At 47.1% G+C, this 52,661-nt stretch overlaps 2 protein-coding genes across 7 annotated transcripts; both read left to right on the forward strand.

Moving 5' to 3' along the window:
• Positions 1-7,714: 7,714 nt before the first annotated feature.
• Positions 7,715-14,397, forward strand: LOC105605833 (cationic amino acid transporter 3-like). Its single transcript, XM_060399127.1, has 10 exons — positions 7,715-7,898; positions 8,519-8,621; positions 10,740-10,902; positions 11,230-11,342; positions 11,512-11,734; positions 11,909-12,048; positions 12,151-12,253; positions 12,821-12,987; positions 13,418-13,568; positions 13,977-14,397. The coding sequence occupies exons 2-10, from the start codon at positions 8,567-8,569 to the stop codon at positions 13,999-14,001; spliced, it is 1,140 nt and encodes a 379-aa protein (XP_060255110.1). The 5' UTR covers positions 7,715-7,898; positions 8,519-8,566; the 3' UTR covers positions 14,002-14,397.
• A 9,452-nt stretch (positions 14,398-23,849) lies between these two features.
• LOC101120904 (cationic amino acid transporter 3-like) lies at positions 23,850-38,397 on the forward strand. 6 transcript variants are annotated; one of them, XM_060399128.1, is made up of 14 exons: positions 23,850-24,140; positions 26,290-26,489; positions 27,043-27,187; positions 30,813-31,621; positions 32,231-32,389; positions 35,282-35,459; positions 35,661-35,773; positions 35,936-36,158; positions 36,329-36,468; positions 36,577-36,679; positions 36,879-37,075; positions 37,274-37,440; positions 37,713-37,821; positions 37,985-38,397. In XM_060399128.1, the coding sequence occupies exons 4-14, from the start codon at positions 31,249-31,251 to the stop codon at positions 38,068-38,070; spliced, it is 1,848 nt and encodes a 615-aa protein (XP_060255111.1). In that variant the 5' UTR covers positions 23,850-24,140; positions 26,290-26,489; positions 27,043-27,187; positions 30,813-31,248; the 3' UTR covers positions 38,071-38,397. The 6 variants fall into 6 exon arrangements, 4 of the variants coding, with proteins under 4 accessions (XP_060255111.1, XP_042088339.1, XP_004022932.2 ...); XR_009596450.1 differs by lacking the exon at positions 26,290-26,489 and having other exon boundaries at positions 37,652-37,821; positions 37,985-37,999; XR_009596449.1 differs by lacking the exon at positions 26,290-26,489 and having other exon boundaries at positions 37,671-37,821; positions 37,985-37,999.
• Positions 38,398-52,661: the final 14,264 nt, after the last annotated feature.

Raw genomic sequence — 52,661 nt, forward strand, 5'->3', positions numbered from 1 at the left:
GAGCAGCTCAGACTCTGTCCACAACTACTGAGCCTGTGCTCGAGGGCCTGCAGCCACAGCAGCCAGCAGCCCCTGCACCCCAACCGGAGAGTAGCCCCCACTCCCCGCAAATAGAAAGAACTCACATGCAGCAGAAAAGACCCAGCGCAGACAAAATCATAAATAAATAAAGGAAATGAGAGAAATGAGGTCTCCTTTGTCTACTTTGTCACCCGTCCAACCCCTGCTATCTGGGTCGGTCACACCTGCATTAACAGGAAGTGATGCCGAAAGCTCAGCCTCTCTGAACACCAGTGTGGAGTACAAACTCAGAGGCAGAGTTCTGGGTGGAGGAGGAAAGAACAGTTTTATTGCTTTGCCAGGCCTAGGGGACAGAGCGGGCTCCTGCCATTGAAACTGAGTCCCAACCCAGGCGAGTTCGGTGAGGAGTTTTATGGCAACTGTTCAGGGAGCAGTTGCTGACAGATCAGGGTGTTTGCAGGGTCCCAGGTGGTAGGTCTCCTAATCTTCAGGAAGATTAAAACTTAAAGGGTCTCTGGTCCTTTTAATTTTGCCTCAGGCGGCTTCTCAGAAGCTCCTTCCATTATTCCGTTCAGTTCAGTTCAGTTCTCAGTCATGTCCGACTCTTTGTGGCCCAGTGGACTGCAGAACACCAGGCGTTCCTATCCATCACCAACTCCCGGAGTAGACCCAAACTCATGTCCATTGAGTGGGTGATGCCATCCAACCATCTCATCCTCTGCAGTCCCCTTCTCCTCCCACCTTCAATCTTTCCCAGCATCAGGGTCTTTTCAAATGAGTCAGCTCTTCACACCAGGTGGCCAAAGTATTGGAGTTTCAGATTCTGTGAGCAGCAACTGCTTGAAGCTGCCCTTTGGAACTCAGAGCAGGTCAGGGAAGCTGGAGTTTGGATACAAGAAACAAGGGACAGAAATGAACCTACTTACATATCAGATGGAGACTCACAGACTTAGGAAATGAATTTATGGTTGCCAGGGGAAGCGATAGCTAGGGACTTTGGGAGGGCATGTACACACTGCTATATATAAAATGGAAAAGCAGCCAGGACCTGCTGTAGACACAAGGAATCTGCTCAGTGTTGGGTGCAGCCTGGACGGGACGGGACTTGGGGAAGAATGGACACAAGTCCGTGTGAGACTCAGTCCCTTCGCTGTTGACCTGAACCTACGCCACCATCATTACTTGGCTACACCACACTACAAAATGCTTTTGGTATTAAAAAGTACATTTGAAAAAAGAACAGGGGACAAAAAAGCCTTCATTCCCAGGAGCCCCATGTGGTCCTGAGGTAGGACCTAGTGGGATCCTGCTGCTAAGTTGCTTCGGTCGTGTCCCACTCTGTGAGACCCCATAGACCGCAGCCCACTACTCCTCCATCCCTGGGATTCTCCAGGCAAGAATACTGGAGTGGGTTGCCATTTCCTTCTCCAATGCATGAAAGTGAAAAGTGAAAGTGAAGTCGTTCAGTCGTGTCCGACTCTTAGTGATCCTATGGACTGCAGCCCACCAGGCTCCTCTGCCATGGGATTCTCCAGGCAAGAGTACTGGAGCGGGTTGCCATTGCCCTCTCCTTAGTGGGCTCCAGGCTGGGCATTTACAATTAGACTTCTGTTTACATTCCCTGAGGAAGGAGGCACGTGGGCTCTAGGCTAGATAGTTACAAGCAGCCTCCTGTTGGCTCTTCAAGATGGAAATGACAAGAACAAAGTGAGTAGCTGGACTTTGTGTCCTGTGGACACTTTCAGGCAACAATTGTGGCAGGCCTAAACCCTCTTTGATATAAAGGTCAAGAGTGACAGATTTCCCAGCCTTGTGGCCAGGGAGACATGGCACATGTTGAGGGTCAGAGAGGAGGAGGGCATCCCCCCATAACAGGAGGTGCCAGGACCCCACGCAGTCCCGTCAACTCCCGGCTGGAATCCGTCTTGGAAAACACTCGCACAGTCAAGTCAGTGAGGGTTCAAGGGCAGGGCAGGTGTGGAAAAAGAAACCGGCTAATTCGCCTAAGGTTAACAAACCCAGAACTGCCCTTATGGATGGTTTTACTGACTTTGTTGGGTTATGGGGCTCCTCCTCCTGGGAGGACGCCCACACTCTTTCTCTCCAGCTGTGTGTCTCTGCCTCGCTTCTGTCTTAACTGAGCAAACTTCCTCTGAGTGCTCTCTCACTGTTGCGCTGTGTCTCTAATAATACACTTTGTACCTGTTTTAGATTAAAAAAAATTTTTTTTCCTCTTTGAGAAATGCATTTTTCAATGGAGGCAAGAGTCAGGGGATCCTTGTCTCTAGCCTCTGGCCCCTGGTGGACGAGCGGCTAGGAGTCCTGGTTTTCATCCAGGCCACCCGGGTTCAATATCCGCGCACAGAGCTAAGCCACCCCTCACGGCTGACTCTCTCCCAGAACATCTGATGCTGAAACCCAGGATTTCAAGGTAAACCGCAGGTCTCCCCGAACTGCTGGCTGGGGACCTCTGAGTCTCTCTCTCCCAAGAGAACTTGCTTGCTCTCACTCGGTGCTTCCAAGATGCACAGGTTTCCGTCTAGATCCGCTCAGTGAAGGAGCGCAAGTTCTGTTTTCCTCTGTCCTCTCCTTCTGTCTCTTGCTCTCCTTGAACCGCAACCCGCCGCGGTCCTCAGCCCAGCAGTGCGTCCTCATCAACGCTGCGAGCCGTGTGCAGGGACTCCTTGCTGGCACCGTCAGCATATTGCTCCCTGCTACACACCACACTTTATTTCCTAGGGGCGGTAGAAAAATTACAGCCCCCGGGCCCTCTAGTATATCTTCTCAAGCAGCGCACCAGCACACACACTGTGCCTTTCTCTCTTTTCATCCTGTGATTTTCTTTCCTACTTTACTTGAGAAGACACAGGTTCAATCCCTGGGTTGGAAGATCCCTGGAGAAAGGAATGGCAACTCACTTCTAGTGTTCTTGCCTGGAAAACCACGAATAGAGGAGTCTGGCAGGCTACAGTCCACGGTGTGGCAAAGAGTTGGATAGAACTGAGCGGTTAACACTTTCTCTTTCAAGGTTTCTTTTTCATCTAAGCTTTAAGTCCCCTTCAACTTCACCTTCGATGCCACACAAACAAGTGCAATGCTATCAGGCATAATTCTGGTGTTTTTCTGAGAGTGTTTGAAGTCACAGCAGTAACCCAGCCTCTTTGTCAGTTGCATTGCAATCACATTTTAAATGTGAAAACCCCTAGAGACTATTGAATTAATTGGTTTAATATTTGGCTGTGTCTGGTCTTTGCCGCTGGCTTTCTCTAGCTGTCTGAGTGAGGGCGGCTCTCCAGTTGCGGCTTACAGGCTCCCCTTGTGGTCACGTCTCTTTCTGCGGAACCCGGGCTCAGGGTGCGGGCTTCCGTGGCTGTGGTGCGCAGGCTTCGCTGCACGACAGCATGCGGAAGCTTCCAGGTCAGGGACACACTGCATCCCCTGCATTGGCAGGTGGATTCTTTGCCACTGGCCTCAGCAGGGAAGTCCATAGGCGGACTTGAAACGTGCCTTCCTAAGTCTTCTCTTTACATATATACAGTTATGGTTTCACTTGGATGCCTTTGCAAAAGTGCTACCTCTTCAAGATATATAGAGAAGGCTTTCCAAAACTGAATCAAAATTAATCAGGTAAATAAATGTTGCTATTAGCAGTAAGCTGATGCCAGACTGGAATATGGTTTTCTCTGTCTGTTAAGAGAACAATGTTTTCTTGGAGCGCTGCTTTTGACAACAGACTGTGTGAACTCTTTGGGTCTAAGTGATTTGTAACTGCTTTTGAGATCTCTCATTACTTTTGTTGAGAAAATAAGGAGTATTTCACGATCTCTGAAGATTATGGCACATGTAGATAAAGTTCATTCTGCTTCTACAAAAATTAACCTTTATTGTCGGACTTTGGATACCCTGATATCGTTGTGGCATAGCAACTGAAAGTGACAGTGTTAGTCCAGTCTTTTCCGACTCTTTGCGACCCTATGACTGTAGCCCACCAGGCTCCTCTGGCCATAGAATTCTGCAGGCAAGAATACTGGAGTGGGTGGCTATTTCTTTCTCCAGGGGATCTTCCAGACCCAGGGATCAAACATGAGTCTCCCACATAGCAGCCAGGTTCTTTACCATCTGAGCCACTGGGGAAGAGTGTGTCAACAGTCTACTCCTAACTGAGGGAATTTGAGATGGGTAAACAATGGCTGTTAATCAAACATTCAGGGCTCTGGGACACCCAAGACGACTGCCCAGCTTTTCCTGGCTCCCTGGAAAATCTCATTTTTATTTGATGGGTTAAAGCCTTTCCTGGTTGCAAGATTGATGCCCTTACAATGAAAGGAAAATGGTAAAAAATAAAAATGCATTCACTTGGAGTATGCCTCCCACAGTCGCCAGTGATCAAGGTACTCACCTCACTGGCCAAATCATATCAGCTTTAACAAAAACCTCACAAACTTCTTGAAACGATGACTTTCACTGTCATCCTTCATCATCAGTCCAGGTCAACAGAACTAATAGAAAAACTGGACTCAAGTGGAACAGAAGTGAATTACATGGCATTAAAGGAACTTTCAAAAAGTTGGCTTAAAGCTCAACATTCAGAAAACGAAGATCATGGCATCTGGTCCCATCACTTCATGGGAAATAGTTGGGGAAACAGTGCAAACAGTGTCAAACTTTATTATTTTGGACTCCAAAATCACTGCAGATGGTGATTGCAGCCATGAAATTAAAAGACACTTACTCATTGGAAGAAAAGTTATGACCAACCTGGATAGCATATTCAAAAGCAGAGACATTACTTTGCCAGCTAAGGTCCATCTAGTCAAGGCTATGGTTTTTTCTGTGGTCATGTATGGATGTGAGAGCTGGACTGTGAAGAAAGCTGAGTGCCAAAGAATTGATGCTTTTGAACTGTGGTGTTGGAGAAGACTCTTGAGAGTCCCTTGGACTGCAAGGAGATCCAACCAGTTCATTCTAAAGGAGATCAAGCCCTGGGATTTCTTTGGAAGGAATGATGCTAAAGCTGAAACTCCAGTACTTTGGCCACCTCATGCGAAGAGTTGACTCATTGGAAAAGACTCTGATGCTGGGAGGGATTGGGGGCAGGAGGAGAAGGGGACAACCGAGGATGAGATGGCTGGATGGCATCACTGACTGGATGGACGTGAATCTGAGTGAACTCTGGGAGTTGGTGATGGACAGGGAGGCCTGGCGTGCTGTGATTCATGGGGTCGCAAAGAGTCGGACACGACTGAGTGACTGAACTGATTAACTGAACTGAAAGGAACTGCTGGGCTTCCCTGGTGGCTCAGACTGGAAGAACCTGCCTGCAATGCAGGAGGCTTGGGCTTGATCCCTGGGTCTGGAAGATGCCCTGGAGGAGGAAATGGCAACTCACTCCAGTATTCTTGTCTGGAAAATCCCATGGACAGAGGAGCCTGGCGGGCTACAGTTCATGGAGGTGCAAACAGTTGGACACATCTGAACAACGAACATGCACAGATGAACTGCTAAATATGATTAGAATTTTTCTGACTTTTGTATGACAAATTATTGGCTTCTAATTATTGTTTTTTTCAAACATAAGAAGACTGGTCTCCTCAGGCTACTTATCATTTACAACAACCTGTTAATTTACACTTGTGGGTAAAAGAAAACCTGTTTCTTCTGTCTCTGGCTGGTCGCTCAGAAATTGGAGCCCCTGGGTCATGTATAGCCTTCACAGGTGAACAGAAAGCACTATCTGTTAGCATTTCAAAAATATCTGGGGGCTCTCTAGTAGAAAGAAATCTAGGTGATGCGGTCTCTGGGGCTGAGTTTGCACTTTCTGGCTCTGGCTGCCACCTGCCTGACCCTGCCTCTGGCGGGGATGGGCTGGTCCTCAGCCTGCTGGCTCTCCTCTGGTATACCCTCAGTCCTTTGATCTACGGGGACGGGGCGGCAGTGCCTTAGGTTAGGGCTTTTCCCGGGATACTTCGTTCTCTCTCTCTCTCTTTTTTTCCCTCTCTCTCTCTGGCTACCCCACAGTTTAGGTTGCTCTCTCACCATAGCTAGGGCAATGTGAGGGAGCTCCCCACAGACCCGCCAGTGAGAGGGTTTCCTGGTGTTTGGAAACTTCTTTTAAGACTCCCTTCCCAGGATGGATCTCCATCCCTAACTATTTTGTCTCTCTTTTTAGCCTACATTTTGTCCTACCTCCCTTCAGAGACAATGGGCTGCTTTTCTGGGTGGCTGATGTCCTCTGCCAGAGTTCAGAAGATGTTTTGTGGAGTTTGCTCAGCATTTAAATGTCCTTTCGATAAATTTGTGGGGGAGAAAGTGGTCTCCCCGTCCAATTCCTCTGCCATCTTAGCCTCACCACCTGCCCCCTCCCACTTCAGCCTTCTAATCTCCTGCTCTGGTTAAGGCAGGAAAGTGGTGCATTAGGATGCCTGTTTTTGAATGAGTAGGGTCTGCTGTTAATATTCCTATATCTCTCATTCAGGTACCAGCCAGACTGGAATTTAAGCAAGAATGAGAAAATAGAAGACAAAATTCAGATGAAGCCTCTAGTCAAGGAAAATCCTTTGGACTCTGAACCTGAAGCGGGAAGCTCAAAGACTCTCAAGAGTCTGTGGTTGCCTATCAGCAGCAGCCCCACCCAGAAATCTGCCCAGATGGTCTATGGATGTGCCTTCCTGCTTGGTGAGCACTGGGACGTCTCTTTGGTCATATTTTGAAACTGACAGGATGGAGTGAATGTGTATATTTTCTCAGTGCAGCAGTCTTGCAGATATGATGGCCCTTCCTGATGTTGGTGGTTTCAGGGAGGGATGTCGCCCAAGGTCCTGCCATCTTTGTCTTCTGGGTCCAGCCTGTTCTCCTCCTCCTTGACCCTTGCACTTCTCCTGCTGATTGTCCTGAGCCTGATCCTGGCCCAGTGGCCCAGCCAGGTGTTCTCTGGAGACCCCGTGCTCACAACAGTGGCTGTGCTGCTGCTGCTGCTGCTGCTGCTCATCACTGGAGTCACGGTCATCATCTGGAGGCAGCCCCAGGACCCCTCTCCTCTTCCATTCAGGGTAAGTGAGCTGATGTGTCCAAAGTGTCCTCCTTGGGTGAATGAGGTCTGTGTCCTTTGATGGCAAAATGTCCTTTCCTGGACAGGGAATGAGGGGAGTTACTGAAACCAATGGACTCTTCCCTGTTCCACCCTCAGGGCTTTGCATACACAATCTCAGTAGGCACTCAATGCACAGCCCGAGGAGGACGGGAGCCTCCCACCCACGTGGGGCAGGGTCCCCCTTAAGACACCTGGGCTGTGTTCAGGGACGAGCTGCCTCTGCCCACAGGCCCCTGCTCTGCCTGTCCTCCCGCTGGTCAGCGTCTTCGTGAACGTTTACCTGATGGTGCAGACGACCTCTGGGACCTGGGCCCTGTTTGGCGTCTGGAATGCCATTGGTAAGTTGCTTTCTGGGATAAAGAGGTTTCTCGAATGACTGCACCCAACATCTTCCTACTATTTCTCCCCACACTGTATCAGATGCCATAGGAGGTCTACAGAGCATTTGTAAGTAAGGAGAGCACCTACATTTCCTTCTCATCGTCTCATCTCCCTTCTAGGGTTTCTCATATACTTTGGATATGGGATCCGACACAGCCTGGCAGGGAACAATCATCAACAGCCACTAGCCACCAGCCTCCACCTCCCAGACTCTTGACATAAACACCCCTGGTGCTGAGTCATCTTAACCACAGGAAGTAGATGCTGCATGGAATCCCTCCATGCCCTGGCAGATCTTTTGGTGCAAGGGACACTGTGAGCCTCGGTGGAGTGTGAAGGTGGAGGCATCTAAAGCCCTGTATTTCTTGCTAGTGGACAAAGTGACTGGACCATTGTGAAATTTTCGGTAAACTTTTCAAAGCATACTATACATACTTATTTTTCTTTTCACAGCTATTTGTAAGGCCTCCCCAGACAGCTATTTTGCTTTTTTGCATTTCTTTTCCATGGGGATGGTCTTGATCCCTCTCTCCTGTACAATGTCATGAACTTCAGCCCATAGTTCATCAGGCACTCTATCTATCAGATCTACTCCCTTAAATCTGTTTCTCACTTCCACTGTATAATCATAAAGGATTTGATTTAGGTCATACCTGAATGGTCTAGTGGTTTTCCCTATTTTCTTCAACTTAAGTCTGAATTTGGTAATAAGGAGTTCATGATCTGAGCCACAGTCAGCTCCTGGTCTTGTTTTTGTTGACTGTATAGAGCTTCTCCATCTTTGGCTGCAAAGAGTATAATCAATCTGATTTCAGTGTTGACCATCTGGTGATGTCCATGTGTAGAGTCTTCTCCTGTGTTGTTGGAAGAGGGTGTTTGCTATGACCCGTGCATTTTCTTGGCAAAACGCTATTTGTCTTTGCCCTGCTTCTCTCTGCATTCCAAGGCCAAATTTGCCTGTTACTCCAGGTGTTTCTGGGGACTTCCCTAGTGGCTGAGATGGTAAAGCATCTGTCTGAAATGCAGGTGACCCGGGTTCGACCCCTGCGTTGGGAAGATCCCCTGGAGAAGGAAATGGCAGTTCACTCCAGTATTCTTGCCTGGAAAATCCCATGGACTGCAGAGCCTGGTAGGTTACCGTCCATGGGGTCGCAAAGAGTCAGACATGACTGAGTCACTTCCCTTCACTTCACTTCCAGGTGTTTCTTGACTTCCTACTTTTGCATTCCAGTCCCCTATACTGAAAAGGACTTCTTTTTTGGGTGTTCGTTCTAAAACGTCTTGTAAGTCTTCATAGAATCGTTCAACTTCAGCTTCTTCAGCGTTAGTGGTTGGGACATAGACTTGGATTGTTGCTAAGCTGCTAAGTCACTTGAGTAGTGTCCAGGGAACTTTCTCTCCTTATATGCCTTACTTCCTGGTCACGTACCGATTTTGTTGCACTGGCCGTGTTACTGCTTCTCACTGGTAAGCTGGAGATTTTCATGATGGGACAGGAAGGGTGGGGTGTGGAGGGGGATGAGGGGTGGGGAAGGCTTGGGGGAGCAGCATGGTGGGGAGTTAGAACTGGGGAAAATGGTCTGTGGTATGAGAGACAGGAAGGCAAGACATAGACTGTTATTTCCCACCCTTGGCATTACTGATCTTCTAGGCTGGAACAGCCTTTGGTGTGGGGGCTAACCTGTGCACTGTAGGGTTTTCTTAATTTAATCATTGTTGTATGTGTAGCATCTATGAACTATGTTCATTAGATATGGGTGACACCAACCCCCCAAATTGTGACAATCAGAAAGTCTCCAGGGAGTTTCTTGGTGGCTTCACCTCAGATCACTGGCTCAGTCGTGTCCAACTCTGTGCAACCCCATGGGGTGCAGCACGCCAGGCTTCCCTGTCCATCACCAACTCCCAGAGCTCGTTCAAACTCATGTCCATCGAGTTAGTCATGCCATCCGGCCATCTCATCTTCGGCCGTCCCCTTCTCCTCCCGCTTTCAATCTTTCCCAGCATCAGGGTCTTTTCCAATGAGTCGATTCTTTGCATCAGTTCAGTTCAGTTCATCAAGTGACCAAAATATTGGAGTTTCAGCTTCCGCATCAATGCTTCCAATAAATAGTCAGGACTTGTTTCCTTTAGGATGGACTGGTTGGATTTCCTGGCTGTCCAAGGGACTGTCAAGAGTCTCCTTCAACACCACAGGTCAAAAGCATCAATTCTTTGGTGCTCAGCTTTCTTTATAGTCCAACTCTCACATCCATACATGACTACTGGAATAACCATAGCCTTGACTAGACGGAACTTTGTCGGCAAAGTAATGTCTCTACTTATTAATATGCTGACTAGCGTGGTCACCCCTTTTCCTCCAAGGAGCAAGTGTCTTTTAATTTCATGGCTGCAGTCACTGTCTGCAGTGGTTTTGGAGCCCAAGAAAAGAAAGTATTTCACTGTTTCCATTGTTTCCTTATCTACTTGCCCTGAAGTGAAGGGACTAGATGCCATGACCTTCGTTTTTCCAATGTTGAGCTGTAAGCCAGCCTTTTCCCTCTCCTCTTTCGCTTTCATCAATAGGCTCTTCAGTTCCTCTTCACCTTCTGTCATCATGGTGGTGTCATCTGTGTATCTGGTGGTTTAGTGGTTAGGATTCTGGGATTTTGCCGCCATGGCCCAGGTTCATCTGTGGCAAGGGAATGGAGATCCTACAAACCATGGCATGGCCAAAAAACGGACCCAAAACAAAACCAAGAGAATGTCTCCAGACGTTGCCAACGGGCCCTTGGGGAACAAAACCACTCCCAGCTGAGAAGCACTTACTTCGACTGACAAGTTTCTCCCTCTGTACTGAGACCAAACTTTTTTTTAATTGAGAGAAAATTTACATAGCATAAAATTAACCATTTAATCATTCTCCCCAATTTTGTTGAGTTAATTAACATCCAACATTGTATAAGTTTAAAGTGTACCACATGATGATTTGATAGACATGTCTACTGTGAGATGATGGCCACAGTAAGAAACAAGCTACCTTAAAGTGTACTTAGAGGGACTTAGTACCTTCACAGTGTCCTGTAACCATCACCTGCATCCAGTTCCAAACATTTGCATCACAAGCAAAGGAAACCCTGCACCCACTGAGCAGTCACTGTCCATCTATCCACCACCATCAGCCCTCCTGACACTGTAGCCAGTGGTCTGCTTTCTGTCTCCATGGATTTGGTCATTTTGTATGTCTCATATTCCATCTTTCCCACAGGACAACTGGTTCTGGGAGCTCCTGAGTCAACCCTGCTTTACAACAGAGTTTCGGTTCTCAGTTTCATCATCGTCTCTGGCTTCATTAAGGGAGACCTGCACAACTGGAAGCTCACAGAACAGGACTACACATTGAACACGTCTGCATCCAGTGGCACCTCTAGGTTAGGAGGGCTGTCTTGTCCATAGTGACACTTGTGTGATGGAGGGTGCAAGTCTAGAAATCTGGTGGGGACTAAAGAGTGGCAACCCCCTGCAGGATTCTTGCCTGGAGAATTGCATGGACAGAGGAACCTGGCAGGCTACAGTCGATGGGGTTGAAAGAGTCAGACATGACTTGGTGACTAAACCACTACCAAAGAGACCTGGGCTGATGGATCTAAGTGATGGGGGTCCTGGAGCCCAGCACTTGTGGTAGGAAGGGAAGAGTCCAGTAGAGATGGCTGAGCTCTCCTCACCCATGTTTTTCCTCATTCCTTCTCTCACCATAGGTTGGGCCCTCTGGGTTCCGGAGGGTTTGCACCTTTGGGCTTTGATGGGATTCTCCAGGGAGCAACTCTGTGTTTCTACACATTTATTGGTTTTGATGCCATTGTCACTAAAGGTAATATAGTCACTGTGCTTCTCATCAGGGGTTTGGGGACAGATTAGGCTGCCCTTGGGCATAGGGGTTGGTAGAAGGTTCGGCTGCTTTTGATGGTGCAAGAGGAAAGGGGGTATTGTGCTTTCGCTCCCTGTGTTTTCCTAACCTAGTACATCCCTGCTTCCTGCAGGGGAAGAAGCCCTAAATCCTCAGCGGTCCAGCCCCGTGAGCACCATGATCACGATCTTCATCTGCTTTGTGGTGTGCTTTGGTGTCTCAGCAGCACTCACCCTCATGGTGCCCTACTGCCAGATCCATCCTGAGAGCACCTTGCCAGAGGCTTTCCTTCTCATTGGGTGGGACCCTGCCAGATATGTCGTGGCTGTTGGTAGCCTCTGTGTTCTTACATCCAGGTCAGTGTCATGGTTTTCTCCCCATCTACTATCAGATGCTCGGGTATCCCAGCCCTTGGGATTGAGAGACAAGAGGGGAGGACACCTTGACCCAAGCAGACTAGGGAACAGAAGCCCCGGTCCTCTCTTCCCATCTCTCCATGTCCTCATACACGTTTCCATTTTCTTTTCCAGTCTCCTAGGTGATATGTTCCCCATGCCTCGGGGGATGTGCGTGATGGCAGAGGATGGACTCCTTTCTCGGGGCCTTGCCCAGATCCACGCCCACACAGGCACGCCTGTCAGGGCCATCATGTCTTCTGGAAACCTTGCAGGTGGATAAACAAAACCCACCCCTTGTTTGATCATTTCCTTACCTTGGATATTTCTGGCTGTTTCTCACTTCCTTCCCCACCTTGTCTGTGCCCTCATCCTAGCAGTCATGGCGTTACTCTTCGAGTTCAGCGATCTGGTGGACCTCCTATCAATCGGGACCCTGCTTGCTGACTCCCTCGTGGTTCTTTCTGTCCTTGCCCTCAGGTGAGACTCCACTACACCTTGGTTGGGGGTCATGGACTCAAGAGGAGCTAAGATTCTTCTAGCTTCGTGTCCTGCATCTGCTGAAGTTGAGAAAGAGTTGGATTAACTGTCTGATATTGGATAAGTATAGGGGCTGCTGTCAATCCTGCCTTAATATCCTTTCACTCGGGTACCAGCCAGATCAGAATTGCAGCAAGAAGGAGAAAACAGAGGAGGAAATTGAGGTGAAGCCTGACCTTAAAGAAAATCCTCCAGAGCCTGTATCTGAAACAGGAAATTCAAACATTCTAGAGAGTCTGTGGTTCCCTACCAGCACCATCCCCACCCAGAAATCTGGCCAGATTGTCAATGGATACGCCTTCCTGTTTGGTGACCAGTGGGACTTCTTTTTGGTGGTATTCTGAAATTGACAGGATGGGTTGGAAATATGTGTCTATTTTAGGCAAGAAGTGATAGAGATATGATGGCCCCTCCTGATGTGGGCAGCCTGAGGAGGGGTGTGACCCAAGGTCCTGACATCTTTGTCTTCTGGGTCCAGCCTGTTCTCCTCCATCTTGACCCTTGCAGTTCTCCTGCTGATAATCCTGAGCCTGAGCCTGGCCCAGTGGCCCAGCCAGGTGTTCTCTGGAGACCCCAGGCTCCCAACAGTGGCTGTGCTGCTGCTGCTGCTCATCACTGGGGTCACAGCCATCATCTGGAGGCAGCCCCAGAGCCCCTCTCCTCTTCCATTCAGGGTAGGTGAGGGACTTCCCTGGTGGTCCAGTGGTTAAGAATCTACCTTGCAATGCAGGGCATGTGGGTTAGATTCCAGGTCAGGGAACAAATACCCAACCAGGACATGCCACAGGGCAACTAAGCCCACGTCCCACAACTAGAGAAGCCCTTGGGCCACAACTCAGTTCCGACACAGCCAAATTAATTAATTTTTAAAAGTAAGTGACCTTCTGTGCCCAAACTATCCACATTAAGTGAATGAAATCCGCCTGCTTTGAGGTCTAAACATCTTTTGCTGGACATGAGAAGATGGGAAATTGCTGAAGCCAACGGACCCTTCCCTGACCCACACTCAGTGCTTCACACACCCAGTTTCAGTAGGCACTGAACACACAGCTTCAAAAGCACTGGAGTCTTCCTGCCCACATGTGGGTCGGGTCTCCCTTTCAGACGTCTGGGCTGTGTCCAGGGATGAGCTGACTCTGCCCACAGGTCCTTGCTCTGCCTGTCCTCCCACTGGTGAGCCTCTTTGTGAACGTTTCCCTGATGATGCAGATGGCCTCTGGAGCCTGGATCCAATTCAGCGTCTGGAATGCCATTGGTAAGTGGTTTTCTGGGATTAAAAGACCTCTCAATAACTGATCCCCATCTTCTTCCTACCACCACTCCCCTAAACTATGTCAGACACCCTCATAGGAGACCTAGTGAGCAAGTGTGGGGCTCCCTGGTGTCTCAGTGGTAAAGAATCCACCTGCCAATGCAGGAAACGTAAGAGACATGGGTTCATTCCTGGGTCAGGAGGATCCCTGGAGGAGGAAATAGCAACCCACTCCAGTACACTTGACTGGAGAATACCATGGGCAGAGGAGCCTGGAGGGCTATGGTCTGTGGGGTCACAAAAGAGCCAGTCACAACTGAGGAACTGAGCATGCATACGAGCGTGTACACAAGTGCGTATCAGTAAGGAGAGCACCTACTTTCCCTTCTCACTGTCTCATTTCCCTACTAGGATTTGCCATATACTTTGGCTATAGGATCCGACACAGCCTGGAGGAGAACAATGAGCAACAGTCTCCAGCCTGCACCTTCCAGACTCCTCACCCAAGCATCCCTGCTGCTGAATCATCTTAACCACAGGACATAGATGCCACGTGGAGTCCCTCCATACGCTAGAGGAATCTTCTGGTTCAAGGGGCACTCTGAGCCTCTATGGACTATGCAGGTGCAATGCATTTAGGGACCTATATTTATTGCCAGTGGACAAATGACGTACATGCTGAATAATTTTTAAGTATTCTTTTCAGACCATGATACACATACCAAAAGGGTATGCTTTGTAAGTGTGCAGCAAGATGATATTTCACAAAGAATGTGTAACAATGTAAGCAGCTACTGGAGAAAGAAATAAAATATGAACCTACTCATGCAAAGCTCCTACTTGTGCTTCTTTTTAGCAAAATTGCAGAGATGGCTGTCTGGGGAGGAAAGGCAGGTGACTGCGTACTGTGTCCAGTGCTGCCCTTGAAATGTAGGACAGAGGTACGTAGGAAGGAAAAGGAAGGGAACAGATGCACTGGGCCGACAGTAACACAAGAAAGCTAAGGCGGCTGTATTACCATCAGAACGTAGACTCTAAGAAAAGGAGAAGAATACCAGACAGAGTGGGTCATGTCATCATGGTAAAATGATCACTTTTATCTTTTCCCCAGCTTTCTGGAGACATAGTGTCATCTTTTGTAAATGACTGTTTCTCTTTACTTTTCTGTCACAGACTCTTGGAATTACACAGTAGAGTTGATGATGAAAAGTTCTTAATTGGAAAAAAAAATACCTGCATTGTCAGAGGTGAGGGAAAGAAGTAGTAAGTAGTGATTTATTGACAAATGATTACAACTGGGTGGAACTAAAAGACAGGAAATGAAATGGGATAGTCACGTGAAAGAGTTACTGCAGAACAGAGTGCCTGACACTGAGATTATGCACATTCAAGATACTGATAATAGTGAACCAGAGGGTTGTTTGCGGGAATGAGCATCTGCAGTAGAGTGAAGGAGGGATACAGGTCAAGAAACTGAGTAGCAAGGTATTAGATGAATGAAAATACAGTGGAGGTGGACGAACAGAATTAGGAATATCACAACCTTGCCAGTTCTCATGACAGTACAGGCTTAGGAAGAAATGAACGGAGATTGAAACTGTCAGCTGAAGCTTTGTCGGAAGGGGTTGACATCACCTGTTTGCTGTTCTTCGCTTACTGCTGGGGGCCAACCAGATATCCTGTGCTACCAATGTGTAACAGGCAACACTGAACACCGCCCATAAAAGAGCCTTGATGAGAAACTGAATCAGCCCTTCTGGGTTCTTCTAGCCGGTCTAAGGATTAAATTGACATGAGATAGCTTAATGGGACAAAAACCAAGTGTAGCTCAATAATGCAATGAAGGTGAAAGAGGAGAGTGAAAAAGCTGGCTTACCACTCAACATTCATAAAACGAAGATCATAGCATCTGGTCCCATCACTTCATGGCAAATAGATGGGGAAACAATGGAAACAGTGGCAGATTTTATTTTCTTGGGCTCCAAAATCACTGCAGACAGTGACTGCAGCCATGAAATTAAGACACTTGCTCCTTGGAAGAAAAGCTATGACAAGGCTTCACAGTGAATTAAAAAACAGAGCCATCACTTTGCTGACAAAGGTCCATATAGTCAAAGCTATGCTTTTTCCAGTAGTCATGTTGGATGTGAGAGCTGGACTATAAAGAAAGCTCAGCACTGAAGAATTGATGCTTTTGAACTGTGGTGTTGGAGGAGATGCTTGAGAGTCCTGTGGACTGCAAGGAGATCCAGCCAGTCCATCCTAAAGGAAATCAGTCCTGAATATTCATTGGAAGGACTGATGTTGAAGCTGAAACTCCAATACTTTGGCCACCTGATGGGAAGAGCTGACTCATTGGAAACGACCTTGATGCTGGGAAAGATCAAGGGAAAGAGGAAAAGGGGACGACAGAGGATGAGATGGTGGGATGTCATCACCAAACTCAACGGACATGAGTTTGAGCAAACTCTGGGAGCTGGTGATGGACAGGGAAGCCTGCTGTGCTGCAGTCCGTGGACTGAGCGACTGAACAACAATACAGGGGAGAGACCAGAGAAAGCTGAGCAACTTGCCAGAATAACCCAATCCTTCCCCTTCCGTCCCGTCTTCAGTGAAAGACTCTAGAGAGCGCTGGGGGCAGTGGTCCGGGACTTGAAAGAGAAGGAAGGCAATTCACATGAAGATGGAAAAACAAATCGTAGGTAGACTAATGTTAGCCAGACCAGGTAGAGAACATGAGACAGAGAGGGGTCTCAGATCTACAAGCCTCAGTAGGTTTCCTGATAACTCTGAAACATTTCCTTGCATGCAGAGATGTTTGCCTTAGTAATTTTAGTCATTTTAATTACACATATTAATCAGAATTCTTAACCCTTAGAAACATTAGTTTCTAGTGAGAAACAAGAAGTAAACAATTATGAACTATTTGTTATACCAGTATTTTTTTAAAAAAATTGAAGTATCTCCAATTAAAATGAAATAATTTTTTAGATAAAATATGCTATCAACTTAAAAAAATCCAAGTATCATTGGTTTACCATATAACATTAGTTTTCCAAATATAGAGCACAGTGATTTGGTATTTTTACAGATGGTACTCCAGTAGAAGTTACACAAGACAGTGGCTATAATTCCTTGTGCTCCAAACATATCCTTACTGATTATGTATTCAGTTCAGTCACTCAGTCGTGTCCGACTCTTTGCGACCCCACTGACTCCAGCATGCTAGGCCTCCCTGTCCACCACCAACACTCAGAGCTTACTCAAACTCATGTCCACCGAGTTGGTGATGCCATCCAACCATCTCCCCTGTCATCCCCTTCTCCTCCTGCCTTGTGTCTCTTAATGCCATACCCTCAATTTGCCCCTTCCCCCTTCCCTCTCTTCACAGATGGCCACTTGTCAGTTTTCTGAGTTGGTGAGGCCCTTTCTGTTTTGCTATATACATTCATTTATATTAATTTTTCAGATTCTACACATAATATTATACAGCATCTGTAAAAATACCAAAATCACGAGCTAGTATACCTAAAAGTAATATCAACCAAGTCTGTTTGAATAAATAATGAGTTAGACATCCACTCAGGAGGAAAAGCACCTCTGTGGGTATGGGGGACACAGCTCCATCTGCCCAAGGAGCCCTGGAGGAGTCGTGTCTGTTGTGCGTCTGGGTCACAGGCCGACAGACCTCGCTATGGGCTGCAGGACCTGCAGAACCAGGAAACCTACCCGGACTCCTCTGATGGTGATGCTGCCGGTGGTGGCGGCAGTCGTGGTGATGGCGGTGGTGGAAACCCAGAGATACTGACCTAGAGATTCCCTGCAAGGGAGGGGATTTGCAGGTCAATCTTCACTCGGAGAAGGCAATGGCACCCCGCTCCAGCACTCCTGCCTGGAAAATCCCATGGACGAATGAGCCTGGTTGGCTGCAGTCCATGGGATCACTAAGAGTCGGACATGACTGAGCGACTTCACTTTCACTTTTCACTTTCATGCATTGGAGAAGGAAATGGCAACCCACCCCAGGATTCTTGCCTGGAGAATCCCAGGGACGGCGAGCCTGGTGGGCTAGGGTCCGTGAGGTTGCAAAGAGTCGGACAGGACTGAAGAGACTATAGGCACTCAGCCTTCACTGAGGGAGCGAGGATTCTGGAGTTAAAACAAAACAAAACAAAGATGTCTGATCAAGGCTTTTGTAGCAGAAGCTTTCCCCTCCCCCTCACAAGGAAACAGCCCATGGGGTTGATGTCCCACCACAGAAAAAGCTGGCCTAGTTCTGCAGACATCCCTGGGGACACCTGTTTCTCTACAGCAGCACCGGAGACCTGAGCTGGGGGAACCCCCATGACGAGGGAGAGGAAGGGTTTTGAGGAAGGGTTTTGGTAAAGAGGCTGATAAACACTGTGAAGGGCAAGAAAGTGACCACTCCCCACAGGCAGTTCACTGACAAGCGTCTGGGAGCAGCACACCCCGGAGCCTCCTTCCTGGGTCCCCGGGCACCCTCAGTGCCCCGGGTGCAAGACCCACCGCGGCCCCCCCTGCCCCTACTCTCCGGGGTCCCCTAGTGTGACCCTCCCCCTGCAGCCCCCATGGGAGCTCTGGTAGGGAAGGAGCTGGCTCAGAAAACCAGCCCCTGCTATGGGCCAGGGTCCCGCAGACTTGAGGTCTAGCGCCACCTTCTGGAAATCCAAAGACAGGAGGCAGCCTGGTGAGCTGTAAGAGCAGTTCAGTTCAGTTCAGTCCAGTGGCTGAGTCCTGTCTCACTCTGCAACCCCATGGACTGCAGGCCGCCAGGCTTCCCTGTCCATCACCAACTCCCGGAGCGTCCTCAGACTCATGTCAATCGAGTCTGTGATGCCAGCCAACCATCTGTCATCCCCTTCTCCTCCTGCCTTCAATCTTCCCAGCACCAGGGTCTTTTCCAATGAGTGAGCTCTTCACATCAGGTGCTAAAGTATTGGACTTTCAGCTTCAGCATCAGTCCTTCCAATGAATATTCAGGACTAATTTCCTTTAGGATGGACTGGTTGGATCTCCTTGCAGTCCAAGGGACTCTCAAGAGTCTTCTCCAACACCACAGTTCAAAAGCATCAATTCTTCGGCGCTCAGCTTTCTTTATAGTCCAACCCTCACATCCATACATGACTATTGGAAAAACCTAGCTCTGACTAGAAGGACTTTTGTCAGCAAAGTAATGACTCTGCTTTTTAATATGCTGTCTAGGTTGGTCATAACTTTCCTCCCAAGGAGCAAGCGTCTTTTACTTTCACGGTTGCAATCACCATGCAATGAGTCAGTTCTTCTCATCCGGCAGCGAAAGTATTGCATCTTTAGCTTCACCATCAGTTTTTCCAATGAATATTCAGGACTGATTTCTTTTAGGATCGCAGACCAGACAGAAACGCTTCAGAATTCTTCCACAAGAGGGAGCAAGGAAAGTGGAGCAGGTGTAGGGAGAGAAAGACAGGAAACCCCAGGAATTAACACCACCATCAAACAGAATACTCCAGCTCCAGGGAACCACCACAGACTGAGGGACGAGTCTGCTCCTTCAAATGTGAGATGAAAGACTGCAAAAAAAAATACATAAAAAATCAAGCCGATGTGCCATCACAAATAAAGATACTATGTTTCCAATAAGCTACAACGTGGATGAGCCTTGTGGCCATTATTAAGAGAAGGCATCTCCATAGGAAATGACAAAGACCGAAGGTTTCCACTTAAGTGAGGTACCTAGAGGGGGTAGATCAATAGAGTAGAATGGTGAGTGCCAGGAACTGCAGCGGAGGAAGAGGGGATTTTTGTTTAATGGGTGCAGTTTCAGTTTTGCGAGATGAAAAAAAGCTCAAGAGATTGGTTCTGCAAACTAGGAATGTCCTTAACACTTTCTTTTTTGTCCTTAACAGTTTTGAACTGGACACTTAAAACGGTTAAAATGGTAAATTTTATGTTACGCATGTTTTACCACACTAAAGACTATCTCAGAACTACCCGCTGATGGTTACCACAGAAGAGTCAGGGCTGATAGCTACACTGCAGGTGTTTTCCCCCGACTCCAATCTCACCCCAGCAACCCAGGGGTGAGGACTGTCTGCTGTGCTCAGGACTCCCCGCTTCTGTTCTTGGAGATGTCTCAGCTCCAGCCCCGCACGGCTTACCCTCAGACTGACCCAGGTCTCCAGGCTCTGCTCCAACATCCAGTAAGTCTCCAGTGAGCCTCTTCTGTGGGAGACTGGGCACTGAGTTCACGTCCTCCCAAAGAGACCCTGCAATCCCAGAGTGCAGGGGGTCAGCCCAGCTCCAGCCTGAGGGTGGAGAGACCCGTTTTCTAGATGAAAGTGTCTGCGCTGTGTCTGTGTGTGTGTGTGCAAGGAAAGGTGGGGGAGATTAGATCAGTGCTGTGAGACTCTAAGACAATTTTCAGCTCAGTTCAGTTCAGTCGCTCAGTTGTGTCCGACTCTTTGCGACCCCATGAATCGTAGCACTCCAGGCCTCCCTGTCCATCACCAACTCCCGGAGTTCACTCAGATTCACGTCCATGGAGTCAATGATGCCATCAAGCCATCTCATCCTGTGTCGTCCCCTTCTCCTCCTGCCCCCAATCCCTCCCAGCATCAGAGTCTTTTCCAATGAGTCAACTCTTCGCATGAGGTGGCCAAAGTACTGGAGTTTCAGCTTTAGCATCATTCCTTCCAAAGAAATCCCAGGGCTGATCTCCTTCAGAATGGACTGGTTGGATCTCCTTGCAGTCCAAGGGACTCTCAAGAGTCTTCTCCAACACCACAGTTCAAAGGCATCAATTCTTCGGCATTCAGCCTTCTTCACAGTCCAACTCTCACATCTATACATGACTACTGGAAAAACCATAGCCTTGACTAGACGGACCTTAGTCGGCAAAATAATATCTCTGCTTTTCAATATGCTATCTAGGTTGGTCATAACTTTTCTTCCAAGACAATTTTATTCATGTTCAAATAATACAATCGATTAATTACCCTTAAGTAGGGATTATGATGTGGACACTGATTTCAGGCTCCTGTATTCTTCGGGCCCTTGGAATCTATGGGTTCGTCCTCTTCTGCAGAGATTGGGGTAACTGTAAGGGACCAAATTCTTGCTGACTTATATTCAGTCCCCTTTGGGTTTCCTACACCCAGTAACTGTGTGAAGCTTGTTCTATTACTTATCATGGGCAGCAATTTTTTTAAATGGTGGTAAAATACACATCACATAACATTAACCAACTTAACCGTTTTAAGTATATAGTCCAAAAATGGTAAGGATATTTACGTGGTTGTGCACCCAGTCCCTGGAACACTTTCACCCGTGTCCCCATTGAACGATGACTCCCCAGCTCCCCCTTTACCTCAGCCCCTGGCCGACCACCTTCTGCATTTGTCTCCATGGCTTTGACTCTGTCAGGACTTCATAGATGTGGAATCATGGGATATTTGCATTTTTGTGACCGGCTTAGGTCACTCAGCATAATGTCCTCCAAGTAGCTCCACAATGCAGCAAGCGCCAGAAGTTCCTGCCCTTTTAAGGTAGTAATATTCCACTGTGGGCATAGACCACCCTGTGTTTATTCATTCCTTCCTGGATGAATATTTGTGTTGCTTCTAACTTTCAACTTTCCAACTTGCCAGAAGAATCCTGAGGATAGAGGAGTCTGGCAGGCTGCAGTCAATGGGGTTGCAAACAGTCGCATATGACTGAGTGACTTTAATTTTCAACTTTCAGCTCCTATGAATAATGCTGCTGTGATCCTGGGTGTACAGATATCTCTTTGAGAATCTATTTTCATTTCTTGGAGGTGTACTTGCTGAAATGGAATTGCTGGATTCTTGCAAATTATTTTTAACTTTGGAGCAACCACCATAGGTTATCCAGGGCAGGTGTGTTATCACACACCTGCAGGGTTCATCAGCAGAATTTAAAGAAGAAGAAAACACAGGTCCAGAGAACTAAATGACTTCCTCAAAGGCACAAGGTGCTGGCAGGACCAAGATTCTAATCAGAGCTTCCTGGCTCTTTGAATGCTTGCTCTGAACCAAAATGCTAAACTTGGACTTTGGAGTCACAGCGGCGGAAGCCGCCTGGCAGGTAACTTCTGTAACTGGATCAGTCTAGCCTTGCAGAGCCCTGTAGTGAGCTGTGTCTCATGCCTCAAAGAGCAGGACACAGAGCCATTTCTGATTCAGAATGGAGACTAGGCCTCTCGCCCTCCCGGCAGCGTTTGTTTGTTTGGAATATAACTGCTTTACAATGTTGTGTTGGTTTCTGCTGTTCAACAACATGAATTAGCCATATGTTTACGTTGATCCCGTCCCTCCTTAACCGCCCCCTCCCTCCCGCCCGCATCCCACCCTCTAGGTCATCACAGAGCCCCCAGCTGAGCTCCCTGTGCTATACAGCAGCTTCCCACTAGCTGTCTATGTTACACATGATCGTGTATATGTCGATGCTACGATTTCAGTTTGTTCCCCACCTCGCCCCGCCCTGAGTGCACAAGTCCGTTTTCTACATTTGCTCCTCCATTCCTAACCTGTAAATAGATTCAGCAATACCGTTGTTTTTTTTAAGATTCCATATACTTGCGTTAATATACACTAGGTCCTGTCACACAGAGTGAAGTAGATTAGAGACAGGCCACTCTGGTGTGTGTGTGGGGGACATTGGGGGAGAATGGATACATGAATATGTATGGCTGAGTCCCTTCGCTTTTCACCTGAAACTGTCACAACATTCTTAACTGGCTATACCCCAGTACAAAATAGGTTTTTTTTAAAGAGAAAAGAAAAAAAGAGGCCACTCTGGTTTGCTGATTTCACTGAACTGGCCTAGAGTCTGTCCCTCCCTACAAATTCCATTTCATTCTATCCCAAAGCAGAGTTCCAATCTAATGTCAGTCTGCAAACAATGCAACAGAAAGCTACCAGGTTTCAGGATCCTTGGTGAAGAAATGTGTGGAGTCTGAGTTCTCTGATCAGCAAGCCCCTTCAAAGACACTTCGTCCCTATCCAAGAAGGCAGGGAATAATGACGATAATAACCTCCCCTGAATTACACAGGACAGCAAGACAGAGATGGTAGGCACTTTGTGCAAAATCAGACCAGCTGAGAAGTGCGGGAGCTTGGATGTGAACCAGCAGAGCAGGTTGATTTCAATGGAAAAATCACCATTCTTATCCACTCAGCTTTTACCGATTAAGCAGCTACTGCATGTGCCTGGGACTGTGCTGGCATCTTTTGCTTCTGAAGAAGCAGAAAACTTTGCTTTCTAGGTTCTTGCACTGATCTAATAATTAATATGACATGAGACAGATTAACAAATTTGATTTATTATGTGTGAGAGTCCCAAGAAGTCTTTCTGCTTCATTTATTTTTTAATTGGAGGGTACAATGTTGTGCTGGTTTCTGCCATACAAAAGCTCAACTTAGCCATAATCATACATATATCCCTGCCCCTTGAGCCTCCCTCCCCTCCTGCAACCCCCCTTTAGGTCAGCACAGAGCACGGGGCTGAGCCCCCTGTGTTATACAGCAATTCCCCGTTAGCTCTGTGCTTTACACAGGGAGGTGTGTGTATCTCAGTGCGACTCTCAATTCACCCCACCCTCTCCTTCCCCAGAAGTCTATTCTCTGCTTCTGCCCCATGGGGCTCCCAGGCACAGAGGCCTTTCTGTCCCCCGTTTCTTGTAGGCAAGACTCCGGCCGTGATGACCTTCCATGCGTTCCAAAGGGCAGATTCGCGCAGTTGCTGATTGAGGGAGGAGCAGCCCCAGAACCATCTGAGATTAAAGGGACCAGAGAAGGTCATCAAGACTGGGAGGGTTGACCACCAAAGACCCCGGGTCCCCTGAGATGAGATTAAGGGAGTGCAAGCCCTGCTCACCCCATAATCTTGTCAGGGACCCCTTGGACCCACAGTTGTAAAAGCCCTGATTCAATTCCCTGGGGTTGAACACCTCACTCTTTCAAGGCAGAGGCCTGGTGTGTCTCTCCTTGCCTGGTAAATAAGAAAGCTCTCCTTTTCTACTTCCCCCAAAATTGTCTTGGGGTTTGATTCGGCATCGGTGTACAGAGAGTCTGAGTCTTCGGTAACACGAGGCCAGTCCAGTGTGGAAACAGAAACCAGAAAACTGTCCAAAGGCCACAGACCGGGAAGGAGTGCCCCGTGTGAATGGTTTACCTGCGTGTCCATGGAGCTCCTCCTCATGGGGCGGGGGACCCCACACTCTTTTCTTCTGGATGTGTAACTGCCTTGCTTCTGTCTTAACTGAACAAACTGTGTGCTCGCCTGCTTGTTGGGCTGAGTCTCTATAATACACATTCTACCTGTTCTTGTTTCTACGGCTTTTGCCTCCTTAAGAAATGCACTTTCCAATGAGGGCAAAGGCTGGGGGAACCTTGTTTTGAGCCTCCCGCCCCTGGAGGACGAGCGGCTAGGATTCCTGGTTTTCATCCAGGCCCCTCCGGGTCCACTTGTTGGGCAGAGAATGAGGCTCTGGCTTCAAACCACCGCTCACCGCTGACACTCTCCGAGATCATTGGTGCTGAAGCCCGGGATTTCAAGGTAAAGCGGCTCATCCCAAACTGTTGGCTGGAGACTTCTGAGTCTCTCTCTCCATGAGAACCTGCTCTCACTCTCTGCTTTGTTCTCTTTCAAAGACCCACAGGTTTCAGTCTAGATCCACTCAGTGAAGGAGCCCCAAGTTCTGGTTTTTCTCTCTCCTCTCTCCCTCTCTCTTGCTTGGCTAAACTACGCCCCCAGCATGTCTGCCGCCTTCATCTATGTCAGGAGCAAGGCGCTGGGAGCCGCAGCTCACTTTCCACTACCTCCAACAAATCGCTCCCTGCTACACCCACACTTTATCCCCTGGGCCCCACTGTCTTCTAACGTATTTCTCCCTGAGCAGCCAGCACAAACACTAATTTTTTTTTTTCTTGTGATTTCCTTTCCTACTTTACTGGATAAGCAAGATTTCTTTCTCACCTAAACTTTATGTCCCCTTCAGTTTTACCCCAGATGCCAGACAAACAGGGTAATAGACTTGGGGTGCTCCTGCTGTTTAATCTCCCAGCCTTCCTTTTGCCCACAAATCCTCTCTGGGAATCCTCCTGCCTCTAGGCCCTCAGGTCCTCCAGCAAGTTCCCCCTCACTCCAGGGAAGGGACAGCCTGCTGTGCAGGCCAAGTTCCAGCAGACCTCATTGCTGCAAAAGATGCCTCTCAAGGAAAGTCTTGGCAGTCCCTCGTGGGAGAGACTGGTCCACCAGTGATGTCTGGTCAGGGATCAAAGGTAGAGCAGAGGACACTGAAAATCCCACCAAGCACAGGATTCGAGGGAAATTCAGAAAACACTCTGAGCCGCCATCAGGTGCCCCCTAGGAATGCTTTTGGCTTCCCTGGTAACTCAAACAGCAAAGAATCTCGCTGTGATGCAAAGATCCCTGGAGAAGGGAATGGCAACCACGCCAGTATTCTTGCCTGGAGTATCCCCATAGAGAGAGCAGCCTGGTGGGCTGCAGTCCATGGGATTGCAGAGAGTCAGACACAACTGCTCGACTAACTCTAAACTCCTACTACTACCAGGAACGTTTATGGGATGCAAGGACTTTATTTCTAAGAGTGCAGTTCTTGGTTGCAGGTTGCTCCACGTGGAGAATCCCCTTTCCAAGCCAGAGAGGCTAAGAAAAGGAAAACTAGGTTTTGCTATAACGTTGCCTGGCCTTGATTTAAGTTGGGGCATGAAAATATTTGGTGTCTCGCTTATGATAGTATCCTACAATTAGATCTACATTGCCAAAGTATGGGGACATGGATGGAGGTTAACCCCCTACATTCTAAACGATCCCCTTTGATCTTCCTCCAAATCTCAGGGGGGAAATCAAGCTTTCCCACTCCTGCAAGTTCCCTTGCTCCTTCAGATTGTTCTGATCAGCCAAATGACAACAATGGAACACACACACACAGACATATACACCCATAAACAAAACCCAAACAGTCAAAAACTAAATAAACAAAGTACAAGAGATGGACCCGGCAAGCAAAGGGAACCAAAAATGATAGCTAACAGTTACAAACAAAATTAACTAAAGCACAAACTGGAAAAGAAAACCAAATCAAGGTGCCAACTGGGGAATAAAGCAACGGAAACAAAACAAATATGGTGAGATAAAGAAAGAAGAAGAAGAAAGAAGAAGCAAAGTTAAGTGGAGGTAGATAAAGATTTATGCATGTTAAGGAATAACAACAGGAAAATAGCAGTAAGAAAAGCCAAAGAATAAGTGTAGAAAAATAATAATAATAAAATTTAAAACTTGAAGAATTGAAAAGGAAAACCCCATAGAACCACAGAAGGCCAATACAGAGGCAGAAGTATAAACAGGAAATACAAAGTGTGATAAAAAAAATTCTGCCTGGGGGGTAAAAAATTCTCAAAAGCTTAAGTAGATTTAACGGTACTAATAAAGTCAACTACTACAGCAACAGACTGTGGGGGGAAAAGAAAAAAATCTAGAAACAACTAGAGAACAAGTCAAAGTATAAGAATAATAAGTGTTTTTCTTGGATCTCAGCTGTCAGCGTCCCTTCCCTCGCTGGGAGTCTCCATGCACCTCGCCTCCCCGGGATGCCCTCCAACACTGTGCCAGTCTCTGGCCCTGCTGCGTGGGCAGCTCAGATTCTAATCTGGTCCTACTCCTGGGTGTTCTTGCCTCCAAGGTCCACAGCTGCCAGAGCTGGCGTGGTTTCTTCTGCGGGAGCGCTTGGTGTCCTTTCTTATATTCCAGAGACACAGAGTCTGCCTCCTTGATGGAGTGGATTCAATTTGCAACTTGTGCAGCAGGGGGAAGGTTCTGAGTCCTCCTCCTTAGCCACACTGCCCCTGGGTTTCAGCTGTGGGTTTGTCTCCGCCTCTGCCTGTGAGTCGTCCACAGGGCTTTGCTCCTGAGGCTGCCCTGGAGGGCGTGGGTCTGCCCCAGGGAGGAGGGGGTGAGGGGGGTGCAGCTGCTGGGGCGGCAGGGCCCCGGGAACCAGATGCTCATGGGAACTGGCGGCTAGGGCCTCAGCAAAGGGGCTTTCTAGCCTCTGGCAGCTCTGCCCCAGCGGCATCCAGCGTGGGGGTGGCACAGCTGCTCGGATCGTGGGAACTCTGGGGGCGCCGAGTGTGCAGGGACCCCAGCTGTCTCAGCCGAGGCAGCTCTGGCCCTCCAGCCTGTCGTCCTGGCCTCTGGCAGCTGTGGTCAGAGCGCCTCTGGGGCCGGTCCTTCTCCACTGCTCCCGGCTCCCTCCCCCGTGAAGGCAGTAACAGGCCAGCCTCTCTCTGGAGCCTTCCACTCTCCAGGGCTGACACGTGGGGACCGAGGGGCCACAGCGATGGCTCCACCGCCTGCGAGTGACTCAGCAGGTCGCCCCGCCTCCCTGGCTGCCCGGGTTTCCTGCTCAGGCCTTTCCCACTGCCGACTCCGCCCTCAGGTCCCCTCAGGCGTCTCCCCGCAGTCAACAGCTGACCTCGCCCTGGGGTCACTCCAGGATCTCGGTGCTCCAGCTCCCAGCCCTGTGCCTCCCAGGGGACATGCGTCCCTGCATCCCTCTCTGGGGAATGAATGGCTTCCGCAAGGTTTGTCTCCGTGATTCTCATTCCATTCAGACGCTCACAGACCAGCTGCTTCACTCTCAGCCTCAAGTACTTCTCCTCTGTCCCCTGAACAGTTTCCTCAGCCTCCAAGGGCGCCCATGCTGGGACCCGGCCCCTGCTTCAGTCCCCCACCCTCCCAGGGCAGGTCCAGTCCCACTGACTCTCTTTTGCCCCACTTCCTCCACCCTGCCGAGTTCTGTGTGGTTCTACATAGTCTTCAGTGGCAGCCCACTCCAGTGCTCTTGCCTGGAAAATCCCACGTATAGAGAAGCCTGGTAGGCTGCAGGCCATGGGGTCGTGAAGAGTAGGACACCACTGAGTGACTTCACTACAGGTGATATCACATGAAAATTGTCTTTCTCTTTCTGTCTCCTTCCATTAATATGTTAATCTCCAGGTTCATTCATGCTGCTGCAAATGGCATGATTTCATTTTTTAAATGTGTGAGTGGTGTTCCATTCTCTGTGTGTATAAGCAAATACATAATCTTTATCTATTCATCTATCAATGGATGACTAGGCTGTTCCCATGTCTTGGAGAAGGCAATGGCACCCCAGTTCACTACTCTTGCCTGGAAAATCCCATGGACAGAGGAGCCTGGTAGGCTGCAGTCCATGGGGTCACTAAGAGTCGGACATGACTGAGCAACTTCCCTTTCACTTTTCACTTTCATGCACTGGAGAAGGAAATGGCAACCCACTCCAGTGTTCTTGCCTGGAGAATCCCAGGGATGAGGGAGCCTGGTGGGCTGCCATCTATGCGACTTAGCAGCAGCAGCAGCAGCAGCAGCATATAGTCTTCTCCGGTGGCCAGGTGCTCCTGCCTGCTCTCATCTGCAAGATCTCCTGTGTCTGAAGGTGTCTTCCTGAGGTATCTCTGGAGACAGAGGAACTCCACACCCACCTGCTCCTCTGCCGTCTCATTCCCCCTCATTTAATCAAACTAAGACGCCATCTCCCCAGAGGGACTATCCCTGTGGGACAGCATTTTCTCAGCCAATCTGCCATTCTTATCTGGGCCAAATTGAGCACGATTTGGTCTAAACTTTAGCTATAAAACTTTGACTAGAGAAAAGAAAGATGACATTATATTATGATATGGTGTGGCCACAAAATTCTCTGGACTCCAGAGAAAACTGGCCAAGACAAAACTTTTTGAAACTGGGCAGGAAAAAAAAAAACCCAAACAACAAAAAAAAACCTCTCCAAACAAACACACAAACAAAACAAAACAAAAAAAACAAAAAACAAAAAACTGGTTCTTTCTGTATGTGCAATTAGAGAAAGCTAGCTTTTAAAATGCCTTTTTTTTTTCCCCAAAATTCTGACACTGAGGGAACAAGTCCTGCTAGAAAACATGGTTTTCCCTGTGCCTTGAGACCAGCGCTCTCAGGTACATTTCTTTTACCTAGTCTAATAATCTCTAGTTCCTGAGTCTGAGGCGGGAAATGAAAAGGAAGTCTTTTAAACTTACACTTATTAAAACTGTTGATGATAAACCAGTGAGTTTTATAATACCCAATTCACGACTAAGTGTAGAAAATAAAGCTGTAAGATCCCTATCTGGATGGATGTATGTCTCAGTATTTGTCTTTGTTTTGGATTTTTGAGATTAATTTGTAAAGGAGCTCTATTAAATTGGCTTAAAGAAAAGTAAGCACTTACAAATCAAACAATTCTAAAAATAAAATACATTAAACTAAATGAATTTCGGGTTGACATGATCTGGGAAATATTCAGTGTTAAATATGGGATATGAAAGTTGAAGTCTCATTATGGACTTTAGAGTCATATTAATGTCTTAATATGTCTTTAGAGTCATTAATATTAAATATAATACTTTTATTGTGCCTGGATGGACTGAATGTCATTAAATTTATGCCATGTATGTTACAACGTTTGTCAGCAAAATCTAACTTGGTATAGGATAAAAGCTTTTGAGTGAACACTTTGGATATAATTATGTTTTAGGTTTTCCAGAGTTTTGGTAACTTGGAACTACAGAGTTTTACTAAATCAAGTCAAATAATAACTCATTAAATGTCTAAAGTATTTTTAAGATAAAATACTGGAACATGGATCACTGAACAAATCTACATTTACCTACTTTTGTCTTCTTGGGAGAGCAAAACTAAAAATCTTGGGTTTATTGGGTTCTTTGTATTATGTTGGGGGAAGAAACTGCAATTGGGGAAAATGCAACCTATGAAATATGCTCTTAAGTTTCTCAATCAAAAATTGCTAACATGACCAGTGGTTCACAATTGCTTTCTTCTCATTTTTCTATATAGGTTAAGGTTTTAAGAGCTGAGGATTCTACTTGAAAGGTCCTTATAGCTACTCAAAGCAATAAAGGAAATATTTTGGAATACAGTAGGAAAGTTGTGTCAAGGGAGACACTGTGCATGTGTGGAAAGGCTCCTTGGAGGTCAAAAAAGAGGGGGGCACCATCCCATAATAGGTGCCAGAGGCTGCTGGGCTGGGATCTGTCTTGGAAAAAAAAGTTACACACACATGTTGGTGAGGGTCCTAGAGCAGGTCAGGACCTAATTGGCTAGCGGTAAACAAAACTGGAAGCAATGCCCTATATGAATGATTCAGCTGTCTCTTTTTTAAAATTTGTTTTATTTACCATTTAGTTTGGCTCTGATGGGTCTCCACTACTCTGCAGGCTTTTCTCTAGTTGCAGAGAGCAGGGGCGCGTCTCCAGTTGCTGCGCTCCGGCTTCTCACTGTGGCGACTTCACCTGTTGTGGACCACAGGCTCTGGGGCTCCCCGGCTTCCCTGGGCGCTGCGGTTCCTGGGTCCGAGTGCACAGGTTCAATTTCCGTGACACATGGGCTTAGCTGCCGCACGGCATGTGGGATCTTCCAGGCCCAGGGATGGAACCCATGTCTCTGGTATCCGCAGGTGGATATTTATCACTGAGCCACCAGGGAGGCTTTGATTTAACTGCCTCTTTAAGGGGCTCCACCCCTTTAGGGAGAATGTCCACACCCTTTCTCTCCAGATGTGTATCTCTGTCTTAACAAAACAGAGTGTGCTGTGTCTCTAATAATACACTTTTTTTTTTTTTTTTAACCATTTTGCCTCCTTGAGAAATGCATTTTTCAACGCAGGCAAGAGCCAGGGAAACCTTGTTTCTAGCCTCTAGCCGCTGGTGGACGAGCGGCTAGGATTCCTGGGTTTCATTCAGGACCCCCAGGTCCAATTCCTGAGCAGAGAACTAAGACTTTGCTTCCAGCCACCACTCATGGCTCTCTCTCTCTCTCTCTCTCTTTGAGATCAGCCCCACTCGGTTTCAGAAGATGGGAATTGCAAATGATTGGTAAACAAATCTTTGCCATTCCATGCTGACAAGTCTTTCAAAGACAAGAAATTATGTCATAACAGCTCTTTTTTCTGACATAGGTCCCATAATCTAAACTATTTTGAAGGGAGAGGCAAAAGGCTTTTCTTTAGGAGGTAGCATCTTAATTCCCTTCCGTTCAAAACAATCTACAAGCAAAGCGGCACATTTTAGAGTGGAAATTCTGCCCCCCGCCGCTTCTCTTTAAGCAATGTTTCCAGTGTATAATAATAATGTATTGTTTGAAATATATTTAAAGATGCTGAAGCTCCAACACTTTGGGTACCTGATGCGAAGAGCCAACTCATTTGAAAAGACCTTGATGCTGGAAAGATTGAGGGCAGGAGGAGAAGAGGACGACAGAAGATGAAATGGTTGGATGGCATCACTGACTCAATGGACATGAGTGTGAGCAAACTCCAGGAGATAGTGAGGGACAAGGAAGCCTGGCATCCCCGCAGTCCATGGAGTTGCAAAGAGGTGGACAAAACTTAGTGACTGAACTGAACGAAACGGATGTTTAAGAAACCAAATCTCAGAGATAGGGAACTTGTTAACTGTCATTTTTTCACCTGCTCCCCATCACCCCTCCGCTCCCTAGAACTGGACTCCCAGGGTCAAGGGCACATGGACTTTCTTGACGGCTTGCTGTGTCGTTTTCTCAGCAGATCTGACCCTCCTCAACTTTATCTAAGATGTTGTGTCAGGGTGTTCACCGATTTGGTCAAAAGCTGGTCCGCAGGCGGCTGCTGGAGCCCAGGGAGGGGTTTGAAAGGCCCAAGGCTGGTCATCTGAACACTCTGGACCTGGTGGCCTTGGGTGTGGGCAGCACCCTGGGAGCTGGTGTGTACATCTTGGTTGGAGAAGTGGCTGTGTACGAGGCTGGACCAGCAACTGTCATCTGCTTCTTTGCGGCTGGCCTGTCTACTATTTTGTCCGGGCTCTGCTATGCGGAGTTGGCAGCCTGGGTACCACGCCCCGGTTCTGCCTATCTCTACAGCTACGCCACCATGGGTCAGCTGTGCGCCTTCATCATTGGCTGGAACCTCATCCTGTCCTTTGTCATGGGTGAGATGATGGGGTGGGGGAAGGCGGGGCTAAAGGTCAGAAAATTCAGAGGGGGATTGGAGCGTTGCTGACTCCTGAGATCTTTATTTTCCACCTTGTGGAGTGAAGTGGGTAATTGTAGAGGAACTTCATAGCTTGAAACTTTATTCTACTTAGATCTACACTGCTTTCCTGAAATAATGGGCGCTAGAACCGAGAAGGAAAGGGACCTATAGGGGGTGGGTGAGAGGAAGGCATGTCCCACAGGCTCCTCCCCTCACCGTAGTGAAGTCTCTGCTCAGCTGTTTCCTTTCATCTCCTCCTAAAATATTAAATTGGAGCAGGAAATGGCAACCCACTCCAGTATTCTTGCCTGTGGAGTCCCGCAGACAGAGGAACCTGCCAGGCTACAGTCCATGGGGTCACAAAGAGTTGGACATGACTGGCCAACAACACATTAAATAGTTAACCTGTTCTGTGAATCACCTGGGCCTACTCTCTCCACTCCATAAAAGGAAACATTCTGAGATTATGGATTTTCTCTGTTTTTTTCCCCCAAATACATCGCACGGTACATGGTCGGGGTGCAACTTGTATTTGTCAATGGGTCTTCATCTTTTGCTGCTGTAGCGACCGCCTGTGAGGCCAGAGCCTGGAGCTATGCCTTTGACAGCCTGATTGGGAACCGCATCTCTCAGGCGTTCCAGGAGACTTTCTCTCTGCATGTGCCCTACTTCCTGGCCACCTACGTAGACTTTTTTGCCTTCGTCCTGGTGCTGCTGCTCACAGGTGAGGCAGAGGTCAGCTAAAGTGAGGTGTGGAAGGGGAGCTGGGGTACAAAAGGCTTGGGGTTCCGGAATGGTGGAAGGATTAGGACTGAAATAAAGTCTGAGATAAGAGAGACAGGAAGGCAAGACACAGACCATTGTTTTCAACCCTTGGCGGTCTTGACATTCTGGGTTGAATCATTCTTTGGTGTCGGGGGCTATCCTGTTCATTGTAGGTTTTGCTTTCGGTGGTTGTCAGATACTGAGTGGCACCCCTGATCTTTGTTGTTTAGTCGGTAAGTCGTTATCTGACTCTTTGCCACCCCATGCAGTGTAGCCCGCCAGGTCCCTCTGTCCACAGGATTTTCCAGACAAGAATACTGGAGTAGGTTGCCATTTCTTTCTCCAGGGGATTTTCCCAATCCCAGGATCAAGCCTGCATCTCCACATTGGCAGGTGGATTCTTTACCACTGAGGCACTTTACTCACTAGAAAAATCGATGCCTTCCACCCAAAGTATGACAATCAGAATGTCTCAAGATATTACCAGAAGTTTCTTCAGAGACAAAGTCACCCCCATCTGATAATCATTACTTAGGCTTACAAGTTTCTTCCTTGTACTGAGACCGAAGATGTTCGTTTAATTCAGAGGAAATTCACACAAAATAAAATTAACCATTTTACTGTACTCCCCCAGTTTACTGAGATATGATTGCTATACAAGATTATATAATTTTAAGATGAGGAAAGTGATGATTTGATAGACCTGTCTACTATGAGATGACTGCCACAATAAGAAATTAGCCATTTGCAAGTGTGCAATTCTGTGGGACTTTTATTACATTCACAGTGCTGTGTAACCATCACCTCTACCTAGTTCCAAACATTTTCATCACAACAAAAGGAAATCCCTAAAGATTTAAACATCAGACCAGACTATAAAACTCCTAGAGGAAAACGTAGGCAAAACAGTCTCCGACATAAATTACAGCAGGATCCTCTATGACCCACCTCCCAGAGTAATGGAAATAAAAGCAAAAATAAACAAATGGGACCTAATTAAACTTAAAAGCTTCTGCACAACAAAGGAAAGGATAAGCCAAGTGAAAAGACAGCCTTCGGAATGGGAGAAAATAATAGCAAACAGAGCAACTGACAAAGAATTAATCGCAAAAAAATATAAGCAACTCCTGCAGCTCAATTCCAGAAAAATAAATGACCCAATCAAAAAATGGGCCAAACAACTAAATAGACATTTCTCCAAAGAAGACATACAGGGCTAACAAATACATGAAAAGATGTTCAGCATCACTCATTATCAGAGAAATGCAAATCAAAACCACAATGAGGTACCATCTCACACCAGTCAGAATGGCTGCCATCAAAAAGTCTACAAACAATAAATGCTGGAGAGGATATGGAGAAAAAAGAACCCTCTTACACTGTTGGTGGGAATGCAAACTAGTACAGCCACTATGGAGAACAGTGTGGAGATTTCTTAAAATACTGGAAATAGAACTTCCATATGACCCAGCAATCCCACGGCTGGGCATACACACCAAGGAAACCAGAATTGAAAGAGACACATGTACCCCAATGTTCATCGCAGCACTGTTTATAATAGCCAGGACATGGAAGCACCCTAGATGTCCATCAGTAGACGAATGGATAAAAAAGCTGTGGTACATATACACAATGGAATATTACTCAGCCATTTGAATCAGTTCTAATGAAGTGGATGAAACTGGAGCCTATTATACAGAGTGAAGTAAGCCAGAAAGAAAAGCACCAATACAGTATACTAACGCATATATATGGACTTTAGAAAGATGGTAACAGCGACCCTCTATGCAAGACAGCAAAAGAGACACAGATGTATAGAACAGTCTTTCGGACTCTGTGGGAGAAGGCAAGAGTGGGATGATTTGAGGGAATAGCATTGAAACATATATAGTACCATATGTGAAACAGATCTCCAGTCCAGGTTCGACGCATGAGACAGGGTGCTCAGGGCTGGGGCACTGGCATGATCCTGGGGGATGGGATGGGGAGGTAGGTGGGAGGGTGGTTCAGGATGGGAAACACATGTACACCCATGGCTGATTAATGTCAATGTATGGCAAAAAACCACTACAATTTTGTAAAGTAATTGGCCTCCAACTAAAATAAATAAATTAAACAAACAAATGGTGGTGATTGCAGCCATGAAATTAAAAGACGCTTACTGCTTGGAAGGAAAGTTATGACCAACCTAGACAGTATATTCCAAAGCAGAGACATTACTTTGCCAACAAAGGTCCATCTAGTCAAGGCTATGGTTTTTCCAGTAGTCATGTATGGATGTGAGAGCTGGACTGTGAAGAAAGCTGAGTGCCGAAGAATTGATGCTTTTGAACTGTGGTGTTGGAGAAGACTCTTGAGAGTCCCTTGGACTGCAAGGAGATCCAACCAGTCCATTCTAAAGGAGATCAGTCCTGGGTGTTCTTTGGAAGGACTGATGCTAAAGCTGAAACTCCAATACTTCGGCCACCTGATGTGAAGAGTTGACTCATTGGAAAAGACTCTGATGCTGGGAGGGGTTAGGGGCAGGAGGAGAAGGAGATGACAGAGGATGAGATGGCTGGATGGCATCACCGACTCAATGGACATGAGTTTGAGTAGTCTCCAGGAGTTGCTGATGGACAGGGAGGCCTGGCGTGCTGCAATTCATGGGGTCACAAAGAGTTGGACATGACAGCGACTGAACTGAACTGAAAATAAATATATTTTTTTAAAAAAGGAAACCCTGTACCTGCTGAGCAGTCACCATCCGCCTGCTACTAATGCCCAAACCCAGCCCCTGTAATCACTGGTTTCCTTTCTGTGTCTATGGATTTGGTTATTTTGGATGTCTCATATTCTATCTTTCCCACAGGACTACTGGTTCTGGGAGTTCATGAGTCAGCCCTAGTTAACAAAGTGTTCACAAGCTTGAACATTTTGGTCCTCAGCTTCATCATCCTCTCTGGCATCATTAAGGGAGACCTGCACAACTGGAAGCTCACCAATCAGGACTACTCATTGAACACATCTGGATACGGTGACATCTCACGGTTAGGAGGGTCCTCTTGGCCAGCTCTTGCGTGTGGATGGTGCAGAGATGGGAATATGGTGGAGACTAAGGAGACCTGGGCTGATGGATCCAGGGGATGGGAGTCCTGGAGCCCAGCACTTGTGGTATTAAGGGAGGAGCCCAGAAGAGGTAACTGAACTCACCTCACCCACCTTCTTTCTTGTTCCTTCTCTCACCATAGCTTGGGCCCTCTGGGTTCTGGAGGGTTTGTGCCCTTTGGCTTTGAAGGGATTCTTCATGGAGCAGCGACATGTTTCTACGCCTTTGTTGGCTTTGATGTCATTGCCACTACAGGTAACGTGGTCACTGTGTGTCCTATCAAGGGTCTGGGCAGGTAGGGCTGTCCTTGGGCATAGGGATTGGGAGGTTAGACTGTTTTTGGAGGTGCAAGAAGGAGAGGATTTTGTGCTTTTATTCCAGTGTCTTTCTTGACTCAATCCTGCACCCATCTTGCAGGGGGTGAAGTCCCAAATCCTCATCGTTCCATCCCCTTGGGCATCGTCATTTCACTCTCCATCTGCTTTTTGGCCTGTTTTGGTGTCTCGGCGGCACTCACTCTCATGGTGCCCTACTACCAGATTCAGCTTGAGAGCCCCTTGCCACAGGCTTTTCTCCATGTTGGGTGGGGCCCTGCCAGATACGTGGTGGCTGTTGGCGCCCTCTGTGCTCTTACGTCCAGGTCAGTGTCTTGGTTTTCTCCCCATCCATTGTCAGATGCTCGGGTATCCCAGCCCTCGGGATTGAGAGGCAAGAGGGAAGAACACCTTGCCCCTTGTGGGCTAGGGAGCAGGAGCTGCTGTCTGCCCTGCTTCTGCACGTCCTCATATGTGTTTCCATTTTCTTTTCCAGTCTCCTGGGTACCATGTTCCCCATGCCTCGATTGGTCTGTGCAATGGCAGAGGATAAGCTCCTTTTCCGGGGACTTGCTCGGATCTATACCTGCACGGGCACCCCCATCCTGGCCATCATATTTGCTGGAAGCCTTACAGGTTAAAAACAACAACAACAACAAATCCACTCTGTCCTTGATCAATTTTCTAGACTTGTATATTTCCTCTGTGTATTTCCCTTCCATCTTGTTTATTCCCTCACTGCAGGGGTCATGACTTTACTCTTTGAGCTCAGTGATCTTGTGGACCTCGTGTCAACTGCTATGCTGCTTGCTTACTCCCTGGTGGCGTTTTCTGTCCTTGTCCTCAGGTGAGACTCCAGTGTAGTGTGACTGGGGTCGGGGGAGAGAGGTCTTTGGTTTGTCCAAGACTGATGGGGAGATAATCCTTTTCCGCCTTCCATGCTGCCTTCTAAATGTCTTGCTGTCATTAAGTTGGGGAAGATTAGATTGTCTGATGTTGGATGAGTAGGGGCTGCTATGAGTATTGACTTAATATTTCTACTTCAGGTATCAGTCAGACCAGAACTTAAGCAACAATGAGGCAACAGAGGAGGAAATTGATATTTCTCTGCTAGAAGCAAGTCAATTTGAACCTGGGCCTGAAGCAAGATCTTCAAACATTCTAAAGAGTCTCTGGTGCCCCAGTAACACCATCCCCACTCTGAAATCTGGGCAGATTGTCTACTGGTGTGCCTTCCTGCTTGGTTAGTGGTGGGATTTCTCGTTGGTTGTATTCTGAAATTAACAGAGTGGGGAGGACAGATTCTGTGGGGAAGCTGAGGAAGAATCAAGATAGGATGGCCCTTCATGAGGTGGACAGTTTCAGAGATGGGTGTGACTCAAGGTTCTGACGTCTTTGGCTTCTGGGTCCAGCCTGTTCTCCCCCACCTTGACCCTTGCAGTTCTCCTGCTGGCCATCCTGAGCCTGGTCCTGGCCCAGTGGCCCAGCCAGGTGTTCTCTGGAGACCCTGTGCTCACACCAGTGGCTGTGCTGCTGCTGCTGCTCATCACTGGGGTCACGGTCATCATCTGGAGGCAGCCCCAGAGCCCCTCTCCTGTTTACTTCAAGGTAAGCAACCTTATGTGCGCAGAGTGTCCACCTTGAGTGAATGGAGTCAGCCTGCTTTGAGGTCTAAACATCTCTGTTGGACCAAGGAATAAGGGGAGTTGCTAAAAGCCATGGACACTCCTCATATCTACACTCAGTGTTCCACATACACAATCTCAGGAGGCACTGAACTCACAGTCTGAATAGGATTGTGGTTGCCCTACCCACACAGGGCAGCATCTCCCTTTCAGACGTCTGAGCTGTGTCCAGGGATGAGCTGACTCTGCCCACAGGTCCCTGCTCTGCCTGTCCTTCCGCTGGTGAGCATCTTCGTGAACATTTCCCTGATGATGCAGATGGACACTGGGACCTGGACCTTATTCGGCATTTGGATGGGGATTGGTAAGTGGCTTCCTTGGAAAATAAGACCTCTTGAGAGACTGAATCAAATCATCTTCCTACTACTTCTCCCCTCCTGTCAGACATCATAAAAGGAGGCCCGTTGGGCATTTGTATGTGAGAAGAGTGCCAACTTTTCTTTCTCACTGTCTCATTTGCCTACTAGGATTCGCCATATACTTTGGATATGGGATCAGACACAGCCTGGGGAACAATGAGCCACAGCCACCAGCCTCCACCTCGCAGACTTGACAAAAACATTCTTAGTGGTGAATGGTCTTAACCACAGGAAACCGACGCTGTGAGGAATCCTTCTATGCACTGGCAGTATCTTGTGGTTCAAGGGGCATTTTTAGCCTCTGTGGAGCTTGACGTTGGAACGCATTTGGAGCCCTGTGTTCATTGCTAGTGGACAAAATGGCTTCAGAGTTGTATAATTTTAAGTTTTCAGAGCTTAGTATGCATGCAGAAAAGTGCATGCTTCATAAGTGAGTAGCAAGATGAGTTTTCACAAAGCAAGTACAGCAATGGAAACATCAGCCTGAGGAACTAATAAAATATTAATGGGCACCTGAGAAACAGTTTCTTGTGCCTCATTTCCAGGGAGAACACAGATTGTGATCTGGGAAGGAAATGCAGGTAACTATATATTGTGTCAAGTGTCACACCTCAAATATTAGGACACAAATAGGTTGAAAGTAAGGAGAAAAGTATACACTATGCCAATAGTAACATAAGAAAGCTAAGACAGCTATATTAATATAGGAAATAGTAGAATTTAAGAAAAAGATAATAGCAAATAAAGTAGATCATTCAGTAATGATACAGGGAAAAAATGCTCATTTTCATTTTTCCCCCAGCTGTATTGAGATATAGTGTAACATTGTGTAAATGATCATTTTTCTTTACTCTTGTTGCAGAACCTTAGAATTACACAGTAAAGTTGATGAGGAAACGTTCTTAATTGACAAAACACACACACACACACACACACACACACACAACAGCAACACCTGCATTGCTAGAGGAAGGGAAATGGAATGAGAGGTAATGGTTGGTTGATATATGCTTACAGTTGGGTGGAACTAAGAGATAGAAAGTGAAGCTGGAAAGTCAAGATAAAAAGTGATCACTGCAGACAGAATGCTTGGAATTGAGATTACACGCTTTGACAATGTTGGTAATGATGAAGCAAACGATTCTTTGCAGGAATGAAAAACTGAAGTAGAGTGAAGGGGAGATAAAGGTCAAGAAACTGAACAGCAAAATTGTTAACTGAATTAAAATATAAATGGAGGAGGATTAACAGAAATAGAAATATCACTGTCTTGCAAGTTCTAATGAAATTACAGTCTTAGGACACAATTAAACTGGAGACTGACTTTGCGAGGTGAAACTTTGATGGAACAGGTTGACATCACCTGATTATCATTCTACCCTTCCTGATGTAGGACTACCAAACACCAATAAAGAACACTTCCTGGAACACAGCCCTAACGAAAAGTTGAATACCAGCTCATAGGAGACGTAAGGGACAGATTCATATTTCAACTAAAAACACAGTCAGCCAAAACTGGAATATGGGCAGTTCTCCAGGAAAGAAAATGGTGCACTCTGTGTAATATTAGTAGAGGGAATTCCTTGGTGGTCCAGTGATGAGGACTCCGTGTTTCCCCTGCTGGGGGCTCAGGTTCCATCCCTGGTCAGGGAATTAAGATCCAGTGGGCTGCAAAGTACAGCCAATAAAATAAAATAAATTGGTATGGCCCAAACAGGAGATTCATTAATTAATTCAAAAAGGTCACTCATACAGGCATATCTTGGAAATATGGCGCATTGGGTCCAGACCACCTGAATAAAAAGAATTGGCAATGAAAGGAGACATAATTTTTTAAGTTTCCCTGTGCATGTAGAAGTTATGTTATATTACACTCTAAGTGAGAAATCAGTTCAGTTCAGTCGCTCAGTCGTGTTTAAATCTTTGCGACCCCATGGACTGCAGCACACCAGGCCTCCCTGTCCATCACCAACTCCCAGAGTCCACACAAACTCATGTCAATTGAGTCAGTGATGCCGTCCAACCATCTCATCCTCTGTCTTCCCCTTCTCCTCCCACCCTCAATGTTTCCCAGAATCAGGGTCTTTTCAAATGAGTCAACTCTTCACATCAGATGGCCAAAGGATTGGAGTTTCAGCTTCAACATCAGTCCTTCCAATGAACACCCAGGACTGATCTCCTTTAGGATGGACTGGTTGGATCTCCTTGCAGTCTAAGGGACTCTCAAGTGTCTTCTCCAACACCACAGTTCAAAAGCATCAATTCTTTGGCGCTCAGCTTTCTTTATAGTCCAACCCTCACATCCATACATGAGTACTGAAAAAACCATTGCCTTGACTAGATGGACCTTTGTTGGCAAAGTAATGTCTCTGTTTTCGAATATACCATCTAAGTTTGTCATAACTTTCCTTCAAAATAGTAAGCGTCTTTTAATTTTATGGCTGCAGTCACCATCTGCAGTGATTTTGGAGCCCCCCAAAATAAAGTCAGCCAGTGTTTCCACTGTTTCCCCATCTATTTGCCATGAAGTGATGGGACCGGATGCCATAATCTTAGTTTTTTGAACGTTGAGCTTTAAGCCAACTTTTCCCTCTCCGCTTTCACTTTCATCAAAAGGCTCTTAGGTTCTTCTTCACTCTCTGCTGTAAGTGTGGTGCCATCTACATATCTGAGGTTATTCTTATTTTTCCCAGCAATCTTGATTCCAGCTTGTGCTTCATTCAGCCCAGCGTTTCTCATAACATATTCTGCATATAAGTTACATAAACAGGGTGACAATATACAGCCTTGCCGTACTCCTTTTCCTATTTGGAACCAGTCTGTTGTTCCATGTCCAGTTCTAACTGTTGCTTCCTGACCTGTATACAGATTTCTCAAGAGGCAGATCAGGTGGTCTGGTATTCCCATCTCTTGAAGAATTTTCCACAGTTGATTGTGATCCACAGAGCCAAGGCTTTGGCATAGTCAGTAAAGCAGAAATAGATGTTTTTCTGGAACTCTCTTGCTTTTTCAATGATCCAGCAGATGTTGGCAATTTGATCTCTGGTTTCTTTGCCTTTTCTAAAACCAACTTGAACATCTGGAAGTTCACAGTTCATGTATTGCTGAAGCCTGGCTTGCAGAATTTTGAGCATTACTTTGCTAGCATGTGAGATAAGTACAATTGTGCAGTAGTTTGAGCATTCTTTGGCATTGCCTTTCTTTGGGATTGGAATGAAAACTGACCTTTTCCAGTCCTGTGGCCACTGCTGAGTTTTCCAAATTTGCTGGCATATTGAGTGCAGCATTTTCATAGCATCTTCTTTTGGGATTTGAAATAGCTCAACTGGAATTCCATCACCTCCACTAGCTTTGTTCATAGTGATGCTTCCTAAGGCCCACTTGATTTCACATTTCAGAATGTCTGGCTCTAGGTGAGTGATCACACCATCATGATTATCTGGGTCATGAAGATCTTTTTTAACATTTCTTCTGTGTATTCTTGCCATGTCTTCTTAATATCTTCTGCTTCTGTTAGGTCCATTTCTAACATTTCTGTCCTTTATTGTTCCCATCTTTGCATGAAATGTTATCTCTAATTTTCTTGAAGAGATCTCTAGTCTTTCCCATTCTATTGTTTTCCTCTATTTCTTTGCATTGATTGCTGAGGAAGACTTTCTTATCTCTTCTTGCTATTCTTTGGAACTCTGCATTCAGATGCTTATATCTTTCCTTTTCTCCTTTGCTTTTCACTTCTCTTCTTTTCACAGCTATTTGTAAGGCCTCCTCAGACAGCCATTTTGCCTTTTTGCATTTCTTTTTCTTTTTCTTGGGGATGGTCTTGATCCCTGTCTCCTGTACAATGTCACGAACCTCTGTCCACAGTTCATCAAGCACTCTATCAGATCTAGTCCCTTAAATCTATTTGTCACTTACACTATCTAATCATAGGGATTTGATTTAGGTCATACCTGAATGGCCTAGTGGTTTTCCCCATTTTCTTCAATTTAAGTCTGAATTTAGCAATAAGGAGTTCATGATCTGAACCATAGTCAGCTCCCGGTCTTGTTTTTGCTGACTGTATAGAGCTTCTCCATCTTTGGCTGGAAAGAATATAATCAATCTGATTTCAGTGTGAGAAATAACAATCCATAAAAAAATTACTGTATATACTTTTATTTAAAAATATTTTTTTCTAAGATATGGTGAACCTTAACTGACAACACAGTGGCCACAAATCCTCAATTTGTAAAGGCAGCATTGGCAAAAAATATGTGTGTACTTGTATAATCAATATGCATAAAATATGTACCCGTATAAGATACATGGATTAAATGTACACTTTACTTGTTTCACTACAAAAAAAATGTTAAGACCTACTTAGTTAAAGGAGACAACTGGAGCATGAGTTCAAGTCTTCCCAAAGCACCAGGTCCAGACCAGGTGTCAGGCAAATTCTCCTGAGAAGAAATGGGACCTAGGGGACTTCCCTGGTGGTCCAGTGGATGAGAATCCACCTGCCAATCCAGAAGACAGAGGTTCAATTCCAGAAAAGTTCCACATGCTTCAGAGCAGCTGAGCCTGTGTCCACAACTACTGAGCCTGCGCTCGAGAGCCCAGAAGCCACCAAAATCAGCAGCCCCTGCACCCCAACCGGAGAGTAGTCCCCGCTCCCCACAAATAGAGAGAACCTGCATGCAGCAGAGAAGACCCAGCACAGCCAACATCATAATAAATAAAGGAAATGATAGAAATGAGGTCTCCTTTGTCTGCTAATGATCAGGTTGTCACCCGTCCAACCCCTGCTATCTGGGTTGGTCACACCTGCATAAACAGGAAGTGATGCTGAAAGCTCAGCCTCTCTGAACACCAGTGTGGAGTCCAACCTCAGAGGCAGAGTTCTGGGTGGAGGAGGAAAGAACAGTTTCATTGCTTTGCCAGGCCCAGGGGACAGAACGAACTCCTGCCATTGAAACTGAGTCCTGACCCAGGCGAGTTCAGTGAGGAGTTTTATGGCAACTGTTCAGGGAGCAGTTGCTGACAGATCAGGGTGTGTGCAGGGTCCCAGGCAGTAGGTCTCCTAATCTTCAGGAAGATTAAAACTTAAAGGGTCTCCGGTCCCTTTAATTTTGCTTCAGGTGGTTTCTCAGCAGCTCCTTCCATGATTCAGTTCACTTCAGTGCAGTTCCTCAGTCGTGTTCAACTCTCTGCAACCCCGTGGACTGCAGCACTCCGGGTCTCCGTGTCCATCACCAACTCCCGGAGTCCACCCAAACTCATGTCCACTGAGTCAGTGATGCCATCCAACCATCTCATCCTCTGTCATCCCCTTCTCCTCCTGCCTTCAATCTTTCCCAGCATCAGGGTCTTTTCAGATGAGTCAGCTCTTCACATCAGGTGGGCAGAGTATTGGAGTTTCAGACTCTGTGAGCAGCCACTGCTTGAAGCTGCCCTTCGGAACTCAGAGCAGGTCAGGGAAGCTGAGTCTGGATGCAAGAAACAAGGGACAGAAATGAACCTACTCACAAATCAGACGGAGACGCATAGACTTAGGAAATGAATTTATGGCTGCCAGGGGAAGCGATAGCTAGGGACTTTGGGAGGTCAGGTACACACTGCTATATATAAAATGGAAAAGCAGCCAGGACCTACTGTAGACACAAGGAATCTGCTCAGTGTTGGGTGCAGCCTGGACGGAACGGGACTTGGGGGAGAATGGACACATGTCCATGTGAGACTCAGTCCCTTCGCTGTTGACCTGAACCTACGGCACCATCATTCCTTGGCTACACCCCACTACAAAATGTTTTTGGTATTTAAAATACTTTTAAAAAAGGAACAGGGGACAGAAAAAAGCCTTCATTCCCAGGAGCCCCATATGGTCCTGAGGTAGGAGCTAGTGGGCTCTATGCTGGGCATTTACAATTAGACTTCTATTTACATTTCCTGAGGAAGGAGGCAGGGGGCTCTGGGCTAGAGTTACAAGCAGCCTGCTGTTGGCTCTTCAAGATGGAAACGACAAGAACAGAGTGAGTAGCTGGACTTTGTCTCCTGTGGACACTTTCAGGCAACAACTGTGGCGAGCTAAACCCTCTTTGATTTAGAGGTCAAGAGTGACAGATTTCCCAGCCTTGTGGCCAGGGAGACATGGCACATGTTGAGGGCCAGAGAGGAGGAGGGCTTCCCCCCATAACAGGAGGTGCCAGGACCCACCCCATCCCATGGCCTCCCGGCTGGAATACATCCTGAAAAAAAGTTGCGCAGGTGAGTGGGTGAGGGTCCTAGGGCAGGTCAGTTGTGTTAAAAGAAAGTGGATAATTGGCTAAAGATAAACAAACCCAGAAGAACTGCCCTTATGAATAATTTTACTGACTTTGTTGGGTTATGGGGCTCCTCCTCCTGGGAGGACGCCCACACTCTTTCTCTCCAGCTGTGTGTCTCTGCCTCGCTTCTGTCTTAACTGACCAATCTTCCTCTGAGTGCTCTCTCACTTGCTGTGCTGTCTCTAATAATACACTTTGTACCTGTTTTAGATTAAAAAAAATTTTTTTTTCTCCTTGAGAAATGCATTTTTGGAGGCAAGAGTCAGGGGAACCTTGTCTCTAGCCTCTGGCCCCTGGTGGACGAGCGGCTAGGAGTCCTGGTTTTCATCCAGGCCACCCGGGTTCAATATCCGCGCACAGAGCTAAGCCACCCCTCACGGCTGGCTCTCTCCGAGAACACCTGATGCTGAAACCCGGGATTTCAAGGTAAACCGCAGGTCTCCCCAAACTGCTGGCTGGGGACCTCTGAGTCTCTCTCTCCCAAGAGAACTTGCTTGCTCTCACTCGGTGCTTCCAAGACGCACAGGTTTCCGTCTAGATCCGCTCAGTGAAGGAGCGCAAGTTCGGTTTTCCTCTGTCCTCTCCCTCTGTCTCTTGCTCTCCTTGAATCGCAACCCCCCCGCGGGTCCTCACCCCAGCAGTGCGTCCTCATCAACACTGCGAGCCGTGTGCAGGGACTTCTTGTTGGCACCATCAGCATATTGCTCCCTGCTACACACCACACTTTATTTCCTAGGGGCGGTAGAAAAATCACAGCCCCCGGGCCCTCCAGTAAATTTCTTCTCAAGCAGCGCACCAGCACACACACTGTGCCTTTCTCTCTTTTCATCCTGTGATTTTCTTTCCTACTTTTCTTGAGAAGACCAAGGTTTGATCTCTGGGTTGGACGATCCCTGGAAAAGAGAATGGAAACTCACTCCAGTGTTCTTGCCTGGAAAATTCCATGAATAGAGAAGCCTAACAGGCTATAGTCCATGGTGTAGCAATGAGTTGGACAGAACTGAGCGATTAACACTTTCTCTTTCAAGGTTTCTTTTTCAACTAAGCTTTAAGTCCCCTTCAACTTTACCTTCGATGCCACACAAACAAGTGCAATTTTGTCAGGCATAATTCTGGTTCTTTTGTGAGAGTGTTTGAAGTCACAGCAGTAACCCAGCTACTTTGTCAATTGCCTTGCAATCAAATTTTAAATGTGAAAACCTCTAGAGACCATTGATTTAATATTTGGCTGTGTCTAGTCTTTGTCGCTGGCTTTCTCTAGTTATCTGAGCCGGGGTGGCTCTCCAGTTGCGGCTTACAAGCTTCCCTTGTGGTCACGTCTCTTTCTGCGGAACCCGGGCTCAGGGTGCGGGCTTCCGTGTTGTGGTGCATGACAGCATGTGGAAGCTTCCGCATGGAAGGACCCAGCTGCATTTTCAGGTGGATTCTTTACCCCTGGACTCAGCAGGGAAGTTTATAGTCAGACTTTAAACATGACTTGTGAAGTCTCTTTTTATATCTAGTTGTGATTTCACTCTGATGCCTTTCCAAAAGTGTTACCTCTTCAAGATCTATAGAGAGGGCTTTCAAAAATTGAATTAAAATTAATTAGGTAAATAGATGTTGTTATTAACAGTAAGCTGTTGCCCCACTGGAGTATGGTTTTCTCTGTTAAGATAACAATGTTTTCTTGGAGTGCTGCTTTTAAGAACAGACTGTGTGAACTCTTTGGGTCCAAGTGATTTGTATTTGCTTTTGAGATCTTTTGTTACTTTGGTTGAGAAAATAAGGACTATTTCACAGTAATCTCTGAAGATTATGGCACATGTAAATAAAGTTCATTCTGCTTCTACAAAACTTAACTTTCATTGTCAGAATTTTGCTACCTTGATATCCTTGTAGCATAGCTACTGAAAATGAAAGTGTTAGTCACTTAGTCTTGTCTGACTCTTTGCGACCCCCTGGACTGTAGCCCGCCAGGTTCCTCTGTCCATGGGATTCTTCAGGCAACAATACTGGAGTGGGTTGCCATTTCCTTCTCTAGGGATCTTCCTGACCCAGGGATCGAACACGAGTCTCCTGCATTGCAGGCAGGTTTTTGCCATCTGAGCTACCAGTTAAGAGCATGGCAACAGTCTACTTCTAACTGAGGGGATTTAAAAGGGGTAAACAATGGCTGATGATTAAACATTCAGGGCTCTGGGACACCTGAGACGACTGCTCGGCTTTTCCTGACTCCCTGGCTAATCTCATTTTGTATGATGGGTTTAAGCCTTTCCTGGCTGCAGGATTGATGTCTTCACAATGAAAAGAAAATTGTAAAAAAAGTAAATGTTTTCCACTTGGGGTATGCCTTCCACAATATCCAGTAATCAAGGTACTCACCTCACTGGCCAAATCATACCAGCCTTAACAAAAGCCTCACAAACTTCTTGAAACTCTCACTGTCACTGTCATCCTTAATCATCAGGCCAGGTCAACAGAACTAATAGAAAAACTGGACTCAGATGTAACAGAAATGAATTACATGGCATTAAATGAACTGCTGGGCTTCCCTGATGGCTCAGATGGTAAGAACCTGTCTGCAATGCAGGAGACTCGAGCTTGATCCCTGGGTCTGGAAGATCCCTGGGTCTGGAAGATCCCCTGGAGGAGGAAATGGCAACTCACTCCAGTATTCTTGCCTGTGAAACCCCATGGACAAAGGAGTCTCGCGGGCTGCAGTCCATGGAGTTGCAAAGATTTGGACACAACTGAGTGGAGAAGGCAATGGCACCCCACTCCAGTACTCTTGCCTGGAAAATTCCATGGATGGAGGAGCCTGGTAGGCTGCAGTCCATGGGGTCGCAAAGAGTCGGACACAACTGAGTGACTTCACTTTCACTTTTCACTTTCCTGCATTGGAGAAGGAAATGGCAACCCACTCCAGTGTTCTTGCCTGGAGAATCCCAGGGACGGGGGAGCCTGGTAGGCTGCCGTCTCTGGGGTCGCACAGAGTCGGACACGACTGAAGCGACTTAGCAGCAGCAGCAGCAGAGTGACAAATACCCACAAATGAAATGCTAAATATGATTATAATTTTACGACTTTTGTCTGACATATTATGATTGGCTTCTGATTACTATTTTTTCAGACATAAAGCAGCTGTTCTCTTGAAGCTATGTATGATTTACAACACTTTGGTAATTTACACCTATGGGTAAAATTAAAACATTTTTCTTTTGTCTTAGGCTGGTCGCTTCAGAAATCAGATTATGAACAGCCTTAATGGGTAAATGAAATGGACTATCTGCGGACATGTGCAGAAATTTCAAAATATTTGGGGGATCTCTGGTAGAAAGAAATCCACTTAGCGAAATCTGATGGCAGACCTTTGACTTGGCTTTCTTGGCCATGAAAAGTCTTTCGGAAATTTAGTCAGAGACTCTTGAGTTACACCAGAGTCAGTGTGAAGGAATCTACGTACTCAATGAACCTGAAATCAGCCATGTCTGTGGGTTCAAATCCAGCTCCACTACATACCAGCTTGTCCGATTTTGCACAAAATGCACACCACTTTTGTCTTCCTTTCCTGAACGATACAAGAAAATAGTTATCATTATTCCCTCCCCTCCTTGACAGGTGTGATTATTTAAGAGACTTGGTGATTAGAGAGCTCGGATTACAGGTTTACACCAAGGGTCCTGAACCTGAGAGCTTCCTGTTTCACTGTTTGCTGAGCGAAATGGAAATCTGGTTTAGGTCAAAATGAGATGGAACTTGTAGGGAGGGCCAGACTCTAGCCCAGCTTGGTCAAAGCATCGAACCAGAGTGGCCTCCCACGTGAGATAGGACATACATGGGTCAAGGCTCGGCATTTCTCACCAGCCTCCTGTCTACCTTTCCTGGGGAAGGAGGCAGGTGGGCTCTATGCTCGATATTTACAATCAGCCTCCTGTTCACACTTCAAGACAGAAATAACAGGAAGATAGTAAATAGCTGGACTTTGCCTCCTGGGAACACTTCAAGACAATTATGGCATGGCTTAACACTGATTAAAAGGTCACGAGGTCACATATTTTCCATGCTTGGGGCAAAGGAGACACTGCACATGCACAGAAAGGTTCCCTGAGAGTTAAAAGAGGGAGTGTCACCCCTAATAGGAGATGGATGCTGAGGACCTCCTTCATATGGATGCCGAGGACCTCCTTCACCTGGCTCTGGACTGGAAGCCATCTTGGAAGAAATGCTGCACGTGAGTTTTAGGGAGGGTCCTAGGGCAGGTCAGGTGTGGGAAAAGAAACCAGATAATTGAATAAAGTCAAACAAACCTGGAGGAGCTGCCTTGTGTGAATGATTTACCTGCTTCCTTGCGGGGCTCCTCCTCACTAGGGGGGAAGCCCACACCCTTTCTCTCCAGGAGTGTAACTGCCTCGCTTCTGTCTTAAATAAACTATTTCTCTGTGTGCTCTCCTGCTTGTTGTGTCTCTAATAATTAACTGCTTTTGTCATTTTAATTTTTTTAAACAGTGTTTGCCTGTGTGAAAACACATTTTTCAGTGGGGGCAAAAGTCAGGGCAATCTTGTTTCTAGCCTCTAGCCCCTGGTGGATGAGCGGCTGGGATTCCTGGTTTTCATCCAGGCTTCCCAGATCCAATTCCTGAGCAGAGAACGTAGACTTTGCTTCAAGCCACCGCTCGCTCAGGGCTGCCTCTCTCTCTCTGAGATCAACCCCACTCGGTTACAGAAGATGAGATGAGCAAATGATTGATTGACAAATGTTCGCCTCTCCTCGCTGACATCTTTCTAAGACAAGAAGTTCTCTCTGGTAGTAGCTCTCTTCCTGACACAGGCACCGTAAGCTGAATTATTTTGATCAGTTGAGAGAGAGGCAAGGAATTTTTCTTGAGGCTGCAGCCCATAGGGTCTGAATCGCCTTCAGCTCATGGACAGAGGAGCCTGGTGCGCTACAGTCCATAGGATCGCAAAGAGTTGGACACAACTTAGTGATTTAGCAGGCATGCACGCTCAAGACAGTCTGCCTACCGAAGTGGCACATTTTAGAGTGACACAGTCCCCACTCCAGTGTTCTTGCCTGGACAATCCCATGGACGGAGGAGCCTGGTGGGCTGCAGTCCGTGGGGTCACGAAGAGTCGGACACGACGGAGCGACTTCACTTTCACTTTTTACTTTCATGCACTGGAGAAGGAAACGGCAACCCACTCCGGTGTTCTTGCCTGGAGAATCCCAGGGACGGGGCAGCCTGGTGGGCTGCTGTCTGTGGGGTCGCACAGAGTCAGACACGACTGAAGCGACTTAGCAGCAGCAGTAGCAGTCTCCTCCGCCTTGCTTCTTTTGAAACAAACTTTCCAGTAACTTTGAAACATACAAAGAGTTTCATTTATGTTTAAGAAACCAAATCTCAGGGATGGAGAACTTTTTCAGTGTGTCCTCTTACCACCTGCTCCCCATCACTCCATCGCTCCTTGGAATTGCCCTCCCAGGGCCAAGGGCAGGGGGACACCGTTGACGGCTTGCTGTGTTGTTTTCTCAGCAGATCGGAGCCTCAACTGTGTCTAGGATGTGGTGTCAGGATGTTCACCAGTTTGGTCAGAAGCTGGTCCACCGGCGGTGGCTGGAGCCCAGGGAGGGGTCTGAGAGGCATGTGGCCCGATGTCTGAACACTCTGGACCTGGTGGCCTTGGGTGTGGGCAGCAGCCTGGGAGCTGGCGTGTACACTGTGGCTGGTGCCGTGGCCACATACACAGCTGGGCCAGCGATCGTCATCTGCTTCTTGATGGCCGGCCTGTCATCTCTGTTGTCTGGACTCTGCTATGCGGAGCTGGTGGCCCGGGTACCACATTCCAGTTCTGTGTATCTCTACAACTATGTCATCATGGGTCAGCTGTGTTCCTTCCTCACTGGCTGGAACCTCATCCTGTCCTAAGTTGTTGGTGAGAGGATGGGGGTTGGGGGGGTGGGGCTTCAGATCAGGAAGCAAGATTGAGGGGGGTCTTCATTCATTCATAGGTACTTTGTTATTAGACTTGCAGGGGGAAGGGGATAATAGTGGCAGGAAAACCCCACAACTTCATTCTCCTCAGCTCTATCCTGTTTTCCTTTAATGATGGACCACGAACCCAGAAGGAAAGGGAACCTAGGGTGTGGGTGAGAGGGAGGCTGGGCCCACAGCTCATCCTATCACCATTTTCAAGTCTTTGCTCAGCTGTTGTCTTTGTAGGAACAACTGTCTTTTCCTTTAAGACTACCTTTTCAACCCTCATCCCCCAGTACCTCAGTTCCTATTTCCCTGTGTTCTTTTCTTGCATAATATTTGCACCCCACTCCAGTACTCTTGCCTGGAAAATCCCATGGACGGAGGAGCCTGGTGGGCTGCAGTCCATGGGGTCACTGAGAGTTGGACACAACTGAGTGACTTCACTTTCACTTTTGACTTTCATGCACTGGAGAAGGAAATGGCAACCCACTCCAGTGTTCTTGCCTGGAGAATCCGAGGGATGGCAGAGCCTGGTGGGCTGCCGTTTATGGGGTCACACAGAGTCGAACATGACTGAAGCGACTTAGCAGCAGCAGCAACATATTGAATAGTTGACCTATTTTGTGAGTTACCTGGGTCTGCTCTTCCCACTCCAAGAAGAGATAACTGCCTGTGGTTAAGTACTTTATCTATTTTTTTTTTTTAACACATCCTATGTCACATGGTGGGTGCATGCGTGCTAAGGTGCTTCAGTCGTGTCTGACTCTTTGAGATTCCATGAGCTGTAGCCCACTAGGCTCCCTTGTCCATGGAATTCTCCAGGCAAGAATACTGGAGTGGGTTGTCATGCCCTTCTCCAGGGGTTCTTCCCGACCCAGGGATTGAACCTACTTCTCTTATGTCTCCTGCATTGACAGGTGAGCTCTTTACCACTGGTGCCGCCTGGGAAGCCCATGTCACATGGTAGGGGATCAAGCAGTTTTGTTAATGAATATTCTGCTTATGCAGCCACTGCCTGTGTGTCCCAGGGCCTGGAGCATCACCTTTGACAGTCTGTTTGGGAACCACATCTCTCAGGCATTACAGGGAACTTTCTCTCCATATATGCCCTCTTTCCTGGCCACGTTCCCAGACTTTGTTGCTCTGTCTGTGGTGCTGGTGATGATCAGTGAGAAGGGACAGAGACAGGATGAGAAGAGTAGGGTGTGGAGCAGGAGCTGGGGAGGGAAAGGCTTGGGTGGCAGAATGTGTGGGGTTAGGACTGGAAGGAAAGGTGGCAGGAGCTGTTTTTTATCCTTGGCACCACTGACAGTTCAGGCTGGATCATTCTTGGTGCGGGGGGCTGTCCTGTGCATGTTAGGGTTTTAAGAAAAATGTTGTAGGGTGTTGAGTGGCATCCCTGGCCTTTAATCACTAGACACCAGGGATGCTTGCCCTCCCACCAAACTGGGACAATCAGAATGTCTCCAGACAGTGTGCCAACTGCTTGGGGGACAAAATCACCCTTGCTCATAAACATTTACTTAGACCAACAAGTTTCTTCCTCTCTACTGAGATCAAACATTGTTTTTTAATTGAGAGGATATTATGATAGCATAAATTTAAATATTCTATTATTCTTTCCCAGCTTTCCTGAGATATAACTGATGTACGATGTGGTATAAGTCAAGGTGTACAATGCAAAGATTTGATAGGCTTATTGCAAGATGATCACTACAATAAGAAATTAACCATCTGAAAGTATATAATTCAGTGGCCCCTAGTACAGTCACAATATCGGGCAACCATAACCTCTATCTGATTGCAAACCTGTTCATCACTCATAAAGGAAACCCTGCAACCCACTGAGCAATCCATCGAACACATCTGATTCCAGTGACATCTATATGTTAGGAGGAGGGTACTCCTGGTCATAGTAATGCATGGAGGGGAAGGAGGTGCAAGCTGGCAATACAGTTGAGACTAAAGAGATCTGGGCTGATGGATCCAATGGTGAGAATCCTGGAGCCTAGGGCCTGTGGTATTAAGGGGGCAGTCCAGTAGAGATGGCTGAACTCACCTCACTCACCTTTCTTGCTCCTTCTCTCACCATTGCTTGGGCTATCTGGGCTCTGGAGGGTTTGTACCCTCTGGCCTTGATGGGATTCTTCAAGGAGCAGCTCTATGTTTCTATGCATATTTTGGTGTTGAAGCCATTCTCACTACAGGTAACACGGTCATGGCATGTCCCGTTGAGGGTGTGGGCACAGTTTGGGCTGCCTTTGGGCGCAGGAGTTGCTAGAAGATGAACAAGGTTTTGGAGGTGCAAAAGGAAAGGATTTTTTCTGATTTCAGTCTGGTGTGTTTTCCTGACCCAGTACTTCCTCCTCTCCTGCAGGCAAAGAAGCCCGAAATCCTCAGCGCTCTGTCCCTTTGAGCATGGTGATCTCCATTTTCATCTGCTTTGTGGCGTATTTCAGTGTCTCAGTGGCACTCACCCTCGTGGTGCCGTACTACCAGATTCAGCCTTACAACCCCTTCCCACAG

The sequence above is a fragment of the Ovis aries genome, chromosome 14, assembly GCF_016772045.2.
Source record: "Ovis aries strain OAR_USU_Benz2616 breed Rambouillet chromosome 14, ARS-UI_Ramb_v3.0, whole genome shotgun sequence".
Classification (NCBI taxonomy): domain Eukaryota; kingdom Metazoa; phylum Chordata; class Mammalia; order Artiodactyla; family Bovidae; genus Ovis; species Ovis aries.

Bases quoted from the DNA above. Each gene is read 5' to 3' on its own strand.
- LOC105605833 (XM_060399127.1), top strand. From the start codon at position 8,567: ATGGCAGTTCACTCCAGTATTCTTGCCTGGAAAATCCCATGGACTGCA. The intron at 11,343-11,511 runs GTAATATAGTCA...TGCTTCCTGCAG, and splicing joins TGATGCCATTGTCACTAAAG to GGGAAGAAGCCCTAAATCCT. The intron at 12,049-12,150 runs GTGGATAAACAA...CCCTCATCCTAG, and splicing joins GTCTTCTGGAAACCTTGCAG to CAGTCATGGCGTTACTCTTC.
- LOC101120904 (XM_060399128.1), top strand. From the start codon at position 31,249: ATGTTGTGTCAGGGTGTTCACCGATTTGGTCAAAAGCTGGTCCGCAGG. The intron at 37,076-37,273 runs GTTAGTGGTGGG...TGACCCTTGCAG, and splicing joins CTGGTGTGCCTTCCTGCTTG to TTCTCCTGCTGGCCATCCTG. The intron at 37,441-37,712 runs GTAAGCAACCTT...CTCTGCCCACAG, and splicing joins CCTCTCCTGTTTACTTCAAG to GTCCCTGCTCTGCCTGTCCT.